Source organism: Leptosomus discolor, chromosome 2 (genome assembly GCF_034619465.1).
Source record: "Leptosomus discolor isolate bLepDis1 chromosome 2, bLepDis1.hap2, whole genome shotgun sequence".
In the NCBI taxonomy this organism is placed as follows: Eukaryota; Metazoa; Chordata; class Aves; order Leptosomiformes; family Leptosomidae; genus Leptosomus; species Leptosomus discolor.
The window spans coordinates 94,698,454-94,763,247 of record NC_141392.1 but is presented as its reverse complement, the minus strand read 5'-3'; the positions used below and the strand labels follow the sequence as shown (position 1 = coordinate 94,763,247).

Sequence of the window (64,794 nt, the reverse complement as noted above, 5' to 3'; positions counted from 1 at the left end):
GGACAGGAGAGGGCAGCGGGAAGGAGGACAGCAGGAAACCTGTGGCGTACCATGAAACCATCTCCTGAAGGGAATCTGTGAGCTTTAATATTCCCTGCAGCTGGGGACCCCTGAGGGGGGGTCAGGGTGCTTTGTCTGTCCCTCCTGAGGATCGGGACTGACACATCAAAGCCTACAGGTGAACAACAGTCCTCACGCCTCCTTTTCTGCTCGTCCCTCAGGAGACAATAACTGCCCCTTCTCTAGGCCAGCGCATCCTCCGCTCTGCGGGCAGTGGGTGCCCACCCTGCCAGGGTGAAGGTGCGTTTGGAACAAGCGGGTCCTGCCTGTGCTAAGCTCGAAACACGCGGCTCCCGTTCCAGCCTCCTGCGGCCGTGGAGCACGTCTTGGTTTGCTCTGTGGTGCCGACCGCCTTTCCAGATCCGGTCCTGAGCGCCGTAGCTGTGCGAACGCTGGGAGCTGCTGAGGCGGCTCAAGACCGAGCACGTGCCTGTCCTGAGGTACCTGCCGCTGCCCGGGCCACGGGTCTGCCAGCCCCGCGGGCAAAGCCAGGGGCCTCGCACCAGTGCACGTGTCAGTGTGTGCCCACCAGCGGAGGAACAGGCCCCACATACTGTTTTGCATTCAGTCAAACGAACTGCTGGTCAGGTATCTTGCATGAACATTTTTATTTTCATTGATTTCTTTTTACTTCTTTAGTAATTCCAATATATGTAAAAATCTAAATATTTTTTTACTTCTTAAGTTAATTTTAAACTTCATTTTCTGTGGTAATATCGAAAAGGGTGCTGTCTTGTAAAGATTATCCACGTGACTGAGAGGTTTCCAAGTAGCCCCCATCCTGGAAGGCTGTACATAGACTATTGTGCCGCGTTAGTGGTATCTGTATATTTTGGGGCTTTTAGCTGGCTGAAACCAAGCATCTGGTATTTGCCAGATGCAATAGCTGTATGTTAATTTACTTGAACTTATCAGAAAGCTGAACACTTTTTATATTTGAAGAAGTTTATTTTTTCATCTATGGTTCCTACAGATGCCTTTTTCTTTTTATAGGTTCAAATCTAGAGGTCTTTTAAAATGTATTTGAACACTTTGAATTGATTTGCAGGTAACTTTGGTAATTATCTTATTGCATTATTTTATATTTTGCTAAAAGCCCACTTTGATTTTCTCACATGAGAAAACGGGTATTTTGTTATATGGGCTATCTCGAAACCTTTTTAAAGATGCTGCGTTCTTCACTGGGGTAGAACAGAGTTAATCCCAGCTTAACTTCCCTTCACACTGGGTTGCTCCCACTCTGTATATTTGGAATTGAAAGTAGAATGCAGCTGGAAACGTGCTTCTGCATGGTTTTCTGGTTTGACCCCTGAAGTTACTTTGCAGCTTCAGATTGATGTTGTCTTGGGTTTTGGGAAGGGGGCAGGGAGGGCAGGGGTGCTAATCTATTTTGTGATTTGCTTTATCAATTTTGTATCTGTTTGGAGCAGTCTGTACTGCAGTAAGCACTGCAAGGAACTAAACACAAAGGTTTTGGGTTTTTTTCCAGTAGCACAGGATATTTTTCTGATTTGGGAATGGTTACGTATAACAGGACTTTGAACTGAAATACCTTGACAAAATGTTTTAAACCTTTCTTAAAAGCTCTCTAAGCTTTGTTCTAGTTCAGGGTCAGACTATAATATTTTATAGCAAGTTGCGTTATCATCTACTAAGAACGTGTTGGGATTTTCTTCAAATACCTATGTACAGAGCTACTCACTTTGCCTGAAGAAAGTAGTAAGCTTGGCAAGAGGGGAACTCTTCTGAGGCTGCAACATACCTCCTTTGTCCACACGGTGGAGTTCAAAACGTCTTTTCAGGACGGAGGAGAAAGCCCAGGCTGAACTCGCTCAGCAGCCTGAGAAGTGACTTAGTGCTGGGCAGACTCACAGCACAAGTCAGTGTTTCTGATGTTATTCTTGAGCCTGACCTTTTTTTTTTTTCCTAAAATCCGTTTAGTTTTGCATGGTAGTATTTGCAGAAATACTGCCTTTCTTGGGTAATTATTTTCAGGTAGTATTGCTTAGATTTGGTGGTTTGTATATATACGTGTTGCAGAAGAACGTGCAGTAGTGGGACATCCCGCTGTCAGGCATCGTGTGTGTCCACTGTAATGACATTTGTGTCTAGGGGAGCAGGGAGTCTGCTGTGGTTAATAGAAATTACAACAGCAGACTGCGTACGATCCAGTAGCAGTGCAGCCTACTAATGTTTTAAGAACCAATACTTTTGTGTTAAACTGGATTTGGTTTCAATGCTAAAAGAGCGCTGTGATACGGAAACAGGATTGATTGTATCATCCATCCTTTATGTTTTATGCTTGTGGATTATGACAGATGTTAGGTATGCACAGCTTTGTTAAATAAGTGTATTTTTTAAATTAACGGATAATCACACAAAATATTTTGGCACTTTTTTTCACAAGGATGAAATACTATTTTTCATGTCAGCATGCACTCAATTAGGGTTGTTTGTTTTTTTTTTTCTGTAATGTTTACATAGAAGTTTTGTAAAAACCCCACGGGCTAAACTAGCATTTTATAAACTTGTTTCTCCAAATATACTGCGTAAAGCCAGCCCCTAACCTTGCATTTTACCAATGCAGTGGAACTGCTGCTCTAACATGACATGTTAGAATATGAGAAGTATCTCAGGAATCAAAACAGTGTTGGTTGGGGGTTTTTTTTATCATGTTTTTGTTAAATCCTGGATGTTCCAAGTCATTTAAATTTTTCTGGAAATCTGTTGTGTCCACTGCAACTAGATTGCACTGGATGGCTGTTTAAATCCATCCCCATACATGTAGGTGGGTGTAGGCCACGGAGACAAGTTTAACCGTGACCTTGCCTTGGTTCATGTTCAAGTGGAAAACTCAAGCTTCACAATACCTTAAGGTATTAATTGCTAACAAACGTTACAGATTCTAGACCAAAATAAGTTTGTAGCTAAAAAGAATGTAGTCTACATGTCTTTTAGCAGTTTTATCTCTGAGTCTGTTGTTCTATAGACACGAATGCGTATAATTATTTACAGAAGTTTCAATGTAAATATATTCTGTCTACAGTCAGTATTTGAAGGGTTTTTAATTACATACTTTATTGTTTTTTCTTTCATTTCTGAATGATATGCAGCTGTCAATGAATCACAGTATGTGCTGACTGGTTGCTTCTTTCATTATATTTTCGGTTCGCAACATTTAAGGTCTAGTTCAACGAGAATGTATTAAGTGGATAGAAAATTGCTTTTTACATTATTATGTGGCCATTTACATCTGCAGTAGGATTCCGGACGGAAATGGAAATGTTTCACATACATTTTGTATGTGGTTCTGTCAGAAATGACAACCTTTCCTTCCGCGTCAAATCACGAGAGGGAGAACGCACCTGCAAACGAGAGAAAGGAGAGGCACAAAGCCACTGCGAGAAAGGAGAGGCACAAAGCGAGCCCTGGGGAGCATTCGGTGCTGGGGCTGCAAGCCTGGGCTGGCTGAATTCGGGGAGGGGTGTTGCTTTTGACCACACCTGAGTGAGGCTTGTGCTTCCTATGGATTGGTAAAACTTAGGGCTGTACAGTCTGAAGAAAAAAGGAAGTGAAACCCCTTGGCTTTAATATATATATATATATATAAAATTTATGTAAGTTATTATATTCTCTGAATCAGATGCAGATAACGTTCCTGTCTCAGTATGAGATAATCATGTTTATTCAAGAAACTGATTCACTGAACCATTTAACTTTAGGAAACATTGGGTATTTTCATTGTTCTCTTGCCGCCTAATTCTCCCAGGAGAAAAGAGAAAGAACTTCTGCGTCAGTGGCATTTAAAGGGTGCTAGGTAGTCATTTGGCCACTAACTTGATTTTCTGTCTTCAAATTTCGTAGTGGCTTCAGCAAGCTTGCTTCATGTGTTCTCTGAAGCTGCCACGGTTTTACTAGTCCTTTTGAGTGCAGAACAGAACAGTAAAACAGAAGATTGAGGGGAGGGGAATAAAACTGAAGCTGTACCAAATCAGATGGGAGTAACGTGCCCTACGAAATACAGATACTTCTTCTTTACCTGTGAGTCATGAGCCGGGGAGACGAAGCAGTGTCTGCACTTTAAGTATAAAGGCAGCAGAGACTACATGGCCAAATAGTAACAGCGTGATGAGCAGGTCCAGCAAACGCATTTCACCCAATTATCTAAGCAACTTAAAACCATTTGCAAAAATGCATCATGTGTTTGTACATGGAGCACAACTGCTGTGCTCTGCTAGGAGGGGCCAGCAGCACTGTTGTCTCTGAAACAAAGGCACTCGGTTTCTTGTTCCCTCTGTCCTTCAGGTGACCTTGAAAGTACCATCTGTTGGTACTTGCCCTTTCTGAAGGAAGAACAAGCTTGTTTAGGTCTGTAATTGGCTCTGGGAAAACTTGCAGCATGACTAAGGTATTCAGGGAAGCAGAATCTAGAGTCACCCTCCCCAGCCCTGCTTTCTTGCCTCGTGCTCCAGAGCTCCTTTGGCTGGAGAGAGACCTTGGCCTTTGTGAAATATGCACAAAAGGTTTTCAGTAGCAGTTCATACTGGGTGGCATGAACCCAGTGTGATGGCTGGGACGGACAACTTACTTATACTTAAACTCACATATAAACTCTCTTTATAAACTATAGATGTATAACATATATCCATATCTTAGTGCAGTATTTGGCCGCAGTGTTACTAATACTTATTAGCAGCCTGGTAGGGAAAGGGTTACAGCCACCATTTTAAAATTCCAGACTGGATTGTGAAGAACTGGTTATCGTTTTGAGGACAGTTGTTAAACATTTTTCTCTCAGTTCCTGCCTACACTTCAGTAACTGAGGAGCTAAAATATGTATTTATCACAGTGCAATTAAACCTCCAGAATCAGGAGGGGTGACAGAGATCCCAATGGGTAAAAGTGATTTTCACAAGTCTTTTGTTCGAAAAAAAACTCATACCATTTTATGATGTTGAAGCAGAAAGAGATGAGAACAAGGTTTCCTCGAGTCTTCACCGAGACTCCAGGAGCACCTGGTTAGACTGGGCTGCACGCTGCCAGTGGCTGGTGAAACCTCTCACGCTTTGCTTTGTGCCTTCTAAACACATTTATTTAAACAAGCACTGTTTTCTTCTGTATCACCACAGTTGATACACCTTTCTTTTAAATTCATAATCCTGTCTTTATTTGCCAAATCTTTGTTTGCTTGAATGTGCTGTTACTAAAAATTCAGTTCCTGGTATTTTTTGGTATACCGTCTACCATTCTGCAGATAAATTTTTTTCCACTCTTGCACAAGATTTGGAATTGGTAAATACTTGGATTAACGAACGTGTCCCATAATGACTTGTAATGGGCCTGAGGATTTATTCTTCCATTCTATATTTTAAGTTAAAACTCATGAGTCAGCGTGGAGACAGAAAATCTGTCACAACCTTAAGCTATCCACTTACATAGATTCTGCATTGAATTGACCCTCAGTGTTGAATTTCTTTGATTGTAATAATTCTTGTTTGGTTTTTACATATTAATATTTTCCCTCCTACATGAGTTTCTTCCCATTGTGAAATTTTATGCATTTTTCAGACTACATTTTTTTGAAGCACTTCACATTTGTATTTAAATGTTGGGGGTTTTTTGCTTCTTTTGATTCATTATGTTTATGCATTACATATGGAAAATAATATTTTCATTCTATTATCAGGGGGGTTGTTTCTTTTTAACAGTTTTACACAGTTTATAGTCAAAATAAAAGTTTGCTGGTGAAAGGACAGTTTGTCATTACCACTAATGTTTTATTTGTTGGGCCATGTAAGGAGTACTTTTGAGGACTATGCCCTAAATCAGTAAAAACTGACCTAATTCTGAAACTTCAGAGAACACCTTTATGTGTGAACAAGCTAATCACCTTGTATGCAGCTGTCTGGATTCATTTCTTAACAACGAAATTCTTTGCACTCCCCTGTTCTGATGAATCCTTGTACTATTGACGGAGGAGGTGTGGGTTATGAGAGTTTGGCCAAACTGGAGGTGCAGGAAAATGATTCTGTCTCAAGCTTTGCCCGGAGTCTCGGGGAGGGATGGCACACTTCGTTATGCCTATGGTCTTCTCCCATCTTTTTCCTGAAATCTCACCCGCTGCTGCTTCTGTAGTACTAAACAGACAGCAATAGACACTCATAGGTAAGACTTGTAAAGATTCAACCTATTTATAGTTTATCATTTAAAACACCAAGCTGCGCAAGGGTCATAAAGAGATTATCAAAATTAATCCCATTTAGCTTGTTCTCAAAAGTCTCAAATAAATGTACAAATACACTTTCTTTCAGAAGGCAGCTTTATCAGACTTTTCTCTCCAAAGTGATCTCTATTTAGGCATTTTCTGTCAACACGGGAGGTGCCAAAGAAGCAGCAATTTGATGCAGCCAGAGTGCCAGGTTTGGTTTGGGGAAGGCTTATCTATTGTTTTTCATCAGTAATTCCTTTTGGCACAGGTATTATACCAGTACCTTTCCCTTTAGTGTTGTCTTATCCATTACATACAAAACACATAGCTCAAACGGTCATGTTATTTCTTTACATTATCACATGGCGTACGAGTCAGCTATTTTGAACATAAACAGACAATTAATGGCTAGGAAAAAAAAAAAAAAAAAAATCAGTGCTTAAAGCAAGTGTGCCAAAGTTTGTATTTGAAAATTTGGGTGACTAATAGCAAAATGAAAGGAAACATCAGAGGATGGCTTCATTGCTGTCTTTGAGAGAGAATACACTTCAGAGAAGGTAAAGTCAAAACCACAAATAGTTTAATTTTTACGGAGAGAAACAAAACATCCACATTGCACATTTCCCTCTAAAAAGTGAGTTTGTCTAAAAAAAGGCAACTTGGGATGGCTTAATGGCAGTGTTCTAGCTGATCTGTTTGTCAGTATTGAATGTAACCATACATCAAGAACATACAGGGGGTTAAAACATTATTTATTTGGGTTTTTGCACAACCACAGATGTTACTTCAGAATCTGTAATCTCTACTAGAAAACTTTTATATTTGTAGGATTTAAAATTCCCTTGACAGCGGCTACCGGCCTTTGATTATAATTTCACATAGAAGGAGGCAAGCTGGGATAGGCCTCATATGAAATCAGAAATGCAACACAAATTGGAGTGGAAAATGAAGAGGTTATTCCATGTGGCTTATTCATGAGAACCCAGTGATCACACCTTTACTGAGATTTACAGCGTAAAAGGTGTCAGGGGTGGCAGGTTTTCATAAGAACAGCTTCCCAGCTGTGTTTCTGCAACTGAATTGAAGAGCTGAAGGAGGCTTAGCATATCCTGTACAGCACGTATGTACAATGAGACTGTGCATGAAGAGATGTAATTTGCTCGGGAGTGCTCTGGAATTTATTTTATAAGCGTAAAAGAATAGCTACAACTGAAGTAAATAAACTGTTCCTTTTTTATTTGATGGCTGAAGACATGTTATTTCACTGTACATCCCACGTAGGAATTAAGTAGGGGAGGAGGAGAAATCACAGAAACTCTTTATTTAAAAAAAAAAAAAAAAACAAACAACAACAACAAAAACCAAACAGACAAGTGCCTTTTTTTATTCCCCGAAAGGGAGAAAGAGCCAGAAGGCATCACCTGTGTATTTCTGTAAGCACCATTGTTCCAGGTTGTGTTGCTAAGTAAACCTTTAGAAAAAATGTACAACCACTGTGTTAAAAATACCTTTGTGGAAAGGTTTTGCCTTGTTTGTATTTCTCCTTCATTCCTTATTTTTTCCTCAGCTGCCTGTGCAGGAAGTAAATCGATGCCGACGCTTCATGGCACTCGCGCTGCCCATTCACGGCCCTTTCATGTTCTTCTCAGCTCTCTGGCCAGCCTCCATTCTGCAAGACGAGGGCTCGCAGTACCCAGGAGGGCCGGGAGGGCCGGGAGGGCCGGGAACCCCAGGCTGACCGGCCACCCCAGGGAGACCTCGTTCACCATCGCGGCCCTCTCTGCCGTAGCTGGGTTTGCCTGGTTCACCTGGAAAAGAGGGTGCCGGTTAAAAATGGGCAGCACATGACTTCCTTCGTGTACATGTAGCTTTACTGAAGATCCTGTTCTTAAAAACTGTATGAAGACGGCTTTTTACTGCTCTGAGTGAGTTCTCCAGAGAGGTGCCTGCTTAGAGGGACAGCTCTCCCCTAATAGACAACCAGGCTGTGTTTGCACATCTACAGCAATGACATTCCAGTCCCAGTCCTCTCCAGTTATACTGGTGCAGATCTGCTGCTATGAAAAACTATGCAGTGTAACCGATTGCAGCACTGCAGACAACCTTGTTGGCGATGCTACTCACTGCTTCAGAGTTATGTTAGGGCTCTGGAAAGAGACAGAGCAACAATTTATTTTTATTCTCCGCTCAGATGTGTTAGGGAAATAGATGTAGAGAGTGGAACTGCGGAGCACTAAAGTATCTCTTCACTTCTAAATCTTTAATGAAGAGATGAAATACAGTGATTGTAGTAAGCTTCTTCCAATGACACATTTCTAAAGATGACAACTCTGATTTTCACAGACATCCTAGGTATTGGTATAAACTAAACTGATTTTTTTTTTTCCTTTTTACAAAGTCTATACACACACACACACACACACACATACACACGCACACAGAAACTGTAGAGAGATATTGATGGGAATAACGTTTGTTTTCATTCACTGGCCACTAGAGGCCAGTTGTGCTGCATTTATCAGCAAAAATCTGTCCTGGACCCCTATTACATAACACTGCAATGAATTACCCCAAAAATAAAGGGGAATTGTACTTGGAATGTCCTAAATTATAGAGATTTTGAACACTGCTGTGGCTGCCAGAGAGATAATAAGAGTTTTGTGGCCTTTTGGTTATTGTTTATTATATATATATGCATATAAAAATATATATTTATACAGAAAGAGGCCATTTATATGTATGTGTGTGTGTGTGTGTATATGTGTGTGTGATTGCCTCTGGTTTTTTAATGCTTTGTATACATTTTTCCTAATCTTTCTAGACTGAGATAAAGGGGGTAGTATCTCTTTAGCAAAAGAGCTTTTAGTTCTGATTTGTGACTGTATCACTACCTATGAAGTAAAAATTATGAAGTTCTGTTATTTAGATGTTTATTGCTTAATGAACACTCTTTCTCTTTTCAAGGCAGCTTGATGTACCAGTTCTGAATAAACTTTTACTACAAGTCTTCTTTATCCTCACCCTCTTATATTTACCTGGAAGACCTCTTGGTCCAGGGTGACCTTTCAGTCCTCTGCCTGGAAATCCTCTTTCTCCTCTTTCTCCTGGTTCACCTAAAGCAAATTGATAAAACATTAGTTACAGCCTGTTTGGAGTATTACTTTCAGTAAGTTCCCTCTCAGAGGTGAATGGTTAATAAGCAGAGAATTCAGGCAGCTGTATATATTTTTAGCGTCTTTGAACGACATCCTGACACATCTCTTTGTAACATGTTCAGAATCTGTTTGGGGTTTTTTTTCCCCATTTGAGTTATCCTCAGAAGCAGACATGTGGGAGGGATAAAAAAACCACCCCACACCTGGAGCTGGACAGCAAGTTACCACTTGAAATATGCCATGGCTTATATAACAGAAATAAACCAAACTGGCAGAACTACACAGGCTCTTTTGGAATACAGACCGAGGTTACTGGCTGAGGGCTTTTGCAAGACCATGTGAACTCAGCTAAGAAGTACAAATTCACAAGTGCTGGTCCTTGAGACAGCTGAAGCAGAGAAGAAAACAAAAGCTGGCCAGCACAGATTACAGCATTCTGTTGACATCCATGTAAGATGTTCATAAATGTAAAATAAAGAACTTAGTTCTCATATACTGGTATTACAGAGACTTTTCTTTGGTGGGCACCCAGCTTTTCTTCAAACCCATATGTTGCTCCAAACAAGAAGCATCTTACTATGAGGAAGCAGGTTTTTTTGGTTCAGTCGTAAAATTCAAGTTCTATTCGCTGTATATGTTCCATAAAAGTACATACACATCGCACCACTCGTGAATACCCTATGTAAACCCTTGATATTTTAATGGGGTTTTTTTGCTGCAACTCAGAAGTCACAAGTACATGCCTAATAATTGAGCAAGTCTTATTTTATACTTCCATACTTTCTTGTACTGCAGCGAGGAAAGTTAGAATAGGCTGTTAAGTTCATGGCCTGCCTAGAACTAGCACGGCAGAAAACGAGGAACACAAGACTCAGTTCAAAAGTCCAAGTTTCAATAAAAGATGCACAGAGGGTACTAGAGGAGGAATCATCTCTACGCTTCAGACTGCCTAGTCATCACGGAGTTTCGGCCTGGCTGTGTAAACGCACCTACTGGAAGCGCCGATGTCAGGTTACCTGTATAAACTTCTGCTATTTGCAGCTACTGAACACTGTGGAATAGTGCTTACTGCTGGTTATCCCAAACTTCTTCAACTTCTTTCTGTTTCTGCCCTCCTTCAGTACCTCAGACTGCTCATTTAAGTCACTATAATCTCCTTCCTTGAGCCACCTCTTTCTGGCTCCTTTGTTGTTGATGCTGTTAAAAATCACTGCACTTTCATATCTTCAGCTCTATCTCATGGTAACACTTTCTTGTGTTTCTGTCTCCTCTTCATCACGACCTTCTAAACCATTCTCAACATCCTCCTCCTTTTCCCTTTTATCACATGTCCTAGGTACACTTTTCCTCTCGCCCCAATCTCAGACAACTCCCCCAATGGATGGGGGAAGTCAATTCATCTCTGTGACCTCTGTGGCACTCTGGTAACTACCAGGAATTCAGAGTGAAGCACTGAGATTTTTTTCAGGTTGACTGCGCTGTACTACCATGCTAGCTCTTGCACATGAGAGCGTTCACCACTTCTCCTGTACCTGTAATTGTATTTCAACGTTTACTGTAAGGTAACTTGGAATCTGATGGCAGTTATAACAGGAAACAAAGCATCTTGCTTGTTTGGGAGCTTTTGATGCTCTGTAGATTTATTTTATTTTAATATTAACACAGTGCTGCCTGCTGTGCACTGAGTCAGATTCAACATATCTGATCACCTTTGTATCTCCATTTTTGGTTGCTTCTGCGCATACAGATGACATTACATTAAATGAAAACAGTAACAGAGCTCCAGCAACAATGCTGTTCAGGTTTGTTTTGTTTGTATTCTATTCCTTCCCAAAGGTTTTCCTGATTTTACTTTCAAATAAAGCTTGAGACAAACATAAATGCTCTAATCCAGCAACAGACCAGCTTTGTGCAGAAATACAGTTTTTAAATAAAACCTTCCTTCAAGAAAACAAATCGAAATCACTGCTGAATCGAAGCTAATACATACATAGTGGTCATAAGACTTTGCAGAAAACTCTACTGTATAATCCTCTGGAGGAATATAAAGCCTCTCAGTCAGGAACAAAAGAGATTAACTGAGATCAACGATTTTTGTAAAGTGTAAGGTAAGTCAATTTTATTATGGATTTGTCCTTTCCAAAGAATCGATAGGTTGTAGCACATGGTGCGAGGATGTCAAATGGCTCAAGCATTACACCCAAATAAGAGACAGATTGTTATAAGTCACTTGTAACGGAAGAAGCTGCATACGCTTAGAGAAGCAAGCTAGAGATGGGCAAATGAATGTGCCGGTTCTCATTTAGCTTTTGGGACCACAAGTCCTGCAGAAGTGAGGTCCACAACCAGACTGAGTGGAAGAAAGAATCGCTGCTGGAACTTTTTATCCTACGACACACAAAAACCTCAAAAGTCCATGACAGTAGGAATCTGACTCAGCTGCTTACTTCTAGTTCAAGGCAGATGCCTGTCCTTTCTCATATTGTGTAAGTGATTTGACTACAAAAAAAATGTATTTATAAACAAGTCTTGCTGAGGCCACACCAATGTGCCCTTTAATCACTGGGGCAAATGAAGCAACAGTTTCAGAAAACAGCTCAGATTCCAAATTCAAGACCTTTTTGGACTTCACGGGTGTACAATGTACTTTCATAACCTCTAATCCAAAGGAAACAAACAAACAAAAAACCAACCAAACAAAAAACCCCACCAAAAATCTGGAGCAGTGAACAACTGAAAGCCAGTCACAGAATTTCTTACCTTTAGGACCTTTACGACCAATGTCACCAGGGGGACCTTTAAGGCCTGGCAAGCCACGGGGTCCGAGCTGTCCTGGGAAGCCATTTTCACCAGCAGGCCCTGGAGCACCTGGTGGCCCTGGTCTGCCAGGAAGCCCTGGAGCACCAAATTCTGGCCTCTTAAGACTGGCTGCCAGCTGAGCTAGTTGTTCTGCAATGAACAGGAGGTCAGAATTAGGCAGTAGGTAGACTTAATGGAGAGATTCCCATGTCCTCTGAAGAACAGGTATTCTCTGCTACAGAAACCGACAGATTACAGTACAGCACCTTCCTTATGTACACGCTATTCACAAAGTTTGTTACACAGAAGATATTATCTTAGTACTACCAGTGGCAAACTGCATAGGCACGCTGTGAAGCTGCTCACTCTGAAGCCTACGTCTTAAAAATTCAGTTTGCAGGCTGAAATGATTCAAATGTATATGGTTTATTTAGAAATGTCCTTCTAATTTTCTATGTAATTTAAATTTCAAACATCCAGTGAGAAAACTTACTCATGCAATTGCTGCCTCTTAAAAGAGCAAATATCTCTCTTCATTACTACTTGTTAATCCTGTCAAGACCCGTCTTTGCAAGGAGGAACAGCTGAAAAAACATGAGGACAGCCATCTATGTTGGCCTGGTAAGTGCAGGCCTTCTTTCTCGAAGGAAAGAAACCCTCAAATTTGGGCTCATGAGCTCAAATTTGGTAAGTAATTGAACATTTTATGTTGATCTTAAGATAAATCAGCAGGACCTTTGCTCTTCATGAGGCATAGGATCAGCATGCCATTCCTCAGAATGGTCTAAGCTAGCTATGTCCTTTTCCTCCTCCCCCTTTCAGGCCACTGCTGTTAACAGCATGAGAGCAGTCCTCTCTTTCCTTAACATTGCTGTTCTAGACTTCAAACCCATCTTCCAAGCATGCCTTAGAAATAACTTTCTCTGGATACAGCCACACAAAACTCCATAGACATTTGCTATAATGTCTGCATGACTTGGCAAGACTAGTTATTCTGTGTCCACAGCCAAGCAATACTAAGAAGATGAGGGGGGGTGGGGTGTGTGGTGTAGGATCCAAAATCAAATAGGAGCTACAATAGCCAGTACATATATGAAGAAGACTGGGGAGAGAACTCTGTGGGCAAAGCCTACGGAGGAGCCTACTGAGGAGCTGAACTTCAGTTACAGTTCTCTTTAAGTTGATAAGGTTCCAGGGACCCACGTGGATTGATTTTATTATCTTTTTTTTTTTTTTTGAACATGACAGCATTGACAATTATAGGGGCTCTCAAGAGAAATGCAGTGAAGACAGTCTAGATCTTTCCCCTACCCTTCTCTTACTGCTGAGTCTGAGGGTTATGAATAATTCAAGCATCATACCTGATTTCACTATAATCCTCCTCAATATTACTGTGTCTTTCAAGAGATCACTTTAAAAGGACATTTTATGCTATTTACAGAAAGGTTTTTTTTTAAAAAATAGCCTGTTGGCCAGTATCAAGAACAGCGATGACTACTGAGAATTTTTAGATAAAATCACGAGCAGCAACTTCATTCTGGTAAACCATTAACATTACAAAGCCATACTATCCTGAAGGGAATCTTAAATAGCAAGTACTGAAAAGTCTCTTTTATGCTTACAGGGCAGCATAAATTTTTAAACTCAGTAAATCCCATGCACCCATACCAGGCACGTATTTATCAGAAAAGCTCCAGATTCTTGTGTGTGTCGAGAAGAACTAAGCAAATATAATTAGGGTTTGGAATATCTGCCTATTGCTTTCATTCTGTGGTATGTTATCTCCAGAAAGCCTCTCTCTGCACTCCTCTTTTTTTTTTTTTTACCTAATTTGCATATAGTTTGTTTGCTGTAATCTCATAGTGTACAAGTACAAATTGCAAAACAAGCTTTCAGAGAAGCTGTGTACTTCTGAATATGTAAACATAGGAAGTAATTTGTACACAAAATACATGTATTTCATAAAAAACACTCAAGTCTGTGGCCTGGTTACTACAGTAATGCTGTGGAATCAACAGGTAGTTCAACGAGGCTGCAAAGTATATATAAGGGACTTCTTGCTCATATTCTCTCATATTGTGTCCACATTCACATGTGGGAAGATTTTTCTGCCAGGTCCCCTGCTGAGGCCACACTATTCGGTCTGGATAAGAGTGGGAAAATCTTGGTTGCCTCCACAGCAGTAGATTATCGTGATTTAGATGCACAAGAAACATCAAATACTTTTTAGCACATTTACCTTGCATGACTCTCATGCAAACCTGCTTAATGTGCTGATCAGTTGGTTCTTTTCCCTAGGATTAAAAAAAAAAAAAAAGTTTAAAAAAAGCAGTTGATATCGCACTACATTTTATAAGTGTGCCTGATGCAAAAAAATGCTGGCTGGTTGTCATAGTTTAACCCATGCCAGCAACTAAACACCACACAGCCACTCACTCACTGTCCCCTCGGTGGGATAGGGGAGAGAACTGGAAGGGTAAAAGTGAGAAAACTCAAGGGTTGAGACAAACACAGTTTAATAAATAAAAAGATATAATAATAGTGATAATAATGATAATAAATTGTAAGGAAAAGAAGAAAAAATAACACAGAGAGAAAAAGAAAACCCAAGACAGACAAGTGATGCAAATGAAAATTGCTCATCACCAACTGATGGATGCCCAGCCAGTCCCCAAGCAGCAGCCCCCCTGCCAACCTCCACCCTGGTTGTACTGCTGAGCAGGATGTCATACGGTATGGGATATCCCTTCGGTCAGTTGGGGTCAGCTGTCCCAGCTGCGTCCCCTCCCTACTGTTTGTGCACCTCCAACCTACTCACTGGCAGGGCAGTGTGAGGAGCAGAAAAGGCCTTGACGCTATGTAAGCGCTGCTCAGCAGTAGCTAAAACATCCCAGCGTCATCAACGCTGTTTTCAGGAAAAATCCGAAACACAGCCCCATACTAGCTGCTATGAAGAAAATTAACTCCATCCCAGCTAAATCAGGACAGCAGTCAATAAAAGGTGTCCCAGTTCCTGCAAGTGCAACTATTCCAGCCAAAGTCAAATTGACTAGCAAGGTTGACAGTATGTGTGATACACCCGCGTATCAAACATGGTTTCCTGCGCACTACAGGCATGGGGTGGGCATAAGAAAACGGAACTGAACTGAAAGCTGAGGACCCAAGGATCTAACTGTCTACAACCCTAAGAATTCACTAGTGTACAAATGTGTCTTTTGTGAGGTACAGCGTATTTTAAAATCTACTGTGGCACTTGGGTTTTACATGCATATGCATGTCCTGATGCAAAAAAAAAAAAAAAAAAAAAAAAAAGAGTGGTGTGAGTGACAGCTAAGTGTTCAAAAGATGCCAGTTGCATGAAAACAGTACTCACAGCTGGACCTTGGCTGCCAGGCAGACCTGGGGCACCCTGTTCACCCTGCAAGCCTCGTGGTCCAGGTGAGCCTCGTGGCCCTTCCATGCCAGGCAGTCCTCGACTTCCCTCAGGCCCACGGGAACCAGGATCTCCAGGATTACCAACCTGACAATGAAAGAGAGGAATTTCAATGGCCTGCTATACTGCTGTTAGTCTTATTCTGACATACCCAAATGGTGACAGGAGATATTTTCAAATGCAAAGTGATGAATGCTGGGATGTAGAGTTGCTGAACATCTTCTTTTTAAACAAGCAACTGGCATCAGCTGTTGTGCAATTTATAAACTTAAAAAGAGGTCTGTATTCCTCACTTAAAGGGGAGAAGTGGATAAAAAGAAGATATTGCATCAAAAGAGGCAAATTGGCATCCATAGTGACATGCACAAGACATTGGGTTTTTGTCAAGGAACAGATCTCCTGTACTTGGATTTCTACTTTTGCCCTTGTGCATGTCACATGCAACTTTTCCAGACATTAGGTGCTCCTTAAGTTACAAGAATTCCAGCTCCTTACTTGCTCCAAATGCCTTTCATGCCCTTTTGTAGTGAGTACCACGGTATGAGCCTGTATCAGCTAGCTCCAGGCCACTTGGGAACACACACTTTTGCTTTGTTTACATCTGTCAGAGCCAGCGCTCACGGCGCACAGGTTCTAGTGCCTGTGCTTGAGTTTGCTGGCATAGAGGAGGGAACAGCCTCACACCAACTGTTGTCGATAAACTGCCTGAATAGATGCAATGCCAGCTTATTTCACTCAGGGAAGGGGTAGAAAGAGCTGTTCTACTGGTATAAGCATCCTGACCCCTGGGGAATGAAAGGACTGATATGGCTACATCCATGTGTCCACTTAAGCATATTTGGTAAACAAAGGTACAGCTTCTGCTCCAGTAAATTTTCTAGAAGTGATTAAATATCATGCAGAGTGAGACCCATGCCAACAGGCACCTCTGAGTTACCTTCAATACAAGTTATTTTACTACTATTAATCAACAGTAGTACTAACAAAGAAAAAGAATACCCCAAACAAACCCAAAAAACCACAACAAAAACCTAAACAAGCAGAAAAAAAAAAAAATCCTACATACTTACGGCTTCCCAAATCTACTGGGGAAAAAAAAAAAAAAAAAAAAAAAAAAAAGACACCCGCTGAAAGAGATGCTCAAGAACAAATTACTCAACTGCGTTATCAGTTAAGTCCACAAGATGGAGCCATTTCAGTTCCATCTATGCTGCACCTCAGCCAGTTAATTGCTGTCCCTGTCACAAGAACACCCAAAGAATATGCTTCCACAGACATACTAAGAAGACAGCAAAATTCTCTTCGTGGACTATACAACCAGGAAGTCTTCATTCCTTTCTTGCCCAGCTTGGTGAGCTATCAGGCTCCCTGATGGATGACTCATCCCTGTGTGTGTACTCACGAGGATGACAAGCACTCTACTGTCTCATCAAGAGAAGAGGATTTTAAAAATCTAGGAGGATAAAACTACAGATTTCTCCTCTATCCCTTCCTCGTGTCCTTCTTGTAAGATCTTGATCAGCAGTAAATACTAGCTTGTGGTGACTTAGCCCCAAAGTCACACAGGCCATTGAGAACACAAGCATAGTTTTTTTTGTTATGGTCAGCCTCAGTTCCCTGTAGGCAGAACTGTTGGTATGTTAGTGTCACAGCCCAGACTGTCAGCTGCTCCTCAGCGATCCTGAAACAAAAGAATGTGTTCAGCTCTCAAATTCTTTTTTCTTATGTGTCATACAAGCTTCTGCTCACCTTCCACATCAAAGCTACCATTTTGTTATTTCTAAAAAAAAAAAAAAAAAAAAAAAAAAAAGTAGTGGAGTCTGGTCCATAAATACTTCTGCTTTCACAGACATCACAGTCCTGCTGGCAGCTTTTTCACAGTGTAAAGATCACAGGCTGCATGCAGCCACTGCACTGAGCCTCCTTTCTATGCAACACCTACTGTACAAAGAGTGCATTCACTTCCTTAAAAAAAAAAAATTAGTTGGCCAGAAAACTGCTGCTGAATGATGCTTCTCTCTTATGGAGCTTAGAATTCAGGATGTGAATTCCTTTCCAAAGCTCATTCATTTTAATATTACCTGTATCCAAAATTTAAACAGAAGAAAAGTTGTTGAAACTCATTCAATTTACCTGTGATAAAGAGCTCAGCTCATTATTTGTATTTTCTTTCTCTAAATCAGAAAACCATCTATATCCGGTCTACTAGACCTTGGTATTTCTGTGACAGTGCTATTCATTATACTTACAGCTCCCTTTGCTCCTGGTAATCCCATATCACCCTATGCAAAAGTAAGACAAGCTATATTAGAAGAGAGTATCCATTATCATAGACATCACAAATGCAGTAAACTTGACATGATTGTTTTCACTATAAAAAAAAGTTTACATATTTAGTTGATTTATGCAAAATTGCACCTCAAATGAATTACAATTCATTTGGAAATAGAACTTGAACTTCAGAAATTTTTTTGTAAAATTCCTTTCTCAAAAACATCTCTGTAAATTGCAAATAAGAAAGCACGTTTAATTATAATTGGGTTTGTATTGCTTATCTTAGAATTAGACACGGCTCCAACCTCTCAAACCACAGTTACAGCACAGGACAATCTTAGACAGTAGTTTGCTTGGAAACCTTTAGGGGAAGCATTATTTAATCAGGATTTTCTAGTTTGACAGAATTACGGATATTTTACTGTGTTGTGTTAGCCCTGACAAAACTGCAACAGAAATGACGCAAGTATCTGATCGGGGGGCTGGAGCACCTCCCCTGTAAGGACAGGCTGAGAGAGTTGGGCTTGTTCAACCTGGAGAAGAGAAGGCTCTGGGCAGGCCCTCTAGCAGCATTCCAGTACTTCAAGGGGGCCTACTGGAAAGGTGGGGGCAATCTTTTTAGCAGGACCTGCTGCGATAGGACAAGGAGTAACAGTTTTTAAACTAAAAGAGGGCAGATTTAGACTGGATATAAGGAAGAATTTTTTTTACAATGAGGGTGGTGAAACCCTGGAACAGGCTGTCCAGAGAGGTGGCAGAAGCCCCATCCTGGAAACATTGCAGGTCAGGTTGGACGGGGCTCTGAGCAGCCTGATCCAGCCAAAGATGTCCCTGCTCACTGTAGGGGGTTGGACTAGATGGCCTCTAAAGGTCCCTTCCAAACCAAACTATTCTATGATCTACCCAACGTGCTGTGAAGAAGCCAAATCCCTAGAAGTTCCTGTTCCCGGCAACCTGGCTCCTGACTTGAACAACCCCAAGATCCCTCTATCACTTGACTGAGAAGGGCAGCCCCGCTACTCAGAAGTTTTTAGTTTGCCCTCTGAATTGGGAAGAAAAAAGTTTCAAAATCTTGTAATCACCTGTGAAATATAGGAGCTCCTCTTTGGTGTTTTCATATTACTCAGAGAGATTTCTGAAAATTCTATTTTCCCTGTTCCTAAATGTCATTGGTGAAGTAATTTGTTTCTAAAGGTCAGAAAGGCCACTTTGTTTGTTAATGAATATGCCATAAGTGAAATAGAAATAACAACTTTTATCGATTTAAAAACAGACTAACTAGCAGCACACTTAACACACAGAATTGCTTCCTGGGATTCTGTATAGTGATGGTAAAGCTGAATTACTGGACATCTAGCTCACTAGGGCTGTTAATTAACTTTAAAAGCCTTTCAGAATCACAGAGTGCAGGAAACAAGGGCTCATTTCCAGCACACAACTTGGCCATCGTGTTTTAAATAGGAAGCAGTTTACTTCCTCCTGAAAGATCAAGTTCTGTCTCTGCTGGATGGGGCCCCATAGGAGCCGCTGGACTAGTACATTTCTCTTTCTGTGGGGAAAAAAAAAAATCTTCTTTAACCAAGGGCACATGACCCAGGTATTACCCATGTGAATTCACAACATGCCGCACTCCTGCAGTACATGCACCTTGCTCCAGCAGTATCACAGTGCCACAGCCTCTTCCCAAACCATTCTCCCTCTCCCAAACAGCCAGTTGCTACATCTTATTTCCAAAGATAAAGACAATACAAAATATCTTCATCAAGTCTGAATTATTAAGGATATTTATTATCTGTGTTCCTGTTTCACCCAAATTAAACTACCTCCTCATCCTCACTGCATCAAACACCAAGAATTTATCTCTGTGTGTATGCATATATATATTTATACATAAACCCTTAGTGTATCTCTACATATGTATGTGTGTGTATATATATATATATATATACACACACACACACAACCACACATACACCCCCTTCAAGGCAGCCTGTACTGTATTATACACCAAATAAAATATGCGTATTTCAGAGTGCTTTCAAAACAGCATGAATGGCGTGACCAGACTAATAGAACTGCTGTGCCCAGTTAGGATAAAACTTAAATGTGACTTTCAATAATCAAAACATACGCTTGAAGCCCTCCAACAATACTTTAAAGTTTTAATTCACAACAACAAAATATTAGATGAGGTGAAAAGAAAATAATGCCTTACTAAGTCACCCTTTTCTCCTCCATCTCCTTCTGCTCCAGGTGCACCCTATATCAAAGAAGACATACTGTCAGCCTTCAGATTCAGTCAATGTAACGTAGTGCAACATTTGACAGTGTGACTTGAAAGTACCATGATCTCTAATGTGACTTACTTGTTCACCCTTAGGTCCTGGTTCACCCACTGAACCCTAAAAGGTTAAAGATTAAAAAAGAACTTCAGAATTTCAAACTGCAGGTTCAAAAACATATTAAATCATCCTCAATCCTCCATACCATCTAGCATTAATACAAGAGACCTTTAAAGCTGCAAATTTTTAAGAATGACAATGAAAGAACTTAAATCTTGCTATATAATTAAGGTGACGGACTGAAGGCAAGTAATAGCATGGAACACACAATCCACTGCCACACCAGACAGTACAGATTCTGACTCAAACAGGAGATCTTCCTTTTTATGGCAGATGCTCTTGCAACTGATACAACTCTACTCTGCTCTGCAAATTGTTTAGAAGTTACAAGTAAAAAAAAAAAAAAAAAAAAAACCAGCAAGTGTATTGCTTTTTCTAGCCCTGTCAAGTATTCCCTACTGCTACAGGCTGTACCAGCCCTGTCAACATGGGATAGGCATACTGAGACATCTACAAGTTCAGTCACAATCTTGCCTTGCTTGCTCTTTAATTCCCAGTGTTTTTTAGCAGAAGTATCTCTAGAATTTTGATCATTACAGTCAAAGCTGAATGGCTTGTATCTTAAAGTTGATAGTCCTTTTCAAAAAAAAAATAATATTACTATGTTTCATCTTAGAATTCTGTAACAAAGTGCACCTGTATGGACAGACAGGAACCAAGAAGGAACAAATTAATGATCTGATTCATTTCAAATATATGTAATTTGTTTCTATAGTAAAAGTATTTCATTTGTAGAACAGTGTATCACTTAAGAAAATCTTAGTATTTGTGTTCTGTTAGAAAAATCAATCACACCATGCTTAAATGTTCTTTGCAGTCTGTGCACATTCAAACACACATTTCAAAAGAACTATAACTATGCGTACAATTTTTTTTCTAAACCAGATGGAGATAGAGCATTTTCTCTCCCATTTCAGAGATCCATTTAATTCACATTAAGATACAGGCATACAAACCAGTGTAACATCTGTAGAATTCAGATTTGTTCTCATGTTTCTGAGGACAAAGAGCCAATACCATCCAAAGCTAAGCAGTGAAAATCACAGATTTATTTAACATTTTGACTTTAACAAACACTGAAATTATTTTGTCCAAAGTGTTCTCAAAATCATGCTTTATTAAGGTTTTCCAATTACTCACACAAAAAGACTCGATTTCCAACCTAACATCACTTTGGGGGTTCTTTTTGTCCATTAACTCTTCTTTAGAGCAACAAAACTGCCAATAGATAAGGCTGAGATGGGAGAAGCTTTTGCTTTTGTGAAACTTGACATGTAGTATTTGTATTCGCAAACATAAAAATCACAGCTGAAACTGTCTGAATCTACCCTAGATTAACTCCTAAAATTTCAATTGAGACAATAGGATAAGATGTCAAAATATGAAAAGTACCCACTTTTTTGACATACTGCTTATCTATTTGTAAAAATCCCTCTCAAGCCATGCCCAGGAACTGTTTGTGAAACTGCCAGTCAGCATCAGCCACAACTGTACCATGGCCTATGCTATTTAACAGTATAAAGGATCGTATTCCATTGACATGGTCTGGGCCTTGGCCTGGTGCTGTTTAATTTACTAAAACAGACAAAACCAGAGTGTCTGAAACCAATTCAAAACATGTGAATCAGAAACAGCGTAAGTGGTGAATGCTGGGGTTTGGCCATTATCCATAACACATCTGCGTAACCACTCTGTAAGGTTCATTGAAGCATGATCCATTGTTGTAACATGGTTTTGTATTGCTGTCTCTGATGTAATACCTCAGGTGTGTGACGGGTGCACCCAGCTCCTTGACCAAACAAGTGGCAGTATGGCTTAGGCTCCAAAGGAGGTAAAGGCCTAGGCCATAACCAGGCCAAGAACTTCTCTACCTCGAACCCGTTCTCTGAAAACTCACAGAAGAACAGGGTGAAATGGTGAGCATTGATGCAAATGGGCTTAGAAACTGGAACACCAACCATGCAAGTAGCACATAAAAAGTGGGTGGCTCTTCCAAGATTCATTTGTCAAGGAACAAAGAAAGTTGTGGGTACAAGGAGTCTCATGCCTACCTCTTCCATCGCATGTAATTTGACTACAAGCAAACCATTTTATTCCATAAATACGACAGCCTAAGTGAGCCTTTTCCCTGCTAAGCAGTTGGTTGCACAGCAGTGATCTCCCCTTGACCTGGGACGTCTCTCAAGGCACTTCCTTGAGGCTGAGAGACACTTAACAACTGCAGATCTTGTAAGTGACCGATACTGCGTGTAACCTTGCATTATAGTGTGCTGAGATTTTGTATTGGTAACTTCAATTTCGTGTTGGTAACTTTGAATCCTTACTACCTCCTCTGCAGTAAGTAATAGAGTGAACCTTGCCATCAAACTCTGTTCAGTTTCACTTTTACAACATTGTATTTCAATGAAACTACTTTTGCTGACACCTTTTGTGGTGGTTCTTTAAGCAGTCAACATCGCCTGCATATGACAAAGTGCCAGCAGATAGTACCCAATATCTAATAGCTTTGGGATCAAGAATGACTATTGAAATAGGGGGGGGGTGTTGTGAATTCTACTTGGCTTCTGGTTGCTATTTACATCAATAGCTTATCACGCATATATGGGCTTCACAACAAAACTTTATAGGATCCTTGTGTACAAAACCACAAAGTTGTGAAATCAGGAAGGGAAGAAAGTTTAGTTCAGTCTGAAACTTACTGATAGAAGTGATTGGCTCAAAGACTAGGGTTTAACAGGCTACAGATACACCTGTTTCCAAACCCTGGCAAGGATGTTTTGCTCTGTGCAAGACAGATGCAGTTGCAAGTTGCGCAGAGTAAAGAAAGGAGAGTGGCACAATGCTCTCCAGGCTTGTGACTTGGAACACATACTGCAGGTCAGTGCTTCTGGAAAAGCTGCAGGCATGTTAAGCCTGCCCCAGAAAATTCACTCCAGCCTTTATACAGCTGAGGGAAAAAAAACATGGAACAACGATACTAGTGGACACTTGTCTTAAAACAGGAAAGCTAAAAAGCAATCACAGGATGAGCTAATTGCTGCCATAGCTTTTTGGACTTTAAGATATTCGCACAGGGCACTAAACTGACCCTAGGATTTAAAAAGAGCTCCAGGCATAAGATACTGTCGTCTGCCAGTTAAATAAATCAAAACCTCCTGGTTATAACCTGAATCAAACTGGGTCTGTTTACAGCATCTACATTCTGCTCTTATCCTAGAGGTCCAGGCCTTTTATACAGTAAACGAGGAAAACTGGGCATCTTTGGAGGGAGATTGTCAGCACGGCAACAAATACTAGATATTTTCCTTCCAGATGTGCTTCCTTAGGTACCTTCAATCTCCCCCTGGAGAAGTCTAAAGTATGAATCATTACCTATCTAATAAAAAGAGACTTCTTTATGTCAATACTTAGATGTGACTAGAAACAAAAGGTGCCTGATCTCAGCATTAAAAAACAAAAAAAACAAAAAAACACAAAAAAAACCAAAACACAACCAAAATTTGCAAAAATACCTCAAACAACAATAAAGACTTAGAAACTTATTTTTAAGTACCTGAGCAGGTTCTAAAAATTGTCAAAAAACCTGCAAGCCCTATCTAGCCACCGTACAACGTACACTGGGGGCATACCAGGGGCAGGATTCCTCTGTTCAACTAAAGACATCTACAGCAGTGATACTTATGACTGACTAACAGTCCTATATTCCCTTGATTGTCAGTGGAAAGTAAGAGGCACTTCACAAGTGCAATTCATTTAATACTGACGTAGATGCCTCAGTAAGAAGGACAAAACACAGTGTAGAACTGACTATTTAAAGATGTCTGAACTTTGGTGAGTGAATTCCATCCTCTGTAGTCTCCTGTAAGCAGAGGAGATAAGGAACATTTTGGGGGTTATATACTGTCTTCACTGACATTTATTCAGCAAAGCAAGATATCTTCTGCAGGTACGTGAGATCCCCAGGGCTCAGTCCTTCCCTCCTAACAAAATACTAGAAGAGGTACTTATATCCTACAATTGTGTGTATATGCATAGGTGTTTCAGTAGCTGCATTAGCCTGTGCGTTTCCATAGCAGGTCCTAAGATGCATGTAAAAGGCATTGTATCTACTGTGGACTGGGGCTGAAGTTCCAAAGCTCTTTCACGACCAGAGACCCTGACTTGCAATTTCAGACCTGACTTGCAATTTCAGATCTGGCTGAGTCAACAATTTGCAATATAAATTAGGCCTTTAAATGATCCAAACTCCAAAAAAGGGAATTATTTATGCCAGTAATCTTATTTCAGTCTCTTAAGTAACACTGTCAAGACTTTTCCTGTATATTTTATGAACTACAAGTTATGGGCACCTAGAGCATTGCTTTCAAGCAGTTAACAGATCTACATACAAAACAACAAACCAGACATTAATTGATGCAAAAGCTGAAAACAATGCACAAACGACTTGTATTCATCCTAACGACAAACTGCAGTCTGTATGTATGTGTGCATTTCTTACCCGGTCACCCTTACCACCAGGTAGGCCTGGAGGCCCTGGCAGTCCGGGAAGTCCAATATCACCCTGGGGACCCTGTGAAAATAAGTCAAGAATGTGAACTTACCCAATCTGGTTTAGAATGAACAAGTAAGGGTCATACCCTGACAAACAGATGGGGCAGAATCTTATTCCCAGGACAGTCCTAACTTGATAAAAGAGTATTATCTGATGAAAACAGAACCGATCCAAAATACAGCCCTTTAAATAGCATCTTATTATGATTTTATTGCTGACAAACACAACAGAAATGGCTTAGAGGGCTTTCCACTCTCCAGTCCCTCGACGGTCTGGTTCTCTTAAAAATGTTTCCTAAGATCTTGTACTCTGTGATACACACATTCCTCTGTAACAGCAGGCTCTTTCAGCCAAAACCTCCCCAGCTACGCTTCTGACTGTTACTGTGTAAATACTGCTGGAGCACCGGTAAAAGGTGGCATTCATCATCTGCGTCGTTCGTTAGCCTCACGTAGCTATTAGCAGAAAGCCAGTCTTTCACTGCTCCTGTTCCCCAGGCACATGCAGCCCACACAGGAGTGTGCAACTCAGCTTCACGCAGCATTTATGGGTTTTTTAAATAGAAGAAAAAGTCCCACACATCTCCATATTCTTTAAAAGAGCATTTTCTAATATTAGCACAGTCACAGAGGACTGAAAAAGAAACTCAATAATCAGTCATTTCAACGTTACTTTCAGTTCCGTGCACAGATAAAAGGCTAAGTGTAGTTCCAGATGATACCATAGCTCCCTGAAAGTAAACATCAGCACTGAATATGGAAATAAACTGCTTACCCATTTCCCTGGTAAACCCGGAGGACCGGCAGGACCTGGCTCCCCTCTGCTACCCTTATAGGAAATAGAAGAACATCTTTACTTCCTGAAATGTTTCTTGTGAACAGGGAATAAAGTACGATTTTTTTTTTCTTAATGTTTAATGAATCACACTATGTAGAGTTGGCTTTGATCAAGACTTCTGTTTATTAGTGCAAAAATATCACATGCATTAAAAACAGTGAAACTTCCTGAGAAATGTAAACATATTTAGTTACCATGGCATACAATATTTAGTTGGCATTAAATGATTCAAATAATTCATTCTGCTGAGTGATTATGCACAACCAAGTCCCCTTCATGGGATCACACCTGAGAGTTACCTGTCGTGAACGCATTCACTTCACTAAGACAACGCTGACACGCATGCTTAGCTTTAGGCTTTTGCTTAGTTTCATCAACTGAACTCCCACATGACCAGATATTTAAAAGCCCATGATCCCCCATGAACAACAGGCAAAGGTGAAAAGTGTGTGCAGAAGTCATGCTTAACAAACTCCTTTAGGTTAAAAAAAAAAAAAAAAAGAAAAAAAGAGAAGTCTAGACTGTTATAGGGAAGGGTAACCTGCAAAAATCCCTATCCATAATAGTGATAGGTATAAATATGCTTTTTACTGAATTTTTACTTTGTATATTCACTTCAGATATGTTTACCCATTCAGATCATGATATTCTCATCAGTGTTGTAACTCAATATCTTAATGTAGGCATTGAATATATACTCTGGGTAAACTTGACATTGAGTCAAATTTTCAAAGATTGTAAACAATTTTTGAACTAAACTACCTTTCTCAAAAGGGTTTTGTCTCATGATTACACCTTTCAGAACAGCTCAGTAAGTTTTATACATTTACTTTCACCTGTATAGATATACACCTGTACAAGTAAATTCAAACTGTCCCAGCACAAGCCAAAGTCTCACTTGAGATACTTTTCTCACTTCCACTGTGTGAATACATAAGGAGTACTTACTATAAAAGCATGATACAGCATTTAAGATCATAAAATATCAAGAATTTAAGTTATTAGATATGTAAATAGATAAAATTTCAGATAAAAGCCAATCTAAGCATTCTAGTGTTGTATACAATAGATAATTTTAAATATAGATATTTTCTTCATAATAAGAAAAATATTGTGACATATCAAACAATAAAAGGAGATGGCAGAAGTGGCCAGGTCATACATGCAATGACAACTTCTCACACTAGCTTAGCAAAACTAACTCTACAATTCAAGAAATAATTAGGTATCCTGGAGAGATCAGAGGACCAAACACAAACAGGCTTTTCCATTGATTTCCTTCAAAATATCCTACGATGTTAAAATCACCCTTTTAAAGCACTTTGTATAATTTCTAGAAGCTTCCTTATGTTAAAAAAAAAAAAAAAGAAAGAAAGAAAAAAGCCCCCCAAATTACCCTCATCTTACATCCCAGAAGATGAATTAATCTTTTTAAAAATCTGTTATTTAAACACATTACTCTGTACTACATCTCTGATCTGGAATACTACTACATTTCTGATGCAGGAAAGAAAAAGATTGAAATTATGATCAGTATTAGAAACTCATCTCCTTGTGTATGTCATAATGTTCACATCTGAATTGCTATACAGCTATAGAACAAAAGCAATGTCATGTTCCATAGAGTTAAAATCATATAATAAACCTCTTAAGCACATCAAAGGTTCTGCTGGTCATACAGAATGCAAGAAAATTCTTCCATTTTAAATGCAAAAAAAACTTTTGTCAAATATACACTCCAGGCACTTTTTCAAGCACCAATGCTTTTCTAAGGTAGTAAAAAAAAAAGGGTTGGTATACAGAAGACTGCAATACAAAAGGATAGTATTTCCCACAAACATTGACATTATGTAAGGACAGATTACTTCAAACTAAGGGCCACTGCTGCAATATCTGCAGGAGTTGTGTTTTAGCAAGGAAGAGGGGAACTGTAACCCAAAGAACAACCAGGAATCCCGTCGGCCTATGGCATAACTTAAAAGACTGTAAAGTTTCCTCCAAAGTATACCTGTCTGAAACGAGCTAGTTGGTCTCTGTTCCCTTCCACAGGGGATGAAGGACAAAAGGCACCTTGAAAAGTCCTCATGTAAACATTTAAAATACATCATGAGTCATATCCTAGAAGCACCTACATTTTCCCACAGCCTATGAAAGAGTTTCTGTAATAACTAGTTCAGGTGCTGACACCTCTACTGGGTCAGATGAAGCCTTCCTCTGTGCTCTAAGTTACTCATAGGCAACAATCAGAACAGAAGGCGGTTTGACCCTGTCCTCAGCCAACTTTTCTTACACGGTGGCCCTATATATAACACAGTCCATAGTTGCAGGCCACTCACAAACCAATGGGCATGTTTCACTGGTTTTAACAAAAACAAAACAAAACCCAACGAACCAAACAAACAAACAAAAAACCACAAGACCAGAATCTGTATGTTTCATGTACTTTTGTCACACTTCAAAATTCCTACTTTTCCTAGAGGTGGAATGCTTGAAGAGGGAAACTGCAGCTACTCCAGATTAGAGTGAACTGGGACTGACTGGCTTGCACCTGTGTTGGTAAACTTCCCTGGCCTACAATGAAGAGAGGCAGCATGCAGGCTGTCACTGGAAATGGCCCCTGCAGTATTCCAAAGCTCGGCCACTGTCTAGAGATTGTTTCAGTCAATGATGTTTGACAGTGTGCACCAAAAGCATGCCTGGGACTGCTCCAGTACTTTAACAGTATAGGTAACTGATTTCTCTTAAGTATAATATCACTTAGCATGTGAATACTGCATGTGAATACAGGGTCACTCTCCCAAAGGACAGCAAGGCACCTGTGAAATGGCAGGGTGTGAAATGGCAGTACAGCACCGCATTACTGAACAATACCAGGATGCAGCCCTTCCACAGCTGACGTGCTAGGTCGTGGTTACAACAAAATCTACCTTCCCTTTGTTCCAAGGCAGGATTGCTGGACCACTCGATACATTTAAATGAAGATTTAACATCTCTCTCACAGTTCTGTTAGATCTATATTTAGCCTTTGAATGTAACATACCTAAGAGGACATTACAGGATTTACAGCAGACCTTCCTTTAGGTTGCCTGGCATGGTTTTCATCCTCACTGGAACTTTGAAGACTTGATTCTTTTGTAGAATTCCCACAAGCAGTTATAAAATGCATTCTCATGCTAAAACAGTTTTTTTCAATGGTTTATGGATTTCCTCTTGATGAGGAGTTGTGTTGAGTGGAGCAATAACAAGAACGAAACTATCTCAGGTAATTTGCATCTCACTTAGCTGCCCAGACAATCAAAACACTAATTAGAATCTCTTGACAGGTAATTCACAGTCTATATTGTAATAAAATCTCGTCTAGGTAAGAATTTTGTTTTTATAATACAAGTCATACCGATTTTAGTAAATTCAATAGCAGTGCCATAGAGAATTAAATCTGTGCAGAATAAAAAAAGAATAAACAAAGTACATTTTGGAATGAACTTTTTTAAACTTAGTATTCTAAAGCCTTTTGCAAAATGTAACCCATTTATCAATTATATGCTTGTGAGACTTCCATTTATCATAATTTTTTTTTTCATCCAAAATCTCAGAGGAATTACTAATTTGAGTTCACGGATTTATCTATGGAAGCATCACAGGACTCTTCTGTGACCTTCAGTACAGTACTAAAAAGCATACAAAAGTATAAACTATTATTTGCTAGAAGAGTAAATATACATCAAACTTTCTCCAAGATTTTAAATGTACCTTTGCACCTTTCTCAGAGTAATAATTAAATTGTACTGCTCAGGATAATGCGAAGAGATTGGTGTTGCATGAAATGTACCTTCCTCTTAACTGTGTCATGCTTTGGGCACAAGCAGGAGCCCAACAGCCGCCATTCTCTTCAAGGGTGATACTGTGGCCATGTATAGAGGTCAGAGACCTTTCATACTGGCTGCATCTATAGTGTTAACTGAAGTCTAAGACAGCTTCAGTACACTAACTCCTTAACAAGTCCATTTTTTACCCAGGTTACTGTCTACACTGCTTAGGAGAAGCCAACATTGGGATATCTGCAGGCATCCAGAGGTCTAGCATGCCTGAAAGTCAAAGGAAGCTGTTGTTGGAGGTGGAGGGGTAAAGAGTGAGGTAGCAAACTGGAATCTGACCAAGCAGTCTGGAAAGACAGGGGTGGATAGTATGAGAACTGAAAAGGCTTGGAGATACTAATCAGGTTTGGCTGGGATATGTAGAGTGAGAGAGGAGAAAGTGCTACCTTGTACAAACCACGCTGCAGAATTGTGCAAGGTCAGAAAGTTTAGTCACATCCATCTAGAGGCTTAGGTTTACCAGATAAAAAGTGTACCTGGCAGGATGGAAATCCACGCTGTTCTTTTGACGCTGCTACAAACTGTGCAATGCTAACCCCTTTAGCTGGATCTTAAATGCAGACTATGACTCACCACTTGTGGAACACCTCTGAAATTAATATACACAAAACATGTCTACTAATATCTAAACATACCATATAAACTGAGGCCAGGACATTTCATCCCACCAACTACCAATACCACTACACCATTACCAGTTATGGAAAATGACCCATTACTTCAGTTGGAGTCACGTAAAAAGAATATGATAGAAAAGCTAGATTTCAGTTATAATTGTCAGGGTAACCAAAGATACATTTCAGGAGATAGGTAAGACAAAAATATCTTTAAAGACTCAGAAAATTATTTATCTGAAAGCAATTTAAGATGCTGAAAACTAACTTCAGGCCATCTGACATTTTAGTACCAAACCAAGGTACCGTCCAGGCTCCCACTTTATGACAAGCAGAGAGACAAAGCCACCTCCAGAGAGCAAGTCAGCCCAACCAACAGGGCCCCTCAGAAGTCTCTCAGAGGGCAATACAGTGTCACATCTCAGGCAGCTAGATACTTAACCTGTGTCACTGATGTTAGGAAAACATGTATTACATCCTAAATCCTTAACAACCTACATACACCGGCCTGCATATACATTGAGTTTGCTCAATTTGCTAGACAAGTATTGAACTTCAAGTTAAATGGTTCCTTAAATGTTCCAAGCTCTCTTTTCACTGCAAAACCACATGTTCTCCAAATGTTAGAAATTTAAAGGTTAAATAGCTGAAGAAAAACAAGGGATGAAAAAAAGCAGGGGCAGGGGTCTGCAGACACAATATGAAAAAATAAATCTTACTAAATCTCAGCAAATTTGAAAGAAAATGGTTAAGCAGCTTAGGGAGCATGGCTAAATTCCACTGATTAGGAATGACACTGATGTTTGAGAATTGCTTCCTTTGGGCCACCTGCCATGATGACTGGCTTAGAAAGGTTTACATCACAAATGAGTTTGGTAATTACTTGGATTGGCTAGCATAACATGAAGCAAACACAAGGTTAAACCGACAAAACAATTGGAGTGGAATGGAGAATATGCTTGGTTTAGAAACAAAAGACAAAATTTCCATGTTGCTCCAGATGTTCTTCTGTTTTACAGAACAGATGAATAGTAAAATAAATAAATAAAGTAAAACCTAATTTGTCACCTCAGTGGGAAAAAAAAAGTTTTCTAAGAAAAAGCAAGGATAGACTAAAATGGTACTTTTGAAATTAATTTTCTCCTGGGGATATTTGTCAGTAGTAAGGTAAGAGTCTCCCAACGCTTGAGTTTGCCTACTTTTCATTAGAGCTAGTTACCTTGGTTTGAACCATTTAATATCTTCCCTGTGAAACTGTAAATGTTTAGAGACTCACAAAAGGCCAAAATCTGAATCTGCTGCTTAGTAACAATAGTGTTCCAACAGTTGCTTAATAATGAAAATGACATTGAAATAACACGGTTGATGCCAGAGGATACCACAGGATATTTGGCAAACAGTATAGAAGTATTAATTTGTCCCACAGAGTCACCGGTGACAGCTTAATAGCACTCCATTGTGTAACTCCTCAAAAAACTACATACTAGTTGAAGTGAAAATTTTGTCTCAGAATGATGCCTTTTGCAAGCAGCTAAAGCTGAAAAGTCAGGCAGTTCTTTTAATATAACACAAACGTAGGCATGTTGTTTTTCCCTAGAGCAGATACCAGCCTACTGTCCATGTTAGCAGAGTCAGCCTTGTTATCCCCCCGCAAATCTTCACTGGAGGTCCTTTCCTCTACACTTCTGGCCCTCCTGGAGCCACCAGCCATGCTGTCTTTCCCCAATAGTGACGTGAAGAACAGGGGTGAGTGAAATGGAAAGTGAAGAGGATCTCTCACGTGGTTGCTGCCATGCAGCAATACATTAAGGGACTGAAGTTCTCCATATCCTGCAAAAATTAAGGTTTTTTCCGATTCCAAGGATGAAGCCCAGCCCCTCTTGACTCCTATGCAGGTCTTCTATACCAAGAGTGAAATGGAACAAACGGTAAAGGAGAAAGAAAAGAACTGAGGTGAGTGCCAAAGAGGATAATTCAAAATAGGAAAAGGACAAGAAAAATGCCTGATCAGTAACCGTAAAATCCTCAGGCTTTCCAAGTATTTGGTTATAAAACTTAGGTCAAAAACTATCAAATGTTAAAGTTGTGAGAAAATTTCTAAATCTGAAAAAAAAAAAAAAACACACAAAAATTCTCACCAGAAAAATTATCTTTAGGGCAATTATAAAAGCTTTTCTCAACTTATTTTCAAAACTTCTAGTTTTAGAAGTTTGAAAATCATGGCATGTAGAATTATTTAAGCAGCAATTTTTTTTTCCTGGAAATGTAAGGGCAGAGTCCTAAAAGATGACGTTCAAATATGTCTACTACATGTACATGCTGCAGAAGAAAGGGAAAACACTCTTTATTCTGCCCTGAAAATAAATACAAACTCAACTTGGACCAAAGCTCATTGAGGTTCAATAATCCAACCCAGTGTCCTTCCTGAACAAAAAATCCTGATCCTTCCTTTTATTTTGTATGTGTAGAAGTAATGCTTTTTCCAGTGTTCCCAAAAAGAAAACAGAAAGCCATTCCAGTCATATGCTGCCTGTAGTCTGGAGCAAAAGGAAGCTAAACATAGTTATTATTCAAGGTTCTTTATAGCTTTAAAGGAACTATAGATAAGAAGTAGCTTACTGTTTAATGCTCTACATGCAAACTTACTTTATCATCAATAATATACTTCCCTTCTCCATTTTGTATTGACCAAAAGATTCTTCTTTCCATGTTTTTGTTCTAATGTTCACGTTTTCCAAAATGAGTTGACTTTGTAAAGACAGAGAAAATAAAGGCAAAGATATCCAGATGCCTTGCTGGTCTCCAGAGTGATAAACAGAAAAAATCATTGTATTTAATCTGCATTAAGTATTTCTGTCCACCTACAGGGTTATTAATAATTAACCTTGCATGTCAACTCCTGTTCTATGGACTGCTGATTTTGTAAATTCATGTTCACATTGAAAGGATTAAAAGCATAGTTTAGCAGATTACAGTGCATTATCAGAGTGGGCAATTACTTTCGTCTGATTCAATCATAATTCTTACTCCTGTTACAAGTATACAAAATAACAGCTCAAGAAGAACAGGGCTGAAAACTTTTTTCTAGTGCACCCAACACTTTTAAACACAACCAACAAAAATAGATGTTTGAAAGCTGGGTATATGGGAGGCTGAAGATACCCGTATTCCATCCTCATAAGTGTATGCTTATATAGTCCCCTTTTTATATCATTCATAGGCAGCTGTGGACACAGCACTCATAAAAAGATTCAGTCTACTATAAATGGGATCTCATGAATTAATGCATCTACTACACAACAACGTAAACCACAGAAGAAACAGAAGAAAATAAAATCTGTTGCTTGGCTGACTGCTGCTGCATGTTTAAGACTGAATTCAGAGAAGATATTCCTGACCCATGAAACACCCTCACGAATATATCGCTATCATTAATTCTCTAAGCCCTGTATGAGGATAACCCTACAACCACATGAGTAAAACTGTTATGTCATTGTATGATAGCAGAAACTCAGAAAATTCCAGGAAAGTATCCCTAGGGCATCAGTGTCAAGACAGAAGCTTGCAAAAGCAATTGGTTACAGAGGCTGGAGCCTTGTCAATACCGCCAGACTGAATTTTGGCATACGGAAATTTTCTTCAAATCACTAACTCTCTCATCCCTCACAGAAGGATTAACAGCAAAGGAAAATTAGATCAGCCTTATGTAACTTCAGTCCATGCTATGTCCACTCTAGAGGAAATCAGAAATCTGTACCCAGCAGATTCTCTAGTACTCCAAGCATGCCTCAGAAACATTGTCCTTTGTCTTCCACACCAAGCCTTAGTAAATGCCATCAGTTCACTTTCCTCAGCATATTTATTTCCTGCAGTGAGCTACCTGCCCAGCAACAACTTCTCCACTTATGAATCTTTCTAGTGTTAAGGAAAATCTCCAGTGAGAGAAACTACAACACCAGTGTTTCCAAGTAGAGATAACTGCTATACTTCACACCACTATAGCTACATTCATAATGCAAACCAGAAAGGGCCAAGGCACAGGCCTGAGCAGCATCCACCATCATCCATGATAAATGGCTGGCATGCTTTTGTCTCAGGTGAACTGGACTTTCCTAGATAATGCCCGAGAACAGTTTTGGGAACACAGCCAAAAGACTGTTCCCCATATGCAACTTGATTGCACCCAGCCTGCTCTTAGCCATGAAGACAAACCACGCCATGCCAGTTGACCAGAGGGGCTGAGGACGGTCTCTAGCCATCCTCTTTACTAGGTAGGGCAGACAGCTACCTTTCCTTCATACCTTGCCTCACTGTTCACATTACATGCATTAGAAATAGGTCCTAGCCAAAAAAACTCATATTCTGAATACATAGTCCAAAGCTCAATACCTTGTAATATACAGCTAAGCCATGTGATATACAGCACAAGCTCCTTTAAGAGGCTAAAACAGTTAAAGAAAAGAGCAAGTGATCTGCTGACAGCCAGTGAATTTAACCTTTCAATGCCAGTGGCGGGAGTTGACTGTTGCAGCGGAAGAACAGGAGCTTGGTTCCAGCTTTTTGTCACAAACCACCCTCATTCCCTCTGTTAGGGCAGATACTTATCATATTTTAAAACAATGACCAGAATAATATAAACAAAGGTTTAAAATTTAATTTATCAACAAAGCCAGAAACAGCTGTAGGACACATGCACCTGGTACAGAAGGGGGTTAAAGAACACCTAATATTTGCATTAAAAATGAGCATTTGTGCTGAATAGTATTTTTGCCTCATGGTCAGCTTCAGCAACTGTAACCTGAGACGCTGCAATATTACATATGCTCAGTCAGGAATTCATTCAATACTTACTGGAGGTCCCCGGGGTCCTGTTGGACCTGCTTCTCCCTCTGGCCCCCGCTCACCCTGGTTTGGGGATAGGAAGAATGCAACAAATATGAAAAGTGATTTTTTGCATAATGCAAAACCTTTCATCTTGCTAGATCTTTTGAACAACACTAACGATCTTACCGTTTTACCAGAATTTCCCATCAAACCTGGCACCCCAGGGGGACCTCTATTACCCTGTTAGACAAAAGATGAAAAATATTAGCCAAGCCAATGGTTTACTGTTTCATTTTAAAACAAAAAAAATAAGGAAATCAATAAGGTCTGGGGGGAAAAAAAAAAAAAAAAAAAAATCAGCCCATATTATTTCTTGACTTCTACCTTTATTTTGGTTTTCCTTTAACTTTCACCTAACTCCTTCTATATAATTTTTCAAAAGTCAGATTTCAGTTCTTTTGTTGTTTACGTACTGACAATAGACCTGATTGCTGCTTTCAAATCACAGAAGGATAATAGCATTCCATGTAATTTCAGAAGAAATTCATGTCTCAATCTAGTTTTCTTTTTCAGTTACTTAAAACTAAACTCAAACATTATTGTCTGAAACATTCCGTAGTCTCAATCATACAATACTTTTTTTAATTTAATTGGAATTGATGTTGCAATTTGGTGGTACGTAAATAGAGATGACAATATCTGTAATTCAATCAACTTAGTGCAGCTATAAATATTATTCTTATTCCAAGATCCCTCATTTCAAACTACAGTGAGCTACCAATGTCACATGCCTCCTCCAGCATTGACTTCCACAAATTTAAAAGGAAATGGCCTTTTTTAGATATTACCTTATGCCTGGAATCATGAAAACCACATCATTCAGCAAAAGAATCACAAAAAAGCACAGGACTACAGTTGATAAAATATATTTAATTCTTTCATCCAAAGGCTTGTCTCTTACCGCAATGGAAAGCTAATATAATTTTGCTGAATCCTTTAGGACTTGACGAGCACAAATACAGTATTATACGAAAGTCAATGCTCCAGATGATTTACCTTTGGTCCAGGAATGCCTTTCACACCTGGGGAGCCTGGTAAACCCTGAAAGAAGTAACATTTACAGTGTTTATTTGTTGTTAAGGGGATTGGAAATGCTGTTAAAAATGTCTTCGTGTTAAAGTATTTCTAGTCCTTGATATTGAAGCACTTTTAGGCAATAACAGACCAAGCTTGAATTATTTCTATTTACAAAGTATCAGATAAGGAGTATTATTCTTACCTCATAAATTGGCAAAAGGAGCACGGAAAAGTGAGGAACCATGGCTTTTTCTGGCTTAGACTAGAAATAGATTCTCAGTGCCAGCATTCTGAGATGAGGTAGAGAGTTTGACACGTTTCATCCCCTCCTCACTTCTGGTCCACAGCCACAAGTATGCTTTTACCAAATTTTTTTCCAAGCTTAAAAGCTCACTTCGTATTACAAATTTACTTCCAGTTCTGTTTCAATACAGCTCCTTCACTATATCCTCACAGCAATTACTTACTCCTATAGCACAGTGTTTCAAAGAAATTTCTATTTAGCTTTTGACAATTGGCAGTTTTCAAACTTAGTCTGTTAATGTGCGAGGGTAACCTTCTAAAAGAGTCCATAAAGCACTGCTGAGTCCCTATAACTTCACCACAGGGGATACATTAGAAAACTCACTCCCCCTGCAGAAAGAAGCATGAACGTGATGCATTCCAGATGTTCTGAGCCAGCAGAACACCAAAAGGAGCTGATTGTTCATTTAAGTTATGTTAGATTAGCAGGTCGGCTCTTCAGCTCACCCTGGGAATAGGTTTGGCCCTAGTCAATACAATGAGACCAGCTCTAATTGTGGAATCACACCATAACATCCACAGGCTCAGATACGAGAAGCCCTAAAAGAATTGCATACTGGTCACCAATGTTTTGTAAGACCAAGTTCCTCACTATGGTACCATGATGAGATTTAGGCTTTTGTGTAAAAGTTTTGGATACACATAGCAGAATTTCCCCCTGCATTACACATACTCTTCCTGGGCCTTTTGATTAGGGTTTCACTTAAATTACTCCAACATCAGCATTGAACTAACCTATATGTGGCCTTTCTGTGGTTTGAACTGAACCTAACTTTCAAAGGTAAAATACCAGATACTTACTGGCAGTCCCTGAAGCCCTGCATCACCTGGAGCTCCAGGTTTTCCTGGTTCACCCTGAAAAACATTTTAAGTTGTAATTTATGCAAATCAAACAAAAGGGAAAATTTTTTTTCTGAAATACAGAGCTGGAGTACTTCGGGATCTGTAGGACAGGAGAGTTCATTCAATCACCCTAATAATCTGCATAAAGTCACGGGCAGCAGCACAATAAGAAGCCACAAATGAGTGAACATATCTAGAGCACTAGCAAAGCCTTACTTTTGCTCCAGGCATTCCAGGAATCCCTTCCCGACCATCAACTCCTGGTAAGCCCTTGAAAGGACGAAAAAGAAAGAAAAAAATTAATGTATTGTTGGAGAGAGTTTGTCCAAGCACTCTGATATACAAATTAGCGTGATGTGAAGCAAATGAAAAAATGAAATATACATACAGACTCTCCTTTAGGCCCAGGGAGACCATTTATTCCTCTTGTACCTTGAGGGCCCTAAGAATAATAATAATTTTTAAAAACTAAAATAAACACACTGAAATGACAAATGCAAAAAATGTCAACAGATACTCATTCAGATATACATTACCTTGAGAGTACCAACTATGCTGTATATTTATATGCTATAAGTAACCAACGTTTGCAAGTCAACATGAGTTGAAATTTGTGCTCACCCTTTCTCCCTTTGGACCTGCCTCTCCCAGTGGACCTCTCTGTCCTCGATCTCCCTACAAGGGAAAAAAAAATATTTTAGCAATAAAACCAGAATAAACTTGCTTGCATTTATTAGATAAAACCTCCAGTAAATCAATAACAGTACCATTCACACTTGGTTCAAGCAGACACCTTAAACTCATACTGTATTTAAAAAGGTAGTTTCTTAAAACTGCAGCTGACAGCTACCTGCCCTGTATGGGTTTTCTTCTAATGAATGAATATTTTCCAGTTTAAAACCTGAAAAATTCCAAGGCACCCTAATGCACAGTAGCACTCAGAATGAAGAGGTAACAATAACATACTAAGAGGCTAATATGTATTCATCTACCCCACAATGTCTTGGAGACAGTAAGAGATACTGGACTGGACACCACTGTCATTATTTATTCACCTGTGGGGAATCAATGGAACTGGATTAATCAGAGGCTTTTCTGATTTACAGCCACAAAGTTTCAGGACTTAGTATCTAACTTATCTAACTGTGTAGACACTGGGAACTGTTTGGCTAACACACACGCTACTTACAGGTGCACCAGGAAGACCTTGGGGACCAGGCTCACCGTCAAGCCCACGAGCTCCCTACAAAACAAATAGATAACACAACACATTAAAATGAAGTGCTGAAACACTAATAGCTTATGCTCCCTCCTGGTTTGCTGGGAGCTACAAATGCCCTACAGCTGAGGTGTTTTTATAGCTCTAATTTAAAAAAAGAAAAACAAAACAACTTTTTTTATCCATCTCAGTTTTTTTTTCTGGAGTTACAATGGCCAGTATTTTTTAACTACAGAAAAACATCATTCAAAAAATGACATCCAGGTCATTCTCTAAAAAAATCATATCAGACAGCAAGGAGGTACATCTTTTCACACTACTTCAGAAAATGTGTGTGTCTTCTTTAATAATACTATATCCTTCACCACATAATGGAATAGCATCAAAATGTGAACAGAAATCAACAAGTGCAGTGCAGCTATTTTTATCACTTTTCAAGGAAACCACGCAACTGCTACCCTGTAAGCAATTTTAGATGGAGAGAAAAAAATGTTTTCAAAAAGATTTGCAGAGAATAAGGAACTCCTTTGTCAAACAGGTGTAGTAAATATTTCAAATGGACAAAACAGCACAAAACTGTAGGCAAATAACTATGAAGAATCAGAAGGTACAAAGAAGGCCAGAAAAGCAAAGTAAGACAGTAACAGCTTTGCAAATGTGTCTTAGGAAGAATCACTCATGAGAAGCTTCTTAGTCAGGACAAATTTGATGTTGTTTCTGAACACAGATGATCACAGAATAAGGTTTCCGTGAATTCACTTCTGGAGAAGGAGACAATGGCATGATTACTACATTTTACTCCTCCCAGAAATTTTTACCATATATATTTAGAGAGATCATAAGAATAGAAATATACAGTCAGTTTTGAAATAACTGTTAGAAACATTTTGATGAACAGCAGGAAAATTACCCAGCAAAGTCAGAGCCCACATGAACATGTATCCCCCTGGCAGCAATTTAAGACACAAAAGATGCAAGAGACAGAACAAATGGAAAAGAACAAATTCTCAGCAAAAAATCCTGGTAAAAATTGGGACAGTGGATGCAAAAGGCTTTGAGAAGATGCAAATCACAGGAGGGACTACTTAATAAATTTGTGCTTTAAAAAAAAACATGCTATAGTTTATAACTCCTGTAACTTGATGTCTTGCTAACTACATACTTGCACACATGCCAAACTACTATAAATCCAAGGATCAGAGGGAAAGGTGTGAAGAGTACATGTACTTCATTAATCAGAAGGATCAAGATGCCTTTCTTCCTAAACAGAAGTACAGTAGCTATGGAAATACAGCTGGTGGGAGGGGAAAAATGCAGAGGGAAAAAAAGATGAAATGTAAATAAGTTTTAAAAACATTCAGGTGTGTACATTTTCTTTTTTTTATCCAGGCCATTTTATAGAAAGAAAGGTTAATACTCACTTTGGTACCTTTAGGTCCCATTATACCAGTTATACCTCTGATACCTAGGATGCCCTGAAAATGAAAAGCATGTTCAAATTATGCTTAAACCTTTTCATCAGAACTGTCCTAGTTTTGAGACAGAAGTCTCAGAGTTTCACGTGCTTTCTTTATGCTTATTTTACTATTTTCTTTGTATAAAAGGAGAAATCCAGCTACTTCTGTATTAGAATATTTAATTTATATGGTAATTTGATATTTTACTAATTTAAGACTTCTTTAAAAAAGAATAACAAAACTACCCATTTGAATTATACAACCACAAATACGCCTGAAGGACTAAAAAAACCCCACTGATTTATCTTTTTGATTACCATTGAGTTGAAGCATGCTCCCTGAGCAGCCTGTGTGAGAGGAACATGTGAAGGCCAGATTTGCAAAAGTGCTAAGTTGTCTTAAGTGGGGCATAGAACAGATGCAGGAGAATGGTACCATCAGACTTTATAGAACTCTAGAGGCAGACAAAATTGGGCAAGGTTTTTGAGAATACAAATGCTAAGTTTATATGCCTGGCACACCTGAGAGGCTGGACTGAGTAGACATCCAGTAGTGCAGCAGGATGTTTCATAACTATCATCACTTCCCTTCACAATACAGTCTTGTGGGGAATCTGGCTTCAATTTTTTCCTCTTCGTGAGAGACTGAAACTACATGATATGTCTCCTCTCTGCAGAGAGACCAAACCCTCAGCCACAACATGTTTGTCCTGCAACAAGAAGAATGCGCTACCACGGTGTTAACGAAACAGCTACAGGCACTTCAACGCAGCGTAGGCAAACCTACTCCTTGATGAGACTCTAGATGGGCAGCCCTTCTACTTGCTCCTAACAAATTTAGATGGAATCTTGCACAGAATATTTAAAGCTGTGTCAACTCAAAACGTGAGAAAGATCATGGTAATGCAACAGTGACTACAGCAGACCAACAAGGGAGAGACTCAAGCACTTGCTCCAAGATCAGAGATAGAAGTAGGCACATTGCAGTACCCACTACTTTCTGTAGAAAGAAACACCTCTCCCAGAGGTGCCCATCTTACGCAAGTCTCCTTGTCAATGCATTACATAGTGTTGGATTGCAGAAGATACAACAGAGCCTACAGCCTTTCCAGCTGTGCCTCTAAAACATTGTCTATCCTCTTTTCCATAGGCTGTCTATCTGACAGCACTTTCTGTATATTATGAATCCTACATTTTAGTAAGAAACAATTAATTTAAAGCTTGTTTGTGAGGTCATTAACTGGCGAAACAGTGAAGTGAAATGAGTAATGCATTTAAAAAAAAAGAGAGAAAGGAAAGTCCATCTCTAATTGGTTTTTAATTCTACTGCGTTATTTCTCAGTGACTGAAGGACCTTACCAAACTGAATTAAAAATAATTGGTACCCACAGGCCCTTCATACAGCAGAAACTGCATCTTACACAAGTACTTTCTCTGCACCAGGGACACTTTTTTCAGCATCAAACATAAGAAGGCTTACACCCTTTCCTTTACTTAGTCTCTGTTCTTTCTTTATCTTTCTCTAGTCCTAATCCAGAGGTTTATGCTGTTTTATGTTCATAGAGAATTCTGTAATTTAGGATTCGGATGTCATGTGCATCAAGATAAGCTCCTGTATAATAGCACATCTGGACACCAATGGCATTAAAGAAATAGTTTCACACCTAGGAAAAAAGCATGAGACCCCATCAGAAAATAAACTATAGACATTATATGTGTTACATCTAGCTCTTTTAGAACGACCCCTTTGTTCTGTTCTCTGTTGCCTGTTCAGCTGTGGTAACCATAAGAAGAGCTCCTCATAAGGAAACAAGCTGAGGAGGTATGTGCCAGAACAAAGAAGCCAAGTGAAGAAAATCATTCCAAAATCATAGGTGTGATTGAAGCATGCTTCTTTGGCATACAAAAAGAAAAAGTAACCTTAAGAAAAAATAATAATAAACATTCTTCAGTGGCTGCTACTTCATCCTCAAGTCTTAACTAAGCCTGAATTTCACAGTTAACCATATTTGAAACAAACACTAGCTTTGCAAGGATGAAGTTGGTGTCATCAAAATTACAAAAGGGAAGACCAAGAAAAAAAAGTAAAAATACCCAACAAACCAACCAAACAAACTATTTGCACAATCTAAGCACAACACAAAATTTAGGACATGAAATACTTTTTAAAATAAGCCTTTCCATAGAACTATTTAGAGATTTGTGCCAAGCAATAACGTAGCTTTTTGGAGGGACTTAAATAATTCTATTTTCACTCAGAGACAATATGGCAGAAAAAAAGAGAAAGGTGTGTGGAGATTTTGTAATATCTGTTTTCTTACACTAAGAAGAAAAAAAAGACATGACATAATAAAGCAAATTGGTAACATTATTGAAGAGGAAATACTTTACTGGAGGGCCTTGAGCTCCAACTTCTCCACTGGGTCCTTGGTCCCCTTCTTCACCCTAGGAAAGCAAAAGGAATACATCTGTAGCTAATCCATACCATGCAAATGGCTCTCTCATCATAGGAGGTATATTTACTTCTTATTGTTTTCTGTCACCGTGTCCTGCTTAAAGGAAATCCAAATGAAGTCACACTGCTTCCTCAGAACAGACAGATACTCATGTAGGTTCACATTTCCCTCAACTATTAGTCAAAAGGGTAATTTCAAAGCAACCCCACTATAAAGAATAATGATATTTTACTCTTAATCCATCGCTCCACTTTTTCTTGATGTTAATCTTTTAGGTTTTCTTCTTCTTTTAGAGTAAAAATGTAAGGAAGGTATGCTGCTATATGTGAATGGACTGGATATGCTAATAGATCTGCATAACAAGACCACATTGCGCTTCAGAATTTTTTGGAAATTAAAATGCTAAAATGCCTTATCTGGTCAAACCCCTATTTGATTAGATTATAACCTCTCCTACACAACTACAGTGCACACTACTGGAGCAACAGTACTTAATGGCAGTTTAATTTGCAAAAAGGAATTTTGGAGAATAAGACAGATGCTCAACATACAGGAAAAAAATAGGCAAGCTGTTTCTAATAAGTTAATACTCTTTTCAATATGCTTAGGAATAGAGAGCAGGGGGGGTTTTTTGAAAACTTTCCTCTGACGTTTTTCCTCCAGCATCAAAGCATGGACCAAGGCAGTGCAAATCTTTTCAACTTTTCTTACAAACGTTTCAATATTAAACAAGGCTAAGTCAAATGAAACACCTTAAAAGAGTTCACATTTCAGTCTTCAAGCTGAATTTGACTTAGCCTCTTTACTACAGTTATAATTTTTCTTTCTCTATGAACTTACACTGTGTCCTTTCCCTCTCAAATACATTGTCCCCTCTCAATCTTCCTGTTAGAACTCATTTGTGCCGCAGAACAATATACTTGGTAAATCCACAGAATTCTTCTACATTTTCCCCTCTCAATCTTCCTGTTAGAACTCATTTGTGCCACAGAACAATATACTTGGTAAATCCACAGAATTCTTCTACATTTTCCCCTCTCAATCTTCCTGTTAGAACTCATTTGTGCCACAGAACAATATACTTGGTAAATCCACAGAATTCTTCTGCATTTAAATGTTTGGAAGTTTTCCAATTAATAAATTTTACTTCAATTTTTGCCCTGAGTTCCATAATACTTAAATAGAATGTTCATAACAAAAACCTAGAGAAGTATGACTTCTGCATCATAATAAATACAGAGTACAGGTGAATGAAGAACAGAGATACGCCTTTGGTTACTCTGGAGCAATATGATACGTATTCTCCATGCATTCTGGTAAAACAATTAACAGTGCTAACAAAATATAACACTGTTTTTGAAGAAGAGGACAAACTACTATCAGCTTGCTAAAAACAACAGCAGTTTTTCCTCTTCTTTTTTTCTTTTTTTACCTTATAACCTTGTTTTCCTGGTTCACCAGGCTCTCCTTTTGAACCCTTCTGGCCCTAAATAAATGTAAAAAACAAAATAAATAAATAAATAGAGATTACTCAAAATTAAAATACCGAGTTTTGTGAAACACACAGACTCCTTAGAACTATGTTGCTGTTCCCTCTGCAATCCCCATTCACCACTGCTTTCTCACCTATCTAGTTAACACCACATACTAAGTACCATGTTCAAAAAGATCTGCTCCTAGGCAGGGTAGTATTTCTTCTTATATTACCCCATAAAAATTTCCTCAGACCAACAGTATTCCTAGAAAGCAGCAAAGATTAAATTAAAAAAAAAAAAAAACAAACACCACCTTAGCTAAAATGAGACTCAGAAAGTGTTCATTTCAATTTAGTATATTATAGGTCTCCGAGGAAAAGAGAAAGAAGGAAAAGAGACTAAGGATTCAGGGGGATATTTAGAGTTTCTGGAGTCAGACTACAAATGGTCCAGAAAGTGAATGAAGCGATTCTTCACATACTCTAATCCTTTCAAGACCACACATAAATTTTACCCTGAAGATTACTACAGCAGTAAGAGATTTCAACAATGAGAGGTTATTTTGGCAGTCAAGAGTTGAGATAACCCTAAGCATCCACACTTTTATATATTCTTTTTTATATACATTTATATGACTGAGCACAACACAAGCAGAAAGGTACATATTAAAAAGTAGGCTTCATTAAACAAAGCAATGGTTTTTTGAAATTAACAGCAAACTACCCTTTTGTCAGGACAGCAATCACCCTCCCTAGTGCTTTGAGACAGTATCTCTGTAAGGAGCACTTCAACAAACAGATTCTCTTACCTTCATTCCCATCAAGCCAGCATGTCCTGGGCGGCCAGGTGGACAGGCATTGGGACACTGGAAAAGCATCCACATAGTTACTATCACATAGGCTGAATAAAATTGTCTGAGATTACTTAAAAAAAAAAAACAAAGGACAACTATCTTACCAACGGGTCACCATCTTGCAGGCCAATTGTTCCCTAGATTGAATGAAATAAATCAAAGTAAGTAAAATAGAAATAACCAGACCTAACTTATCAGACAAAACAGAAAACACTACTATCTAAAGATGGAATCAGAGGTATAATCAATCAAAGGGTATCTGACACAGAGAGCACCTAAACTGTAGGATTTTTATTGTAGGATTGCAAGTACCTGCAAAATCCTGTCCTCTAACTTCAATCAACTTTTCTGAAAAACAAAGTATTTCTTCCGGTTTTTAAGCTACCTAAAACATATTTTCTATTAAATATAGAGAAAATATACCCAAACTCCATGAATTTCCAAAAAAACCTGAGACAATTTCTGTAATAAGCATAACTTTTACTTTTCCAATGTACTACCATTCAGCAAAAGACTCAGATCTTTACAGAGAAAATCATCTTCCCGCAACACAAGTAGTGGTAGACGAGTGAGATGTCTGGCAGTTAATGGAACCGCAATAAACTAGAGATCAGTGTACAATGAGATGGACTCAGTGGGGAGAAGGCAATTCCTTCTATTAAATCAAATACTTGATGGAAGGTAACGGGAGGCATATGAGGCACAACAGGGAGAAATATGATTTCACAGCAGCAGCTGGATTCTCTAAAGCCTGGTGGTCAGGAGCATACTGTTTCAGAGGGAAGCACAGGGGAGTTTAAGGAATGAGCTGGTCTCCTTTTTTACAGAAGGGTTTGAAAAAAAGCTGAGGGTACGTTTGTGTCCATAATCTCATTAACTGGAGTGGAATTGTGGCACTTCGGAAATTTAAAAAGGACAAAACTGTCAAGGAAAAGAAGCAGCATACACCATTATTGAGAATTCATTTTTACTTGTTTCCTAAATACTCTTCTCCACTTTACCATTCACATTTTTTATAATGCCTCCACCAATTCTCTGGGAATTTTCAGGAAAACAAGAAACATGGCATAAATAAAGCATATGGATTTAGGATCTGTCCAGCAGAGGAACAGTACAGCTTTTTAAAAGACATTAGTACGACATATTTCACGGCAGTTTGCATTTCACTGCACCCAGCCTCCAACGTGTCTGCCAAACGCTCCATTTTATACCTGTGGGCAGGTAAATAGCCAAAAGACAAAGGCATAAGACACATCCCTCCTCCCAAGAGGCTCAAAGAAGATAACCATTCCCCTAGATAGGCAAAGCAGTGGTGTAAAACTTTCTTCTATCCCTTGCAAGTATCAGGCCTGGTTGCAAGAAGGACATTAGAACTTAACCCACCTGGCAGCATGTATTTCTGTCTCATGAGACAAATACTAAATTTTTCTCCTCCTAACAGAGAAAAGCCTACCTCTGCTGAAGTACTAGCAGTGAGGTCCAATAAAGACTACATTTACGGTGATACTATAATTCACACGAAAGTTTAAAACCTGTAAAAATTACAGTTTAAGCCCATTTGCATAAATGGGAAGATATCACGACAGAAGTTACAGAGTTTGCATTTCAAACTGTCTTTTATAACCGTAAAGACTCTAGAAACTTGCTTTCTAAATGGAAGATCAAATGATTAAGTGAGTGTATCTCAGGCTTTGAACATAATTGTCTAGACATTATGAATTAATGTAGACTGCTGAAATCCTAAAGTTGGTATTCAGCTGTAGGACTCAGCTGTAGGACTTGAGGAGAAGTCTTGTTCAAGCAGCCACAGTACATAATTCAGACATTAGCAGATGTTAAAGGTAATCACTTACCCGGGGACCTGGTGGTCCTGGTGGCCCTGGAGGTCCTCTTTTTCCTGGATCTCCCTAAAAAAGGGTAAAATAATTTTGTTAATTCATAGTAATAATGACAACCAGCAGTTACATATTCATACCTCACAACAACAGTGAGAAATTAATTAGCTACAGAAGGAAGGGCTATGTAGCCAACTAAAATGCCAACCCACAACACGGCTCCCACAGTAGAAAGGGAAAACGGATTTTTCAGTAGAATGGGAGCCATGCTGTGGAACAGGAGCCATGAAAAAAACAACAAATTTTCAGCTGCTTTAGAAAGCTGAAGCGTCTGACCACAGGATCATCTATGCACTCCTCTATCTTATAACTGCTAATTAAGTTCTGAACTAAAAGAATCCTAGTAACTGGCAAAAATGCCCAAGGCACAGAGAGGGAAAAAACTCCCCTTTTTCAGAGCCCAACACTATTTTACCAAGTTAGAATCTTCTCCTGTTTGTGAAGTTTTGATGTCCAGTGCTTTCAGAATTAAAACCACACAGAACCTCTGCAAATTATTTTTTATGAACGCTTTTAATTCAAATAAATTTATATAATAATAAAATAAATCTGTCAGGGATCATCTTTTAACTTAATAATACTGTCATCTCAATATTATTTTTGATATGTTATTAAATCATAAATTAAATGAACAAGATTAATATAGAAAAATTACTCACCAATTCTCACAACACATGACCTATAGAGCCATAGGTTCACAAACAGTAAAAAGGAATATTTCTTTTCCACACAATGTACAATTACATTGTGGGACTGATTATCACAATGTGCGGTGGAAGCCTGGGATGTGAATGGATTCAAAAAGGGATCGACTACATTAACAGAGGACAGGTTCATATACCGCTTTTGAAAACGGCAGCACAGATGCAATTCCTGATTCAGGCAGTCTCTGAACTGCCAACCACCAGAATGTGAGACAGTATGAGAGAAAAATGTCATTTTACAAACAGCCTGTACACTTCCCTAGGTATCCATCACTGCCCTTGCTGCAGACAAGACAGCAAGCTAGATGGATCAACTTCTGAAATAAACTGGTAGGTTTTACTTTTCTTTTTTATATTCATTTGTATGACTGAGTGCAACACACGCAGAAAGGTACACATTAAAGAGTAGGCTTCACTAAACAATGTTTTAATGCTATTTCAGATTTCAAGTAAATTAACAATTGCTTTCAGGAGTCAAAATATGATAGTGTGCTGAAATGGAGTGCACAGTTTAGCAGTAAGGTCAGTATATGGAGTCACACTTAAAATAAGACTAAGAAGAAGAACTGAATTGCTACATTCACTAAAACAGTATGTGGTCATGTACCATAATGTACATGTAAGAAGTCAGAAGTAAAGCTAAAGGTCTGCATGTAATGTTAAGTTTACATTTCCTGTACTTCTGGTAGGTTTGCTTTTTTATTCTACCTTTCCTTGAATAAGACGAGAAGTAGCATACAGAACACTACAAGAAACATTTAATTCTAATCTAATGGGTGGCCCTGACTTTGTGGTATTAATTGTTCCTTATTTCTGATGAGCTTCAAGCACAATCTTTCCTCTACCAGTGATTACTGCAGAGGAAAAAACATGCTTTCAGGTGCTGTTATAACCCAAATAGTGTTTAGACAGCACAGTAATTATTCATTTTTTTCTAAAAGTACCTTCGAGCAATTGAATACACCTACATTTTTAGCAAACACAGTAGTACTTACAGGTGGACCAGCACGACCTACTTCCCCAGGAAGCCCTGCTGCACCAGCTGGACCCTATAATAACCAAGTTAAATAGTATTTTTAGACCACACAATACCTCTATAACAAGCATCCGACGAGTGAGAGCATGTAATTCTGTCAAACAACAAACCATGCCTTTAGACACCAGAATTCTTGCACCATACACAATAGACCTAAGAAACCTCAGTAGCAGTTGAAGAAAGCACACCTAACAGACATTGAAACAGTCTCTTTTTTCACTTAATTACTTTTTATTACAGTATAACAGCTTTATTTAATATTTAAACAGATTCATTAAACAGTACATTTATGAATTGTAAAAATTATACTTACAGGTGGTCCAAGAAGGCCCTTGCCCTGTGAAATGGGAAAAAAGGTCAGAAATGTGGGGAGGGTTCCACACTTAGTCAAGCTGTTTGCTAACAAGAGTATTTGGGATAAAAAGTTACCAAAAAAATTGATGTTTGATTCTGCAAAATAATTTTGAAAACTTGTTCAACTAATGTTAATATCAGTGTTACTATTAGGCAATCAATATTAGGAAAAAAATAAATTATTGATTAAGTTGCCCTGAAGTAGCATTTATTTACACATATTTACAAACACATACATTACTTCCACAAAGGAATGAAGACATTAAAGCCTTTGGGTTTAGCTAATTATGAAATACCATGATAAACATATCTATGCTATAATCATTTCCTTCTAACAGTGCATTTAAATTGATAATAAAAGAATTTTTTTTTTTTGGCCTGTGCTCCTGCAGGGTCTAAATCCATTAAACTAGTGCTTTTTGGCAATCAGAAAGAAGATCGAACTGCTCCTGTTTGCATTTTCCATCAGTATTTCTCTGAATCATTCTAATGAGAAGTATCCAAGATACAAATGTGTTTCTGCCCATTTGGACAATACACTCCCTCTAAGAAAACAGATCAATCCCTCAGTCTTGCATACCTAAAGCAAACAGATAACTTTATGAAGAACAGTGACAACGATGTGTATGAAACACTGGCATATAAAGTCACAAACATACTTAAATCTTTAGGAGATTTGATGTGATGAAGTGTCTGGGCTGAGTAGAGTTTAAAAGAGTATCATACGAGGATTATATCTGCAAGGTTGTCTTTAGAAAATGGTATAAAACGAGGAAAAATTCAAGCATTTGTATTAAATGGTTAAAATGAAATGACTCAGACAGCAGAAAGTAAACTTTTTCATCTTGCATAACTGACATCATTCCTTTGCTATCACTTAACACTCCCTTGCTGCATTGTACATGTCTATATTCGACTATACTTTCACTGCATCACATATCTGATACAATAATATCAGCTGCCTCTGAAAGAAGGAAACCGACCACTTGCAGGTTCCCATTGGAGCCCATCCCCCTTGCTAACGCGCCCCTAACAGTGGCAGGTAAGTCACTGATACGAAAAGAAGCAGCTACAGTGTCCAGCCCACACACAGGCCCAGGAGAAGCCAGTCCATGCCTTTGCCCATTCCATTGCAACTCCTCTCACTCTCCCAAGCAGGGGTTGTCCCCCAAGAATCCATGCCTCCCCCTCACCCAGCTACTCCACCCTTCTGGCCATGAACTCCCTGCAAGCAGACCAAGTTGCAAAGATGAGGGCTCCAGGGCAATCACTCAGTAAGAACCCAGACAGAGCAGTTAATGATCCCAACCAGCTGCCCATGTTCCTGTCTCTGCCTGTGCCCTAAATGGAAAGCCTCTCCACACAGCCTGGGACTGCAGCCTTGCATTCCCAGATGCCTAATGCCTGCTTTGGAGGTGCTTATCTGTTCCATGGAGCACACCAATGCGGACCTGCTGCCATCCACCACCAAGAGGCATATACCAGTATTTGTATGTGTTCCCTGTGCCGGAAGCTGTACTTTAGAAGACCTTAAAATATTTTAAATTCTCTGTCACTAAATACACACAATCCTACCCATATGTCCAATCTGTAAACCACTGGCAACATATCAGCTAATAAAACAGTTAGAGGAAATTTAACTGAGAGAGAATGGAGCAAAGAGGACAATACATGCACGGAAAGTAGCAGCCACGGGTCCATTTACCAGGTCCAGATCAGAGGCATCAGCATATTTGGTGGTAAATTATTTTAATTAATCAGAAGTATTCTACTAATTTTGTATCTGTCATTTGAGACACTATCCACAAAAGAGATGAGACAAAGAGAATAAATTAAAGCCAAACGATGCAGAAGGAAAATATACAGGAAAGGCAGAACAAAAGAAGATAACTGGAGATTGCCAAAATATATTCTGGGGAAGAAAGGATGACAGAAGCAGAAAAACAAACGCTGTACATAAAAAATTAGATACTTAATATTCTTTCTTTCAGTTACCCTGAAGTCCTAACTTGGCCAATAAATTCCACTGGATGAGCTTGAAAACCGGTGATAATAATTTAAAACTAATTAACATTGTAGCAAAGGCTTCTGACTTTCTGTTTGCACTGAGCACTTTAACAGCTTCAGCAAGGGTTTTTTTGTGAGAAATGAAGCCTTTGGATAACCATCCAGAGACTACTCCACTTGCAAAAGGCCACTGACTGAATTCAAAGCAGTGCATAATTACACCTGTATACTCAAACACCTATCTAGTATGCAGACTCATAAGTGTGATCTCTGGTTTTCTAGTAAACAAGGTCTCACAGATCAAACCAAACACCTGCAAAGGTTAAACAGACCCATTACTTCATACTTGTAGTAAAAGCTTCTCAAAAAGTCTCTGAATCTGAGCATTAGGACCATCACACCCCAGCACTACCACTTCTAGCCTTCTTTTTTCTTTTTTTTTTAATTAGGTTTCATTACTCTGAGTTTAATCTCATTGAAGTTCCAATGACCAGTCTTGTCCATTTTGAGAAACTTCCATTAACTGCTCTATTTCATCAGCAGCTTAAAGCCATTCATCAAAAGGAAAGCCTGTGCAAATGGCATTTCTCCAAGAGATTTATTTTGAGCATTAATCTTTCCATATGGATTCAACATATATGGGTTAACAACCATAGAGCTACAAAATCAAACACTAGACTTCTTTCTAAAATGTGAGGTCTAAGGATTAACCTTAACCTTAATAATTACAAGGGTAACGACACAAGGTGACTGAGTATATCCATCTTTTCTTTACCCTTAAATAACCAAGAATTCTCGTTTCCTCATTATAAATATTCCTGTAGATTCACCTTTAAATACAAGGTCCAGTTGCTCATTAAGCAGAGGCAGAACAACTCCAAAGGCAATCCCTGCTGAGGTTCACTGAAGCGTTATCACTTCAGGACTGAAAGTCTCAGGGCAAACAAAAATCGCTAAACTTCGAACAATGGCCCAAAAATCTCATCAGATTTATTGCTTTTACAGTCTCAAATTATGGTCACAAAAGACCTGAATGAGGTAACTGCTGCTCTGAACAGAATCAGCATTCTACCTTGACAAATTGGTCCAGTTTGCTGCTTTCCCATAGTAACATCTCCACTTCTAAGCTGAGCTTAACCCACTTTATGCGTATTTTATATACCCACTTTTCCTGAAGGCACTTAATTTATTCATTCTCACATTAGTCTGTTAATGATAAGGTAAAATCATGCATATTTTCCCCAAGTCAGTTTTTATTTCAGTTGGCAGTCTAAAATACTACATTTTTTAACCTAGCAGTCCAGTAATTCAATTTTAATTCCCCATTTTTTCCTCTCCCATAGTAGTTCTTTTCATGCACTTTTTTCCATATCATCTGAGCAACATATCTGACAAAGTTAAGCTATCTCTTCATTCCAACTATACATTTTGAAATGCATTGCAAACGACCCAGAAATTATTTCCCCATCTACTTGACAGCAAAAAATGACAAAGAAACTCAAACCTGTAACAGAGAGATGTAGGGCTTTCAAACTACCTAGAAGGTACCTCAGTTCTGCTATTTTCTGTGACTAAATTTGGCTCATATATTGAGCCTAGAGGTTGACCAGCCATTATAAAAGCATTACTACTTTCCAGATTTTAAGGTAAGAAACAGTATCCATGAAACGGATGTCCATATAAAATGATTCATCTTAAGTGCAAACATGTCTATAATGTAACATCTTCAAGAATAACATTACAATTTGATCTCTGGCCAAATATCGAAATGATCGTTTAATATAAATCTCAATGAAGTTAATGAGACAGGGTCAAAAATACAAAGATGCAGTCGAAGATGCAGAATTTCACAGCAACGAGTGCTATATTGGAATACAATGCCTCTTCTATCTATGATTTCTCTAAAATTAATCTAATTTTTAATTAAATGCAGCGTTATTACAATTTCATGTCAGTCATCTTGTTCCATTACTCACTGTAATGGAATGATGTTTTTCTTGGTTTCCTATATAATATACAAAAAATGCGTGGACAGGCTGGAGAGGGTCCAGAGAAAGGCCACAAAGATACCGGAAGACTGGGAAGCCTGCCTTATGAGGAAAGGCTGAGAGAACAGGGTTTGTTCAGCCTTGAGAAAAGAAGGCTTTGGAGAGTCCTCATCACATGTTCCAGTATTTAAAGGGTGGCTAGCAAGAAGATGGAGACTCCCTTTTTCACAAGGGGTCACATGGAAAAGGTGAGGTGTAGTAGGTACAAGTTACTCCTGGAGAGATTCTGACTAGAGACAAGAGGAAAATTTTTCACAATGAGAACAATCAGCCATTGGAAGTGGTGGATTCCCCAACATTGGAAGCTTTTAAGATTCAGCTGGACAGGGTGCTGGACCACCTTGTCTAGACCATGGTTTTGCCAAGAAAGGTTGGACCAGATGATGCTTGAGGTCCCTTCCAAGCTTGTATTCTACGATTCCACGATAATCTAAGTTTCTGCATGCCAACCAACATTCAGTTCTTCAACTCTGCAAAATTCCTAAAATTCACTATTATTTTCAGCTGCCAAAGATGGATGTTAAATCCATCTGCATGCTACCTGGACCACTACTCTTCACACGTCCTTTCTCATATTTCATCTTGTTTTCATACGGAATAGCATCAGAAGTCCCATACGGCATTTACACTTCAGTGATCCCATTTAAACACATGACAAGATGCTGAAACAGGAATAACTGTAGACTAAATTCATGCAAATAAAGCGTGGGCTGTCCTGTCTCTACATCATTTTCATAAAGCAATGGAAAACAACAGTATGTCTCCAAAAGTTGTGACCACATCACACGTGCTCCCTTCTTTTTTACAGCGTACAAACCAAACATGCCCTTTCAGTAATATCCACACACTTTGATGTAAGACAAAAACATTCCTTAATGTACTACTTTAACATCTTATGAGTTCTTTGAAACATCATAAATAGTTTCTGACTTTTCTTCACTACATTTCATGGTAAGAATCCTTCATATTGATACTTAGGATCTAAAAAGCTTCTTCATATACTGAATGTATTACTTACTGGAAGACCACGAGCACCTGGCAGTCCTGGCTCACCCTTTAAAAGATAAAAGTTTAGTTTTTCAAGAAGCATTAGCATAAAGTTTTGTAAACAACATACAGGAGGATGCTCTCACTTTTTGAAGGGTATCATTTAGTGGACATACTCTGCAAGTATTATTCATTTCATTAACGCTATGCCGGTTTCAGTGAGAGAAGACTTGATAGACAGGAAAGACTTTCTCAATATTAAAAAGATACCGCCTCAGGCCCTTCCCCCCTCCCAAAAAAAAAATAATTCAAACATAGTGGTTGCTCTGACTTCTGATGTACATTACATTTGTCTGATTGCTGATTAAGTCAGGTTTCTCTGTTCTGGTTCCCACTGCGTATTACTATGACATAATTACAGTACAACAAGATGGAAGGAGCCTCACCATTACTGAAGATGCTCAACCTTCATGCCAGCACTGTAATGCCACCATTCCTTACTGCTGGCTGGGGAAATGGAAGTTGCTTTGTACTGTGTGAAAAGGGCCCAATGGGTCTGTATTCTATAGATGTTTTAATATTGTAAGAAAGGCTGCAGCATCTCATTAGTTGCATAGAGACAAACAAAAATCCTGCTTAAAAGAAAAAAATCCCATAATTTCATACATAATTTTGTTCTTACCTTCTGTCCTTTTGGTCCCGTGGCTCCATGTGAGCCATCAGGTCCTGTGAATCCCTTTGGAAGTAATGTTAATGCAAAGGTTATGTGGTTTTCTTAATCGTAACAGATAACATTCTAAAACATAGAATAACGAAGCTATTAAATGAGATAAGTAACTGCAGGAGACTTACAATTCAAATGCCTATTAACATGTACGGATAGAACTGCCCAAGTTTGAAGTACTAGATTCTGGTAACAAACACCAGTGCCTGTGATATGCACCCTTCAAAAATTATTCAGTTAAATCACAATTAAACTAAACACGTGACCTCATGTGATCTTATTTCCTCTCAATGGGAGATTGATGAATTTAGTTCATGGATTAGGTTAAAAACAACTGTCAGTGTTTTCCATTTCTAATAAACCATACTTTGACCAAAAAAAAAAAAACCAAACCAAAAAAAAAAACACCAAAGCTGCCAGGCTGGATTTGAGGTTAGCCTTTGAGCCACATTTGTCTATCTGGCTAAAATTAAAAAGCAACCATGACACTATAACAACAAACTCATTTGGAGTTCTTTCATTTTCTTCTGTTTCCAAATTTTGAAATCAGCTTATATAGCTTAGAAATTTCCAGATATCCATAAAAGGAGCCTTGCTTTTACGTTTGCCCAATACTTTTCTTTTTTGGTACACTTCCAGCAACGCAGTGTTCACCCAAAGGGATGTTTTCTCTGATAATTTGCTTTTTAAGGCTTACATGATTATTACAGGCAATTACTGTACAGCATTTTTACTCAGTCTATTAAACCTGACACTGAAACAGTTTGTGAAAGAAAAATGAGTTTTAAAGAGTCAGAACTGCCTCACCAATTAAACATGGAAGTGTTATAAATCTAAAACCCCAATTAAAAGTTGAATGCACAGTGGGAGTAGAATAAGGTCCCGTATTTTGTCTGCAAGTGAAAATATAAAAGGTTCACCATATCAGGACACAGTATTCTAGTGTCACAGTTTCACTCGTCTTTCACTGGTCCACTGATACCAGGAAATACACAAGTGCAAACAAACACCAAAAGCTGAGCTGAGTTTAAAAGTGTTATGTTTCACCTGGTTGCACTACCATGAATTCTGACAAGGAAAACAAAACCATGCCTTGAGTGAAAATTGTAAGAGGCAATGATTTTTAAAGATCTGCTTCTGGGTTTTTGACATGTACAAATGGGTTGTGGCCCTGTATTGCTTTCAGGAAAAAATGAAGTGGTATGAGACACCACTCATGGCAAACCCATTTCTTATTACAGATTTCAAATTTGAACAGTTTAGCTAAATACTGTTTCAGCTCCATGTCCACTAAATCTCTTTTCAAAAGCAAATTAAAAATTAACCTCTAACAGTATTGCAATTGTCAATAAATATCAGGGACTTTCATTTATATAATTTTCAATACTCTCTAATACACTAGTTTGTTGTATATAATCTTTATTTTTGATGTTTTAAATTATAAAAGAATTCTACCACTTATGGAAATCAAACATAAGCTTGCCAACCTCCTGGCATAAGATCTAAGTATTAATCTGACAACCTTGTTTCATAGCAAGAAATGCTTTCAAACCCTGCTGTCGAGAGAATTACGAAGAGTTTCCCAAAACTGTATGAAGGTGCTTTTATTCCTACTAACTTATTCAAGAGATACAACCTAATAGGCCGTCAATACTACGTGATGTTGAAACTTTATTATTCTGTATTATTTTCCACAGAGAAAGCAAGATACACTAGCAGGTACAAGCTGTGCAGTGGCTGAAGTCTGGGAGGCTTTTGTTTGGAATAGCAGCTATACGGAAATCGCAGTTTTTCCTCAGAAACTAAGTTAAAATTCATTTTTAAGCTTTGATTTAGTAAAAAGGTAATGGTTCACTTCAACATCAGGCCTACCGCGCTGACCTACAGGATTTTTCTCCTTCCCGTTTCCCCTGGCTTAGGGAAGGAGCTGCTAACGAGACCTGACAGGACTAACCACAACCCCCCCAAGCCCCCCTCGGCCGCTGGGCACCGGCTGCCCGGAAGCGGCCGCCCCGCCCCGCCCCGCCGACGGGGAGGGAGCAGCGGCGGGAGCAGCGGAGGGCGCCCCCTGCCGGCCACCCCGCGCCCCCAGGCGCGGGTGTCTCCTCCCCGCCGGGGCGGCCCGCCCGCGGCTCGGCCTCCCGGGGCCCGCTGGTGCCCGGGCCTGGGCTTGGACCCTCCTCTTGCCCTTGCTGCCCTGAGGCTGCTGCCAGGGGACGCAGCAGGGCCTCCTCCTCCTCCTGCCCTGGCTGCGCTGCTCCAAGACGGCACCTTTCAGCTTGGAGAAAAGGTCCTCTCCCCCTGGCACACACTGGCAGCTGTGAGGAAGCCAGAGACCTCAAAAGGAGGTCATGCTTCTACAGAAACAGACTAAACCCACATATTTTTCTTGGGGGGGGTGGGGGGGGGAGGGGGAAAAGAAGAGGAAATACCAGAAAATCAAGTGTACTCACATCAGCTCCCGGCTCTCCAGGCAGGCCAGGGGATCCTGGTTTGCCTGCATCCCCATCCGGACCCTTCAGGATTTAAATGGACAGTTAATCAGAGAGTGAAGCAGAAACAAAATGCAAAACCTCTTCTCTCACAGGAGCAAATGCAAAGATCACTTACCGGCGGACCGGGGGGGCCGTTCGGACCTCTCTCCCCCTAACAAGATGTGAAAAGGAAGGTATGAGTCAGAAGTGCAGCAACCTTTTATGTCCCTCAGGAAAAACACTGATTTACAGATTATCAGGAATAATCGTGAACTGATTCTTATCGTAGGAAATCAATATTAAACCCACGTGATCTCTATTACAGACCAATAGAAATAATCACAGAAACTTCTGAGAGAAATCGGAGGAAAATACATAGCAGCTCCTACCAGGAACAATACCACAAATCCTTATCATGCTTTAGTATGAATGATACTACGTAATCCCTTTTGAGATTAGAATTATAAAGCCCCTACTCCCCATCTAAGGAAAATAATCACATCATATGATGCTGATTACACAAAATAAATAATCCTGTATTTTCCATAGCAGAGATAATCTGAAAGGCCACTTCTCCCGCCGCCCCAGCCCGCCCCCAACTCCTATGTGTATCTGCAGCCAAATTCAGACTCCTCAGGGTGAAATGCTGACAACGAGGAAAATGCAGGTACATCTCAAGGCATTTCTTATTTCCTAGGCAGGGCATGGGAAACACTTACATCAATGCCATCAATACCGGGAACTCCTGGTGGTCCTGGTGGACCCGGGGGGCCTGGTGGACCAGGAAGACCTCTCTGACAATGAGTGAAAAAGAAGGAGCAATTAGAGCCTGCCAAACCTGCTCGAGCCAGTCTGGGGGGACCAGCACAATGAGAGGTGGCTTCTATGGGTTAGTCAGGGAGTCAGAGCTCTGATGAGGAGCTGTGTCCTCATGCCATGCATATTAGGACCCACAGGCCCCACATCCCATCTTAGCTGCCACTGCGATGACCAGCAACGCTCACCCCGCAGGCAGAATGGAGATGAGATGTCAAACCCCGCTCCTCGAGCCCAGCCGCCCTCCTGTGGCCCACAATGCTGGCAGGGCCGGGGCAAGGCGGAGGGAGCTCAACACCCCAACCCAGCAGGATCTGAATGCCTTATGGCAACAGTGTGGCAGAAACAGAGTGATCTTTGCAAATCAAACACTGAAATTCACTAAGCTACTCTAATTACTCATTCAGCCAGCACAAAGGAGACAGTCTTCCTAAGAGTTTGTGCCAGCAAAGAAAATTTAAAACAACCTCTTCCCTTCTCCACTGAGAAGCTCAGCAGTTTCCCCTGTTTCCTCAGGATTCCATTAGCATCTACAGAGGCGCTTTCTCAAAGTACCAGGCTCCCGAGAGGGACGCGCAAGGCACCACCAGCCTATGAAGACCGAAAGGCTTTTACAGGTCTCCGTACCAATAATGGGGGGCTCTGTTCTCCTCAGTGAGCTCCAGCCACGGCCCCACAACGGTGCTCTATGAGCAGGAGGCTGGGCCGGGCCCTGCCGGAGCCCTGCACCTGGCCCCTCGCTCCCCACAGCGCTGCTGCTCTAGACGCCTTTCCTATGCATACCAGTCTCCCCAGTAACAATCCACCCAGCAGTAGTTGTAGATGGAGCTCAAGCCCCACCATGTTACCGGCTGCCTGCCCAATGTGCACCAGGCAGCACCATGTAGGCACACACACATGGCACCCACCGCCCTGTGGTCAACTCCTTTGCCAGAACCACGCCAGGGTCAGCTACAGCTGCTGTGGGGGAGAAAAGGGTCAAAAACCCGCCAGCGGGTTGGTGCCAGGGTATGACAGAGGGTGGCCTTCAGTCTCTCTTCACCTTCACCCGCACCCTTTCCCTGAGCACAGAGAACCGTCCCTTCCCTCACACTTACCTCGATTACCGTCTGGCTTACCTGTGAGGGAGAAAAACAGAGTCAAAGTCAGAATAAACTTACTTGAGCCAGGCAGAGGCAAACAACCTGCAGGAAAAGCCCCAGAGGCAGGAGGCCCCGCAGAGCCTGGGCCATGGCGATGGAGGGAGCGGCCGAAAGGTAAGCCCCACCGCAGCCCCTCACGGCTGCTCGCTAACGCCTTGGGGAGGGTCGCGGGGATTGGAGGAAAACTGAAGGCTGGGAAGGGGAGGACTGAATGCCAGCAGCGCCTTAACCCTTTGCCCTGCTACTGCTGCTGCTGCTGCTGCTTTGGGCACCGACCCTCACCTTCCCCCGCCCCTCGCCACCGGTTTCCCGCCGTCGGGCTCCCCGCTAGGACGGCGGCTGCGAAAATCCCTCCCGCCTGCAAGGCACAGCTCTCAGAAGTCTCCCACCCAAGCGGCGGGGCGGGAGGGGCGGGTAGAAAGTAAGTCACGGAAGGGTTAAAATGAGGCGGCTGCTGCTGCTGCTGCTGCCCGGGGGGGGGGGGGGGGGGGGGGGCTGGATATCTAAAGGCACCAAATTCCGTGCAGGTATGGTAAAAACTGGCGCCTTGGGCAGGAAAGGGGGAGAAAAATTGAGGCTCCTGTGGGCTCCCGCCGGCAGGGAGCAGGCAGGGACTCGGTGGTGGCCTGGTGGAGGGCGGGGCGGGGCGGGGCGGGGCAGGGCAGGGCAGGGCAGGGCAGGGCGCGGCGCTCACCCGGGCCGGCAGCTCGCCGCAGCCTTCGCGTTGTGGTCGCAGGGGGTCGCAGTGAATCAGCATCCACTGGATTTCGAACTGGCAAAGGAGATAAAGATCACGTTAATTCGGGTCAGGGCGTCGCACTGGCCGGTGGTGTAATAGGAGGAACACCGGCCAGCTAATGGCATGCTTTAAAATGGTGTATTTAACGATAATAGCTATGGGTGTATCGGAGAACCCAGTCCAGAGTAGAGCTCTACCCTGTGCTGCCCCACCCCTAACTGTGGGGATCTTTTAGAGGGGGCATGAGCCTACGGAGGGATTTAAAGAAAAGGTGACATTCGTCATGTGTCATTTTTCACACGTTCTTTGTAAGCACAGGCTTGTTTCCTCATGCTGTGTGGTGGTTTCATGAGGCACACAAAAAGTGGACAGTTGTGCTCATGAAGAATGGTAGGTCTGAGGACAGAAACATGGCCTAAGTGTTAGAAGTTCAGAAAGCAGGATCATATGCACACTGGCAACAGCTTGCAACTGGGTCTGTGAAACTCCACATTTTCTTTGAAGGTTTGTATTTGGCACTGGAAAATGACACCGATTAAAAGGCAAACCTCTTCTCAGAAACTGCAACCGAGACTCACTTGATGTGCTATATAGATTAAAAAAATACCCTCTGCTGAAAGTTACTGAATCACTCAAACATACAGCTTCAGAGGTATATCCATTGATATATAATGCATCACGTGGAATTTTAAGTACTAGAAGCATATTAAATTGTGCATATTTATTGTATCTACTTTTGAAAGTCTGGGGCTGTTTTTCCCTTCCCATCACACTTGCTTTCAGCTTGGCTTATGAACCACTAATGAGTGGTTTATCCAGAGATTTCTCAGTTTGATGATAAAATTCAGAGGCTCCTATTCCTTTCTCTTCATTATGGATGGCTGAGGATTTGGGGGAAAAGAAAGTTTTGGGTTGTTTTTTTTTTTCTTGTAACAACATAGAGCCCTGATATGGAAAAGACTGATTTGTTTTTTTCTGAGAAGCTGAAAATAGAAGTGTGTCCAGGGGCTTTCACTTTTTATTTCTGTCTTCTCTGAGTCCTTATTCTGTTGAGCTAAAGCAGCTCCCCACCATCCCTCCCACAACATAATGTCTCGGTGCTTCCTGGCTGCCTTCAGTGCTCCCCCTGGGATATCTCATTGCTCTCTTCAGTCCCAGCCCGTAACTGATGCAGAAGGCAGACTGTCATTCTGAGATGCTTTCCCCTCCCACCACTATCCTTACATTTACTTAGTTGTATACTGACTGCTAGAGCTAATAAATGCTTTGAGTCTGAAGTCCTTTAAGATCTCTGCAAGACACCCACATATCCACAAGTTGCTTTTTTTTTTTCCTTTCATCTGCACCACTTCAGCTCTGCCGTTCCTGAAATCCTTGCTATCACACCTCTAATGTTCTGTTTACTTTGCAGTCATCGCAGTTTCCAGAGTGCTGAGACTAGAGCACAAAAGAGGCAGTATCCTCGTGTCTTTTACCTTTACTTTATCTGACACCACTATCTGCGAGTCAGTTCTCCACCTCCTTTGTCCAATTCTCATTTAAAAACCTTTCCTAGTCCTTTATAACAGACAACTGAAAGCCATAATATATATATATAAGAATTTAATGTATACTATAATGTAATACTACAAGGAAGCTATACAATAATAAAAAGAAGAGGGTATCTGGAATCTGAAGATGAGGACTTATAAAATGGCATAAAAATGGGATCAAATGATACCTATATGATAATTTATTTTGTACCATACAACTAGATTCTGAGTCCTGACTCTACATTATTCACCTCTGAAGCTCCCTTGCAGAGGTAAAGAGGTCCATAACTGGCTCTAAAGCAGTTTATCATCTATTTCTGATCTAAATAATAATCTATTTCTGATTTAAATTAAGATAGACATAAGTTTAAGTGACAGAATTTCTACTTTTTCAGTTGGTCTGTTTAATATTAAATTAAAATTATATTAAATAATACTGAAATTGAGAAGTCATCCGATCATTAGTTAGGAAATACCATAATTAAGGTTGCCTGTACAAATTTAATCTGTATGTAATCTGAAATTGTGTGATTCCACTCTCTTTTCCTTAGAACACTTCCCTCATTCACAAGACCAAATGAACAAGGCCATGGAAATGGTTCCTGTACTACAGAATCTGTAAGTTTGAAAGTAAATGGGATGAAAGGTGGTAAAAAAAGAAAGGATGGTTTTGTGGAAGAGGCAGACAGATGCCACTGAATGAGCCTGCTTTTTCTTAATTTTTGTTATGTAATGCTGGAAAATTATTTAAATCAAAATAGCCACATTACAGAACATTTTGCATGGGGCAGGAGGAGGGAATTGGATACCTGAAATGAAGTTTTTGGGTACACGTTATGCAAAAAGGCTCATCAGTAACAACAGTAACTGAAACCAAGTCTTGAGCTGTGCTTTCAACTTATAACAACGTACAAAATCTATAAACACTGAAAAAAATTACTTTTGAGACATACCACCAGCAGCAAGTATCTGCATCATGACATTCTAGGGTTTTTATGTAGATAATCATTGCCTCTTTTTTGTCTTGTGTGTGTGTATGTCTGGCTTTTGGCTTCTATACTAAAGTGTAAGATTACTTACTGTACTAAGATCTGTACTAAGATTTAAGATTATAAAATGCTAATTACTGTGTTGTGTTAGACTTTGATGTGTGACTGTCCAAGTGCCAACACCTGTCTTAAGAGAATACTACTGGAAAATGCATATACATTTTTTAAGTTTGAACCCAGTTTTTCAGCTTTGAACACAATCAGTATTAAAATAGAGAAAAATTTATTAATGAAATTATGAGATGTAACTCCTTGCTGCGGTCAAACTTGACTCACTGAACAAGAAAACCCTTTCAGTGTCTCATATGTTTTCTTCCAATGCTCTTGAATGGCCAGCCAATCACTTCGTTTTGTTCAAGATGGGATTTGAGTGGTGAGCATTAAGGCCTGGTACTCTCATGAGTTTAAGATACCAAAAAAAATGTCTGAATAAAAGAGGCAGGCATCCTACGCAGAAAAAATACCTAGCATTATTTACAAAACACTGTAGCATAATGTGAATGTAAAAGGAGTTGAAGTATTTTGAACACGAAGATTTAATTTGGCATTTCTTACTTCTCAGTTCCTTAGTCAGGCAACATTTTCCTGAAATACTGTGTCCAGCTCTGGAGCCCCCAACAGAAGAAAGACATGAGAAAGACAAGAAAGAGAGGGTCCAGAGGAGGGCTACCAAGATGGTCAGGGGGTCAGAACACCTTTCGTACAAGGACAGGCTGGGGGAGTTGGGCTTGTTCAGCCTGGAGAAGAGAAGGCTGCGGGGAGACCTTATAGCGGCCTTCCAGTACCTGAAGGGGGCCTACAAGGAGGCTGGGGAGGGACTTTTACTAGGGCCTGCAGTGACAGGATGAGGGGTAATGGTTGGAAGCTGGGAGAGGGCAGGTTTAGACTAAATCCAAGGAAGAAGTTCTTCACTCTGAGGGTGGTGAGACACTAGAACAGGTTGCCTGAGGAAGTTGTAGATGCTTCATCCCTGGAAGTGTTCAAGACCAGGTTGGATGGAGCCTTGAGCAACCTGGTCTAGTGGGAGGTGTCCCTGCCATGGCAGGCGGGTTGGAACTAGATGCTCTTTGAGGTCACTTCAAAGCATTCTATGATTCTCTGATTTTATAAAAAATTGGTTTTTATAAAAAAATTGTTGCTCTGTAAATTTTTTGCTTAGAGCTTTTGTTACTGTTTTGAGGCTATATAAAGCTAAAATTGAGATAAAACCTGAGTTTTTTAAAATTAAAAATAAAAGTCTTGTTGGCAAAGTAGTAAAAGGTGTGTCTGGTCTCGCGTTGACTGGGGAGAGGTGAGAGAAGGGCAAACATGTCCTAGCCTGGCTGTCAAGGTCCCTTTTCCCTTGCCAGTATTTCACAATGATCTTGTTGATTATGTTAAGCTGATTTAAAGGACACCATTATTTTGAAGATGTCTCATATAGATGTTCTATCAATATCAATAGAAAGTGTTACTAAGGATAATCATAAAGCAAAGTTGGTAAAGTGTAATCTTTTAAGACCCATGGGTCAATATTTACAACATGCATTTTCCAAGATTTCTACAGGATTTCCATTTCATCTTAATTTCTTAGTCAGCACAGATATAATTGGATTAACTGTGTCTGGCTGCTCACTGTTTTGCCCTCTTAAGTTCTATGGAAATGCCTGCAAATGCCCACAGCTTTGAACATCTCAGTATCAGCTATGCAATTCATTAGTGCTTTAGATGAGAGATGTGAAGGTTGAGTAAGATGTAAATGAGACCTAAATATCTATGGTAGTATTTTCAGTACAGCATCAGTCACAGGGAAGAATTTAGCAGTACCATAGGCTTTCAGGAAAACTGTGGCCCTCATAGCATGTTTGTAGGTCCCTTCTGGGAGAACTGGCTCCGCTGGGCTATTGGGATCATTCAGAGGAAGCTAAAGTACAACTGAGCTAAGCAATATTCAGGTGAAGGTTTTCTACAATTTTTCGTCAATGGTATCTATGCTTGTTCTAAGGGAAGTCGACTGTTTGTTAAGTGACCAAGAATAAGCTACACCTATTTAAACATATCTCATTCTAGAGCTAATTTAAACTTGTTGTATCCATTTTCCTGCATCTCTTTAACGAGTTTTTAGAGCTTCACTTTCCTTGCATCTTTTTCCAAAGCTTTAGAACAGTACAGTAAATTCTGTTGTTATTTGGCTTTCCATAGAAAGGGTTACGTTGTCTGAATGTGAGATTTCCCAGGGTGAAAAAAAACTGGGATATGTTTTTAAACTGTATGGTGTAAGTTAATACCTGTTCAGCAGATTTTGATAAGCAGCTTCCTCTTAGACATTACAAGTCATGTAGCTGCCCTGAACTAGCTAGCAGAATTAAATGTCAATTAAATAATGACCAAGGATCACTTTTAGCAAAGTGTTTAGTGTCTGTTATGAGAAAAAATCAGGATAATGCCTTTGAAATCACAGAAACTGAGGTAATTTATATCATCTCACAGCAGTTAATCTTTGAGCAGTAAGAAATGAATGCCCTTACCTTTCTATTACAAACACGTGATTTAGGAAGTAAGTTTCTTTTCAGTTTTGAAATTATGATACATC

At 39.8% G+C, this 64,794-nt stretch overlaps 1 protein-coding gene across 1 annotated transcript; it reads right to left on the bottom strand.

Moving 5' to 3' along the window:
• Positions 1-7,891: 7,891 nt before the first annotated feature.
• COL9A1 (collagen type IX alpha 1 chain) lies at positions 7,892-58,992 on the bottom strand. The gene is made up of 32 exons (XM_086461491.1): positions 58,921-58,992; positions 57,664-57,738; positions 57,081-57,116; positions 56,924-56,986; positions 54,429-54,482; positions 53,778-53,813; positions 48,664-48,687; positions 48,310-48,363; positions 46,569-46,622; positions 44,820-44,852; positions 44,671-44,727; positions 43,820-43,873; positions 42,323-42,376; positions 39,897-39,950; positions 38,446-38,499; positions 37,878-37,931; positions 37,645-37,698; positions 37,473-37,526; positions 37,215-37,268; positions 36,090-36,134; positions 35,220-35,273; positions 35,061-35,114; positions 25,658-25,711; positions 24,830-24,901; positions 20,296-20,331; positions 20,145-20,189; positions 17,905-17,937; positions 15,596-15,742; positions 14,462-14,516; positions 12,184-12,372; positions 9,304-9,381; positions 7,892-8,076 (listed from the first exon to the last, which is right to left on the bottom strand). The coding sequence occupies exons 1-32, from the start codon at positions 58,990-58,992 to the stop codon at positions 7,892-7,894; spliced, it is 2,037 nt and encodes a 678-aa protein (XP_086317617.1).
• Positions 58,993-64,794: the final 5,802 nt, after the last annotated feature.

What these genes read in the sequence shown, in the direction of transcription:
- COL9A1 (XM_086461491.1), bottom strand. Translation starts at nt 58,992, where the DNA reads ATGGCCCAGGCTCTGCGGGGCCTCCTGCCTCTGGGGCTTTTCCTGCAG. An exon ending in CAGGAAAACAAGGTTATAAG is followed by an intron (nt 42,377 to 43,819) that starts GTAAAAAAAGAA and finishes TTGCTTTCCTAG; the next exon opens with GGTGAAGAAGGGGACCAAGG. An exon ending in CTGGTGGTAAGGGTGACCGG is followed by an intron (nt 20,332 to 24,829) that starts GTAAGAAATGCA and finishes TTAACCTTTTAG; the next exon opens with GGTTCAGTGGGTGAACCAGG.